The sequence below is a fragment of the Carassius gibelio genome, chromosome A22 (assembly GCF_023724105.1).
Source record: "Carassius gibelio isolate Cgi1373 ecotype wild population from Czech Republic chromosome A22, carGib1.2-hapl.c, whole genome shotgun sequence".
NCBI lineage: Eukaryota > Metazoa > Chordata > Actinopteri > Cypriniformes > Cyprinidae > Carassius > Carassius gibelio.
In genome coordinates, this window is record NC_068392.1 from 20,003,207 (window position 1) to 20,075,295 (window position 72,089).

At 42.0% G+C, this 72,089-nt stretch overlaps 1 protein-coding gene across 1 annotated transcript; it reads left to right on the top strand.

The window, feature by feature from the left end:
* Nucleotides 1–24,963: 24,963 nt before the first annotated feature.
* LOC127943319 (sialoadhesin-like) lies at nt 24,964–58,229 on the top strand. The gene is made up of 9 exons (XM_052539689.1): nt 24,964–24,994; nt 25,551–25,586; nt 25,934–26,206; nt 26,273–26,410; nt 26,577–26,747; nt 47,017–47,298; nt 48,518–48,742; nt 48,901–48,964; nt 58,154–58,229. The coding sequence occupies exons 1-9, from the start codon at nt 24,964–24,966 to the stop codon at nt 58,227–58,229; spliced, it is 1,296 nt and encodes a 431-aa protein (XP_052395649.1).
* Nucleotides 58,230–72,089: the final 13,860 nt, after the last annotated feature.

Below are 72,089 nucleotides of genomic sequence, written 5' to 3' on the forward strand. Positions count from 1 at the left end.
GAACACGAAACTCTCAAACGGAAAAGAAAAGAAATAATGTTTGACGAGACAGGGTGGTGTTTCTTCTCATCGTGGCTAAGTAGCAGCAGGCATGCAGGCTGAAGCATGCTGCAACCGCGCTCAAAGAATAGTGATGAAAAAACATGGCTAATAGCAGAAACACAGCTAGAGACTAAAAGCCACATGACGAATAGCAGCAGCATAGCTAGAGACTAAAAGCCGGCATGACTGATAGCAAAAGCAAGGCTAGAACTAAAAGCAAAGATTTTATGGTGTCCTAAGTATTTAAACTGGCCTGTTGGCCACACCTCAAATGTTGCTTGACCAATCAGATATTGTCTTGGCTCGGGGGTATCATAAATCATATGTTTATCTTACCAAGCATGTGGTCCGAATTTTCCCACTCTTGCAGGGTCTAATTTTGGACATGATTCCTATAACCGAATATGATAGATTTGACCAATAATTGATTGTCAGGACAACATCAAGCAAGCAGATTCGATTATATCAATACTAGACATGACTATGTATCCTATAGTTATCAAAAGACACACACAATAATTGATTATACATGATAGTCGAATGTGTAGGTTACATATAAATGAATATGGAGTTAAGCGATGGAATGATATTAATTTAGAAGTCATTTGGAGTTCATTTTGGTCCATATATATGTACAAAAGACAAACATTCTCTGACATAGGAATGTTCTGTGAAGACAGAGGTTTAAAGCCCTTCCCCCTTAGGAATTTCAGTCTGGTTCTGCTGGGTGGGGGAAGTCAATGGAACTTGTGCAGTACTCTCATGGGTTCTCATGTGATGTCCAGCGTTGCATTTCAATTACAAACAACAAATTTGACAATCTCTTCTGCGAATTAAAATTGTCAATAATTTTTCTAGTGGTGTTAATGTTGAAAGCTGTTGTATGAACAAGTTGGTTGGTTGGTTATCTTCCTTGGGACTTGTGGCACAGAATGTTTTATGACTTTCTGAGGAATTCGGCTTGTGTTCCAACACAGCTTTGATAGCTTTCTGGTTCGACTCATTTCTGTTACAGTGACGTGAGGCAGTTCCTGGCCGTTGAGTCCGGTGACATGGATGGGGAGAGACACAGGAAGGACAGGAATGTTCAAGTGATGTGCAAGTGAAGAATCAATGAAATTACCTTTGGCTCCGGAGTCCAGAAGGGCGTGACATTCGTGATATTGATTCCTCCACCGCAGTTTCACCGGAAGGAGGGTCGATGATGTAGATGAGGACTTCCCAGCGGAGATCCCACCCAATAGTAGCCTCAAGGTTACTACCGGGCTGGCTCTTTTACCGGGCATGAGTAGGTGTTATGAGCTGAGCCTCCGCAGTATAAGCACAGTCCTTGGGACCTCTGCCGTTCCCTCTCCCTCCGGGACAGCTGAGCTCTACCCACCTGCATAGGCTCATGGTTGTCGACGGCACCGACTGCGTTCTCTCGACTCGACTGCCCCCTGGCAGGAGAGATGGTAGGGCGTGTAGGACTGGACTGGCGACCCAGGCGGTTAATTCGCGCGTCCACTCGTAGAGCCAGATCTATGAGTCCGTTGAGTGTGGGGGGCAGCTCGTGGAGGTAGATTTCCTTCTGAACACGGTCGGATAACCCATGCAGGAATTGATCACACTGCGCAGCCTCGTTCCACTGGCACACGGCCGCCAGGGTGCGGAACTCGATGGAATAGTCAGTAACTGATGATGAGCCTTGACGGAGTTCAGAGAGTTGATGAGCGGCTTCCCTGCCAGCCGCGGCACGGTCAAATACACTTCTCATTTCATCTGAGAGGGCGTGGAACGAGGCACAACACGGATGTTGATTCTCCCACACCGCCGTCTCCCATAAGGCGGCCATGCCCAACAGTAACGTGAGGGTGAACGCCACCTTTGATTCCTCGGTGGCGAAGGTGCGGGGCTGTAGACCGAAATGCATTGAACACTTGGTTAAGAAAGTTCTGCAAAATGCTGGCTCACCAGAATAGTTTTCAGGCACCGGAAGTTGTGGCTCTGGCCAGAAGTGATCCTGGGGGGTCTCCCGGGGGATGGACGGCGCAGGCAGGCGATGGGCGCAGGTGGAGATGTAAGCCGATGGATCTGCTGGGTGAGCTCGGGCACCTGTGCCACCAGAACTTGGACAGCGCGTCCGGTGGTCGAGATACTCTCCTCCTGCTGATCCATACGTTTGACACTGTGGTGCATGAAGTCCGTAAGGGTGTTGGTGCTCACTGCTTCCATGATTGGTGAGATCGTTCTGTGATGGTGGGATGAAGGAAAGGCTGGAAACAAATGCGAGTTAACAGTTTTTAATGAAAATAAACAAACAAACAAACACGAGGGAACAATGAGGCTGAGAAGACGATAATCCAAGGTGGTGGTGAGGAGGTGAGGAACCCGGACGATGGCGGTGAGAAGGCAGCAGGAGAGGATGGCACAGGAACTGCGGGGAATAGAGCTGAAGGTAAGTGTTTGTAGCTGAGTGGTAGTGCGTAGAGTGGATGAGGTTCTGGGAAAACACAGACATCCAACGCAGACAACACTGAAACTGACAAACAGGGTAGAAGACATTAAACAACGATCTCACAAACACAAGACGTGAGACAAGCCAATATATAGGGGATGAGTAATGAGTGACAGCTGCTGCTGATGACAATTAACGGAGACCCCACAAACAAATCAGTGCAGACGCAAAACACACAGACTTCACCACAAAGTACAAACACCCTGAGATCACGGTTTACCAACCGTGACATTTGGTTCCTTGCCACTGCCGCCTCTGGCTTGCTTAGTTGGGGTCATTTCATTTACAGCGATATCGTTGACTTGATTGCAAATGAATGCACAGACACTATTTAAACTGAACAGAGATGACATCACTGATTTCAATGATGAACTGCCTTTAACTGTCATTTTGCATTATTGACCACTGTTTTCCTAATGAATGTTGTTCAGTTGCAATGCATTTTGTTTAAAGCGCTATATAAATAAAAGTGACTTGACTTGTGTTATGACCCGTGAGGTCTGTGTGCGTGTTTTGTGTGTGTTGCTATGTCTTCTGTCTCTATTCTGCATGTGTCCCATGTCTTGAGGTTGACAAGGTGAGAATCCCGCTGCTGAAACTGATCAGTGGCAATTAGTAGGGGATTATAAATTGAGCCAGTGAAGTGCTCTCAAAGTTGTTTTGCCCTGGGAAGCTTGCGTCAGACTGTGTGCACTTCTGTGTGAATTACTGTGTTGAATTCTGTGTGAATTACTGTGTGGATTATTGTTTGGTGTACAGGGCGATCTGCTGGGTGCTGATCTTAGTTTCTTCCTGTACCATCTGACAAGTGACTCTGTGGAGGCAGCTGTTGGACCGTGGCTTTCCATCATCTGGAAGTCGGTATGGTGAGTGATGGGCAATCTCCACGTACGTTTCAGTAATGCGGTGGGAGCTGTGAAGAGTGTCTATTGTGTTGTATGTTTTGTTTTTGTAGTTTACTTTACGTGGGGTTGAAGTAAATGAATACATGAACATGTTTTGAGTCATCCTTGGTTTTTTCCACCCTGGGTATATATGTTTGTTAGTCCGACACCCCCAGACAAAGCCGGGGACACTTGACTTGACATATATATGGTTACACTTTATTTTAAGGTGTCATTGTCACAGTGTAATTATATAATATTAATAGTAATATTAATTAACAACATTTACTTACTATAGTACTTAAATACTGCATCATTTACTATTATTTCTATGGTAAGTACATGTAACATAACGATACTGTAAAATAGTTTTACCACATATAAATACACATACACATATACATACACACATACACATACGCACACACACACATACACACACATATATATATACACGTATATATGCGTCATATATAGTTATATAATATAAATCATAAAAACTAAAATTAATCACTTAAAAAAAAACCACACACACACACAAATCGTAAATCGTACCTAGTGCAGAACCTTACATCATCATCGGAACAAGCAAATTGCCCCAAACAAAACTTTTGACTGACCGACAATTCCTCCTCCTTAGTCGGTCCACCTTTTTACAGAGATTTTCAGTTTAATTCAGTGCATTATCAACTGCCGTGGGTTCTGGAACTGAACAATAATCATGTTCCAGATGCTGGGCATCCATTGGCACAGGATCCTCATCCACTGGAGTGTAATCCTCCCTTCTTTGCCATACCCCAGTGCGCCTTGGTTCAGCAACAGAGTAGTCGTTCCACTGGAATAAGGTTGGTACAACTCCCTTCCTCAGCAAGTAGCGCCCTTTAGGGGTTGGTGGCTCGATCAGGTCATCACTTATAAAGTGATGACTGCAGACCCTTGTATAAGATGTGATGTTAAATCGCTCACGTCGAATGCTTTGAATCCACTTTCTGCGTGTTTATTCGTCAACAGGAAAAGTGTGGAAACTCAAGTACAGTGTTGAACTTTGAGGAGGCCACACATAACGGGACACAACAATGGTCAGTTGGACTACTGTCTTCACGCCGTTGATATTTAAACTTTCTGGAAGCCATTAGTAATGATTAACTATATACTATAATACAATACAATACAATTATTATATATATAATTATTATATATATAATATTCTAATATAATATAATATAATATAATATAATACTTAAATTATAGCTGTTTTATGAATGAGAAATTATCAATGAGTTTTGCCGGTAGTAGTTACACTTCGTTGTAGAATGCGCTAAGCGGAAGTAAAGACGCGGTCTGAGATTCTAACGGAAATACATAAGCAGAGTTTGTGCATAGAGTGAATTGTTTGGTCTTGGGACGAGTAGCCGCATTCCAGTTTCACGGTCACTCTCTGTCCATTCTGGTCTCCAAATCCCTCCATTTCCTCCAATTTTCTTTCCAAAGCCGTGAGCTTCTTCGTGATGTTATTTATATTCCGGTTTAATAGTTTGAGTTTCAGAGAGAGGCAATTTCAATTTCAATTTCAATTTAGGTGTGCTTTATTGGCATGACAAAAAACTGTACATTTGTATTGCCGAAGCAGTTGCAGCTGGGCTGCTTACTAATAGTGCACATATGTATTAACAGAAAGAAAAATAATAATAGTAATAATAAAAATATCTAAAAAGTGTTAACCATGTAGTGCAAAGTGAATTAGTGTATGTTATTGTATAAGTTAGAAATAAAATAAAATAGAATATGGTATTAAATTTACAGAGGCAAAATATACATCTAAGTAATTAAATACAGTAATATGGCATAACATACTCTACAATTGTTGGAAACATCAGATCAGGGCAGTGTTTTCTCTAATATCATGACAGGCAGACACATATTGAGCAGCAAACAAACAGTAGTTGTTGTGTTATTGTGTTTTGAGTATTGTGATTCATGGTTTGAGAGAGTTTTAAATGTCTGGTGGATCTGCTGTATTTTATCTTAGAACACTGTCCGTATGTCCGTGTATTTTGGGCATTCTGTTAGGAAGTGCAGTTCTGTTTCCATCTGATTCAGATCACAGTGTGAACACAGTCTCTGTTCCACTGGCAGACATGTTTTTCTGTGTCTGCCCATCTCTATCATCACCTTGTGTCCACTGAGTCTGTATCTGGTCAGCGTGCTTCTCAGTTTCTGATATGACACTGTGTACAGATACTCTGCCATATACTCTCTCTTTAGAGCCAAATAGCAACGCATTTTACTCTGTTGTTCTGTTTGGGTTTGCCAGTAAGTGATGTAATACTGTTTGATTTGTGCAGTAATCAATTAATTCTGATGAGATTGAGACCATCAGTAGATGTTAGTGAAGCATCAGGACTGAAGCTTTGGATCAGCTGAGGGAGGGAACTGCTTTCTTTGCTCATCTCTTGGTGTTGCAGGGCTTTATGATGATATGATTGGGGGTCACTGAGTTTGAGATGTTTCCAGAATTTAATTGCCCCTTTTTGTATCTTTATGATTAGAGGATATTTGCCTAATTTTGCCCTTCATGTGTTATTTGTTGTATGCCGGTGAACATGTAATATATTTTTACACAGTTCTGCATGCAGGGTCTCAATTGGTTGTTTTTCCCATTTGGTGAAATCTTGATTTTCGATTGGTCAGTTGACCCCACACCTCACTGCCATAGAGTGCAATGGGCTCAATTACTGATTCAAATATTTTCAGCCATATTCTAATAGGGATTTCTATAGGACATTGCTGTTTTATGGCATAGAAGGCCTTGCATGCTCTATCTCTGTTCATTCACAGCATGATTAAAGTTTCCTGTGGATGTGATTTTCAAACCCAGGTAGATGTAGTGTGATGTATGTGATATGGGCTCCTCGAGGTGGTACATTAGTGGGATCAGGAACCGGCCCGTGACACAACCATCAATCACTTAATTAGCCCTCGCATTGAGTTCCTCAATGAGGTTAAAATTATATTAGATACACCAGTACAAATCTCCTGTGTAAAGGGAGTCCCATTTGTTGTTGTTGAAAGGGGATTTTCCCAATGTCGTTGGCTGAAGATGGAGTTGTGTGGCTGGTTGAAGTTGAACGCACAGACGAGGTCAGAAGGCATTACAAAACTTAACTCAGAACATGAAACTCTCTAACGGAAAAGAAAAGAAATAAAGTTTGACGAGACTAAGTTGTGTTTCTTCTCATTGTGGCTAAGTAGCAGCAGGCGTGCAGACTGAAGCACGCTGGAACCGCGCTCAAAGAACAGTGATGACAAACAGCATGGCTAAAAGCTAAAGCTAAGAAGCAAAGCTAAAAGCTGGCATGACTGATAGCAAAAGCAAGGCTAGAACTAAAAGCAGGCATGACTAGTAGCAGAAGCAAAGCTAACAACTAAAAGCTGACATGACTAATAGCAGAAGCATAGCTAGAGACTAAAGCAAGATTTTATGGTGTCCTGAGTATTTAAACTGTCCTGTTGGCCACACCTCAAATGTTGTCTTGACCAATCAGATATTGTCTTGGCTCGGGGGCATCCTAATTCATATGTTTATCTTACCAAGCATGTGGTCCGAATTTTCCCGCTCTTGCAAGGTCTAATTTTCGACATGATTCCTATAACCAGAATATGACATATTTGACAAATATATGATTGTCTGGACTATTTCAAGCAAGCAGATTCAATTACATAGATACTAGACATGACTATGTATCCTTAAGCTATCCCATAGGTATTAAAAGACATACACAATAAGTGATTATAACATGATAGTCAAATGTGTGGGTTACACATAAATGAATATGGAGTGAAGCGATGAACTGATTCATTTATAAGTCTTTTTGAGTTCATTCTGGTCCATATATATGTACAAAAGACAGTTTCTTTGCCATTCTCTTGACAAAGACTTCTGTGGAGACCAGAGGTTCAACCCCCCCCCCCCCCCCCCCCCCCCCCCTTAGGAATTTCATTTCAGGCTCTGCTAGGTGGGGGGGAAGTCAATGGAAGTGTTTAACTCTCATGGGTTTACATGTGATGTCCAGCGTTGCATTTCCATTACGAACAACAAATTTGACACCAAATTTCTCTTCTTCGAATTGAAATTGTACATAATTGTTCTAGTGGTGTTAATGTTGAAAGCTGTTCTTTGAACAAGTTGGTTGGTCATCTTGCTTGGGACTTGTGGCACTAGAACTGATTTATGACTTCCTGAGGAATTCGGCTCGTGTTTCAAACACAGCCCTTATCGACTCTTTAATTTGTCTGGTTCGAGTCATTTTCTGTTACACGGGTGAGCCAGAGCTGTGTTGAGCTTTTCTGACTAGATGTTTAACCACGTCGGCCCGCAGACTCTCTGATCTCCTCCAAGGCAAGCTTTCAGTTTCTGACTACATGATATAATTCCGCACCCTGCCTGCTAAGTGCCACTGGAACGAAGAGGCGAAGACCAAGCCCGGCAGTAGGGAGGAGCCTACTAACAGGTGGAGCAGAATTGGTGAAGTCTTCATCCGCGACTCTCCTTCCAGGAAGATTGCAATGGGCAACCATTTCTCACGATTGCCAAGCCCTGGTGGATTCCAGAGAGGAAGGTAATTTCATGGACTTGTCATTGGCCAATCACCTCCGCATTCCCATCACTTCACTCCACAAACCCATTGCACTTCACGCTCTCAATGGTCAGACATTACCCACCATCACGCACACCATCACATTGACGGTAGCGGGTAACCACACTAAAACATTGGAATTCCACCTCACTGACACTCTCCTCAGCCCCATAGCCCTCGGGCGCTCCTGGCTTATCAAATACAACCCCAGGGTGGACTGTGGCCAAGGCTCCATTTCCACCTGGAGTAATCAGTGCCATGCCTCTTGTCTTGTGTCTGCTCATTTGTCTGTGTCTAGTTCTGTATTTCAGGAGGAAACGGTGGATTTGTCCAACATGATAAAGCTTGGCTTATTGAATATCAGATCCCTTTCTACAAAAACACTTTTTGTAAATAATATGATCACTGATCATAATGTAGAAGTACTCTGTTTGACAGAAACTTGGCTAAAACCTGATGATTACATTATTTTAAATGAGTCCACCCCCCAAGATCACTGTTATAAACATGAGCCGCATCTAAAAGGCAAAGGTGGAGGTGTTGCTTCAATTTATAACAACGTTTTCAGGATTTCTCAGAGGGCAGGCTTCAAGTATAACTCGTTTGAAGTAATGGTGCTTCATTTAACATTATCCAGAGAAACAAATGTTAATGATAAATCCCCTGTTATGTTTGTACTGGCAACTGTATACAGGCCACCAGGGCACGATACAGAGTTTGGTGATTTTACATCCGAGTTAGTTCTGGCTGCAGATAAAGTTTTAATAGTTGGTGATTTTAATATCCATGTTGATAATGAAAAAGATGCATTGGGATCAGCATTTATAGACATTCTGAACTCTATTGGTGTTAGACAACACGTTTCAGGACCTACTCATTGTCGAAATCATACTCTAGATTTAATACTGTCACATGGAATTGATGTTGATAGTGTTGAAATTATTCAGCCAAGTGATGATATCTCAGATCATCATTTAGTTCTGTGCAAACTTCATATAGCCAAAATTGTAAATTATACTTCTTGTTACAAGTATGGAAGAACCATCACTTCTACCACAAAAGACTGCTTTTTAAGTTATCTTCCTGATGTATCCAAATCCCTTAGCATATCCAAAACCTCAGAACAACTTGATGATGTAACAAAAACTATGGACTCTCTATTTTCTAGCACTTTAAATAAAGTTGCTCCTTTATGCTTAAGGAAGGTTAAGGAAAACAGTTTGACACCATGGTATAATGAACATACTTGCACCCTAAAGAGAGCAGCCCGAAAAATGGAGTGCAGCTGGAGGAAAACAAAACTAGAGGTATTTCGTATTGCTTGGCGGGACAGTAACATATCCTAAAGAAAAGCATTAAAAACTGCTAGATCCGATTACTTTTCTTCTCTTTTAGAAGAAAACAAACATAATCCCAGGTATTTATTCAATACAGTGGCTAAATTAACGAAAAATAAAGCCTCAACAAGTGTTGACATTTCCCAACACCACAGCAGCAATGACTTTATAAACTACTTTACTTCTAAAATCGATACTATTAGAGGTAAAATTGCAACCATTCAGCCGTCATCTACAGTATCACATCAGACAGTGCACTATAGACCCCCTGAGGAACATTTCCACTCATTCTCTACCATAGGAGAGGAAGAATTGCATAAACTTGTTAAATCATCTAAACCAACAACATGTATGTTAGACCCTATACCATCTAAGCTCCTAAAAGAGATGCTTCCAGAAGTCATAGATCCTCTTCTGACTATTATTAATTCCTCATTGTCATTAGGATATGTCCCCAAAACCTTAAAACTGGCTGTTATTAAGCCTCTCATCTAAAAACCACAACTTGACCCCAAAGAACTAGTTAATTATAGACCAATCTCGAATCTCCCTTTTCTGTCCAAGATACTAGAAAATCACCAATCACCTCCACATTCCCATCACTTCACTCCACAAACCCATTGCAGTCCACGCTCTCAATGGTCAGACATTACCCACCATCACGCACACCATCACATTGACGGTAGCGGGTAACCACACTGAAACATTGGAATTCCTCCTCACTGACACTCCCCTCAGCCCCATAGCCCTCGGGCGCTCCTGGCTTATCAAACACAACCCCAGGGTGGACTGTGGCCAAGGTTCCATTTCCACCTGGAGTAATCAGTGCCATGCCTCTTGTCTTGTGTCTGCTCATTTGTCTGTGTCTAGTTCTGTATTTCAGGAGGAAACGGTGGATTTGTCTAACATGATAAAGCTTGGCTTATTGAATATCAGATCCCTTTCTACAAAAACACTTTTTGTAAATAATATGATCACTGATCATAATGTAGAAGTACTCTGTTTGACAGAAACCTGGATAAAACCTGATGATTACATTATTTTAAATGAGTCCACCCCCCAAGATCACTGTTATAAACATGAGCCGCATCTAAAAGGCAAAGGTGGAGGTGTTGCTTCAATTTATAACAACGTTTTCAGGATTTCTCAGAGGGCAGGCTTCAAGTATAACTCGTTTGAAGTAATGGTGCTTCATTTAACATTATCCAGAGAAACAAATGTTAATGATAAATCCCCTGTTATGTTTGTACTGGCAACTGTATACAGGCCACCAGGGCACGATACAGAGTTTGGTGATTTTAAATCCGAGTTAGTTCTGGCTGCAGATAAAGTTTTAATAGTTGGTGATTTTAATATTCATGTTGATAATGAAAAAGATGCATTGGGATCAGCATTTATAGACATTCTGGACTCTATTGGAGTTAGACAACACGTTTCAGGACCTACTCATTGTCAAAATCATACTCTAGATTTAATACTGTCACATGGAATTGATGTTGATAGTGTTGAAATTATTCAGCCAAGTGATGATATCTCAGATCATTATTTAGTTCTGTGCAAACTTCATATAGCCCAAATTGTAAATTATACTTCTTGTTACAAGTATGGAAGAACCATCACTTCTACCACAAAAGACTGCTTTTTAAGTTATCTTCCTGATGTATCCAAATCCCTTAGCATATCCAAAACCTCAGAACAACTTGATGATGTAACAAAAACTATGGACTCTCTATTTTCTAGCACTTTAAATAAAGTTGCTCCTTTACGCTTAAGGAAGGTTAAGGAAAACAGTTTGACACCATGGTATAATGAGCATACTCGCACCCTAAAGAGAGCAGCCCGAAAAATGGAGTGCAGCTGGAGGAAAACAAAACTAGATGTATTTCGTATTGCTTGGTGGGAAAGTAACATATCCTAAAGAAAAGCATTAAAAACTGCTAGATCCGATTACTTTTCTTCTCTTTTAGAAGAAAACAAACATAATCCCAGGTATTTATTCAATACAGTGGCTAAATTAACGAAAAATAAAGCCTCAACAAGTGTTGACATTTCCCAACACCACAGCAGCAATGACTTTATAAACTACTTTACTTCTAAAATCGATACTATTAGAGATAAAATTGCAACCATTCAGCCGTCAGCTACAGTATCACATCAGACAGTGCACTATAGACCCCCTGAGGAACATTTCCACTCATTCTCTACCATAGGAGAGGAAGAATTGTATAAACTTGTTAAATCATCTAAACCAACAACATGTATGTTAGACCCTATACCATCTAAGCTCCTAAAAGAGATGCTTCCAGAAGTCATAGATCCTCTTCTGACTATTATTAATTCCTCATTGTCATTAGGATATGTCCCCAAAACCTTAAAACTGGCTGTTATTAAGCCTCTCATCTAAAAACCACAACTTGACCCCAAAGAACTAGTTAATTATAGACCAATCTCGAATCTCCCTTTTCTGTCCAAGATACTAGAAAAGGTGGTATCCTCACAATTATATTCCTTCTTAGAGAAAAATGGTAAATGAGGATTTCCAGTCAGGATTTAGACCGTATCATAGTACTGAGACTGCTCTCCTTAAGCCCCTTTCACACTGCCATTCCGGCAAATACAGGGGTAAAGTGTTCTTGCAATTGTTCCCTGGTCGCTAGATTTGGCACTTTCACACTGCCAGTGATGACCCGGTATATGTGCGTGCTTTCACACACAACCCTTGAAGATCCCGTAACGACACGTGACATCAGCGTGTGACGTGTAATGTACGAGTCGACAACACTAGGCACGTTATACTTTCATTGAAGCAAGCAAACGATCTCGGCATCAGCGCGGAAAGTGAGGAACTAACTGATCTCTGCTTCATTACAGTTTGCACATATGTTTTCGTCGCGAATGTTGATCTTCCTTCAAAACAGCCGGTAAAAGAGTTGCACGTCATCTCTTCGACATAGAAGTAGATCTGGCTTTTGTTCACACAGCGCTCGTCCCGGGTCGAACCCCGCAATGTTACTAGGTCCCCGACCCAGGTTCAATTCGGTAATCAATTCCGGGACGTGGTTGCTTTCACACAGAAGGCGACCCGGCAATGTTCCGGAAAAATTGCGGGTCCGACGTACAGTGCGAAAGGGGCTTTAGAGTTACAAATGATCTGCTCTTATCATCTGATCGTGGGTGTATCTCTCTATTAGTTTTATTGGATCTTAGTGCTGCGTTTGACACAATTGACCCCAACATTCTTTTGCTTAGACTTGAACACTTTGTTGGCATCGGTGGAAGTGCATTAGCATGGTTTAAATCATACTTATATGACCGCCATCAGTTCGTAGCAGTGAATGAAGATGTATCCTATCGATCACAAGTGCAGTATGGAGTACCTCAAGGCTCAGTAATAGGGCCGCTACACTTCACGCTTTATATGTTACTGTGGCAGGGGGGGCGTGGTTTAGCGAAGTCTGCAGCGGGAGAGAGAATCAGGAGACGAGCGGTAAGTGAGTGGTTTGGGCAAAAATTATCATCACCTGTTTCTCGTTCTAGTAATTGGCGTGGAGAGAGTATAAAACGCCGGGAGAAACGGATGCAAGCGAGAGAGAGACGGACTGCTGACCCGAACCGGAAGGAGTGAACCGGAAGTTTGACGGAGCGTGTCAGAATAAGAGTCACCGTTTGGGTGTTTGTGATTTTCTTTGTTCTTTGTTTAGTTTTGGTTAAATAAATACGTCAGCAGTCCAGCCGACCCCTTTGTCCTCTTCCTTGCCACACGAACTTACTACACTGGTGCCGAAACCCGGGAAGGAAGAAGGACCGCCGCCGCCATGCAAAGCCCGTCCTCCACGCCGCTTGCGGATATCATCGCTTCCCTCGCGGTCTTGCACCAAGAACAACATCAGGCCCTGCTGGACCTGAGGACCGATCAGGAGAGACGATTCCAGGCCATCGTTCAGGCCCAGCAGGAGGACCGCGAGAGGTTCCGGAGCTGGATGGATCGGGAGGTTCGCGCCGAGGCCGCCGGGCCGCCCGCCGCCCCCATGCACCTGCCGCTTCACAAGATGGGGGCCCAGGACGATCCGGAGGCCTTCCTGGAGCTCTTCGAAAAGTCGGCGGAGGCCTGCGGGTGGCCCCGCGAGCAGTGGCCGGTACGCCTAATACCCCTGCTCTCCGGTGAGGCCCAGGTGGCCGCGCAACAACTTCCGGTGGCGAACCTCCTGGTCTTCGACGACCTCAAGAGGGCCATTATCCAGCGGGTCGGCCGGTCGCCAGAGCAACATCGCCAGCGCTTCCGGTCCCTGGATTTGGGCGAGGCCGGCCGGCCCTTCGCGATGGCCCAACAGCTCCGGGACTCCTGCCGCAAGTGGCTACTGGCTGAGGGAAGTGACGTGGAGCATGTCGTCGACCTGGTGGTGCTGGAGCAGTTCATCGCTCGGCTTCCCAAGAAGACGGCCGAGTGGGTCCAGTGCCACCGCCCCACGTCGCTGGACTCGGCCATCCATCTGGCGGAGGACCACATGGTGGCGTGCCCAGGGGTCGGCACACCCCCACCTGCTAACTCTCTCTCTCCTTCTCTCTCTCCCCCCTCTCTCTCTCGCCCTGTCCCTCTCCCTAGGTCCCGTCCACCCGACCCTCCTCGTGTCCCGCCCCGGGGGCGGGGCGGGATCGACCATGGACACTTCGGGAGCCCAAGGGCCCCGCCCAGGGGGGCAGGGATTGTGCCTGCTGGGGGGGACAGTGCCTCCGTTTCTCCACTCTCTCCGCGGCAATTCTCCAATCCACTCCCTGCCACTGGGGCGGCGGGTAGTTCTGGGCTGGCCTGTTGGCGTTGCGGGGACCCTGAGCATTTCGTGGACAGGTGTCCAGCGATGGAGGTGGGGACAATGATCCGGGTCCCGGATGTCCCACAGGTCACCCCCGGTCAGGCTGGCGAGTACCAAATACCCGTGAGTATCAAGGGGGGTACATATCCGGCCTTGGTGGATTCGGGATGTAACCAAACCTCAATCCATCAAAGCCTGATTCAACCGGGGGCATTGGATACAAGCCACGTGGTTAAGGTGCGGTGTGTACACGGGGATGTGGTGGAGTATCCGGTTGTCCCAATTAGCATTCATTTCCGGGGACAAAAGCATAGTGTAGAGGTGGCGGTTAGTCCCCACCTCCGGCATCCGGTAATTTTGGGAACGAATTGGCCCGCGTTTACGGTTTTATTGGGGTCGTTATGTGCGGATGCCTCTTGGGGAAATAAGGCACGGAAGGAGGCCGTGCGGGTACAGGTGGGAGAAACTGAGCCAGGGTCGCTGTGGTCTGCTTCAGGGGAACTGAACGAAATCGGGAGACTAATTCTCTCGGAGCGTGATGACTTTCCTCTGGAGCAGTCTCAGGATGAGACACTAAAACATGCGTTTCAACAGGTCCGCGCCATCGATGGCCAGTCTCTCCAACCTGCCCTCCCGCTCTCCTATCCGTATTTTGCCATTTTAAAAGACCGGTTGTATAGAGTGACCCAAGACGCTCGGACAAAATTGAATACAACCCAATTGTTAATTCCAAAGAGCCGCCGGGAAATGCTTTTCCAGGCGGCTCATTCTAATCCTATGGCGGGCCATTTGGGACAGGCCGCAACACTAAATCGCCTCATGGCCCGCTTCTTTTGGCCGGGCATTCATGACAACGTGCGCAGGTGGTGCGCGTCTTGTCCGGAATGTCAATTGGTAAACCCACCGGCCGCCCCAAAAGCGCCTTTGCGCCCTCTTCCCTTAATGCAGGTCCCCTTCGAGAGAATTGGCATGGACCTCATCGGGCCATTAGAGCGATCGGCACGAGGACATCGCTTTGCATTAGTCATAGTTGATTATGCAACACGATATCCTGAAGCGGTGGCCCTCCGCAACATTTCCGCTAAAAGTGTTGCGGATGCCCTGTTTCGTCTTATCTCCCGGGTGGGGGTTCCAAAAGAAATCCTCACCGATCAGGGCACGGCGTTTATGTCACGTACGCTACGCGAACTGTACGGATTGTTGGGCATTAAATCGATTCGAACTAGCGTCTATCACCCACAAACCGACGGCCTGGTCGAACGATTTAATCGCACACTTAAATCCATGATTCGTAAGTTCGTTCACGAAGACGCCAAAAATTGGGATAGGTGGCTAGAGCCCTTGTTATTTGCTGTGCGAGAGGTCCCACAAGCCTCCACGGGGTTTTCCCCCTTCGAGCTTCTCTATGGACGCCAGCCCCGGGGGGTGCTCGACGTACTGAGAGAAACTTGGGAGGAGGGACCGTCTCAGGGCAAAAACGAAATTCAGTATGTGCTGGACTTGAGAACAAAACTCCACACATTGGGGCGGCTATCCATGGAGAATTTGTTACAAGCCCAGGACCGCCAGAGCCAGCTGTATAACAGGGGAACTAGGTTACGCAAATTTGCACCGGGAGAGAAAGTACTTGTATTACTCCCAACGTCGAGCTCCAAATTAATGGCTAAGTGGCAGGGACCGTTTGAGGTCGCACGACAGGTCGGAGATCTCGATTATGAGGTAATACGGTCCGATAGGAACAAGTCCAGTCAGATATACCACCTCAACCTCCTTAAAAAATGGAATGAGGCGGAATCAGTGATGTTGGCAACGGTGATTGGCGGAGAGGATGATCTCGGGCCAGAGGCGAATATCAAACCCCAATCCCTCGCCCTGGCTCCAGGTGGAGACCACCTCTCGCCGTCCCAACTCACTGATGTAACGAAATTGCAGGCAGAGTTTGCCGACGTCTTCTCGCCCCTACCGGGCCGTACTAACCTAATTCAGCACCATATCGAGACCGAGCCGGGCGTGGCAGTTCGCAGCCGGCCGTATCATTTACCTGAGCACAAGAAACAAGTAGTTCAGGCTGAATTGGGCGCTATGCTTGACATGGGGGTAATAGAAGAATCTAATAGTAACTGGGCGAGCCCGATAGTTTTAGTTCCGAAAACGGACGGCTCAGTCCGATTCTGTGTAGATTACCGCAAGGTGAATGCTGTGTCGAAATTCGACGCGTATCCAATGCCGCGGGTTGACGAGTTGCTTGATCGGCTAGGCACGGCTCGCTTTTATTCGACATTGGACTTAACAAAGGGCTATTGGCAGATCCCCTTGTCTCCATTGTCCAGAGAAAAGACAGCTTTCACAACGCCGTTCGGATTACACCAATTTGTTACCCTTCCGTTTGGCTTGTTCGGGGCCCCAGCTACCTTCCAGCGCCTCATGGATCGGATTCTACGGCCCCATGCTGCATATGCTGCTGCCTACCTAGATGATATTATTATATTTAGTAATGACTGGCAGCGGCATATGCAGCATCTGAGGGCTGTCCTGAGGTCGCTGAGGGGAGCGGGGCTCACGGCCAACCCAAAGAAGTGTGCGATTGGGCGTGTGGAAGTAAGGTATCTGGGCTTCCACTTGGGGCATGGGCAGGTGCATCCCCAAATTGATAAGACTGCCGCTATTGCGACCTGCCCACGACCCAAGACCAAAAAGGAGGTAAGACAGTTCTTGGGGCTGGCGGGATATTATAGACGGTTTATTCCTAATTATTCGGACCTCACCAGCCCTTTGACTGACCTTACTAAAAAGGAGGTACCAGATACGGTCCAGTGGACGGAGCCGTGTCAGCAGGCCTTTACTCAGGTCAAGGCTGCTCTGTGTGGCGGGCCGCTGTTACACTCTCCTGATTTTTCTCTCCCTTTTCTGTTGCAGACAGACGCATCGGACAGGGGGCTGGGGGCAGTCCTGTCCCAGGAGATAGAGGGGGAGGAACGGCCGGTGCTGTACATTAGCCGGAAGCTCTCGAAGAGAGAGGCTAAGTACAGCACCATCGAGAAAGAGTGCCTTGCCATCAGATGGGCCGTCCTCACCCTCCGCTATTATCTCCTGGGACGGGAGTTCACCCTCTGTTCGGACCACGCTCCGCTGCAGTGGCTCCACCGCATGAAGGATACCAACGCGCGGATCACTCGTTGGTATCTAGCTCTTCAGCCTTTTAAGTTCAAGGTGATCCACAGGCCGGGTGTTCAGATGGCGGTGGCCGACTTCCTCTCCAGAAATGGGGGGGGGGGGGGGGGGGGGGCTCCCCGGCCTGAGTCGGGCGGTGGGGGTATGTGGCAGGGGGGGCGTGGTTTAGCGAAGTCTGCAGCGGGAGAGAGAATCAGGAGACGAGCGGTAAGTGAGTGGTTTGGGCAAAAATTATCATCACCTGTTTCTCGTTCTAGTAATTGGCGTGGAGAGAGTATAAAACGCCGGGAGAAACGGATGCAAGCGAGAGAGAGACGGACTGCTGACCCGAACCGGAAGGAGTGAACCGGAAGTTTGACGGAGCGTGTCAGAATAAGAGTCACCATTTGGGTGTTTGTGATTTTCTTTGTTCTTTGTTTAGTTTTGGTTAAATAAATACGTCAGCAGTCCAGCCGACCCCTTTGTCCTCTTCCTTGCCACACGAACTTACTACAGTTACCCTTAGGAGATATCATCAGGAAACATGGTGTTATCTTTCACTGTTATGCTGATGATACTCAGCTCTATATTTCTCGTGGCCCGGTGAAACACACCAATTTGAATAACTAATGGAATGCATAGTCGATATAAAAAACTGGATGACGAGTAATTTCTTACTGCTAAATTCTGAAAAAACAGAGGTGTTAATTATAGGACCTAAAAACTCCACTTGTAATAACCTAGAACACTGTCTAAGACTTGATGGTTGCTCTGTCAATTCTTCGTCATCAGTTAGGAACCTAGGTATGCTATTTGATCGCAATCTTATCTTCTTTCCATCTCAAAAATATATCTAAATTATGGCCTATGCTCTCAATGTCACATGCAGAAATGTTAATCCATTAATTTATGACCTCAAGGTTAGATTATTGTAATGCTTTATTGGGTGGTTGTTCTGCACGCTTAGTAAACAAACTACAGCTAGTCCAAAATGCAGCAGCAAGAGTTCTTACTAGAACCAGGAAGTATGACCATATTAGCCCGGTCCTGTCAACACTGCACTGGCTCCCTATCAAACATTGTGTAGATAGGGATATTGCTTATTACTTATAAAGCCCTGAATGGTTTAGCACCTCAGTATTTGAATCAGCTCCTTTTACATTATAATCCTCTGCGTCCGTTACGTTCTCAAAACTCAGGCAATTTGATAATACCTAGAATATCAAAATCAACTGCGGGCGGCAGATCCTTTTCCTATTTGGCGCCTAAACTCTGGAATAACATATCTAACATTGTTCGGGAGGCAGACACACTCTTGCACTTTAAATCTAGATTAAAGACCAATCTCTTTAACCTGGCATACACATAACATACTAATATGCTTTTAATATCCAAATCCATTAAAGGATTTTTAGGCTGCATTAATTAGGTAAACCGGAACCGGAAATACTTCCCATAACATCCTATGTACTTGCTACATCATTAGAAGAATGGCATCCACGCTAATATTTGTCTGTTTCTCTCTTATTCCGAGGTCAATGTGGCCACCAGATCCAGTCTGTGTCCAGATCAGAGGGTCACTGCAGTCACCCGGATCTAGTACGTATCCAGACCAGATGGTGGATCAGCACCTAGAAAGGACCTCTACATCCCTGAAAGACAGTGGAAACCAGGACAACTAGAGCCCCAAATACAGATCCCCTGTAAAGACCTTGTCTCAGAGGAGCACCAGGACAAGACCACAGGAAACAGATGATTCTTCTGCACAATCTGACTTTGCTGCAGCCTGGAATTGAACTACTGGTTTCGTCTGGTCAGAGGAGAACTGGCCCCCCAACTGAGCCTGGTTTGTCCCAAGGTTATTTTCTCAATTCTGCCACCGATGGAGTTTCGGTTCCTTGCCGCTGTCGCCTCTGTCGTGCTTAGTCGTGGACACTTTCATCTACAGCGATACCGTTGACTTGATTGCAAATAAAGGCACAGACACTATTTAACTGAACAGAGATGACATAACTGAATTCAATGATGAACTGCCTTTAACTATCATTTTGCATTATTGACACTGTTTTACTAATGAATGTTGTTCAGTTGCTTTGACGCAATGTATTTTGTTTAAAGCGCTATATAAATAAAGGGGACATTGACTTTGACTTTGACATGCCCAAGGAGTACCTCGACCTGAAGGAAGTGTTCAATAAGTCCCTGGCTGCTTCTTTTCCTCCCCATCGTCCCTATGACTGTGCTATATACCTAATGCCAGGTACGTCTCCACCTAAGGGCAAGTTATATTCACTTTCTACTCCTGAAAGGGAGGCCATGGAGAAATATATTTCTGATTCGCTGGCTTCCGAGTTCATCCCACCTTCCTCTTCTCCAGCGGGGACGGGATTCTTTTTTGTGTGTAAGAAGGATGGATCTCTGCGACCTTGCATTGATTACCGAGGGCTGAACAACATCCCGGTGAAGAATACCTATCCTTTGCCGTTGATGTCTTCAGCCTTTGAGAGGCTGCAGGGAGCATCAATATTCACAAAACTGGATTCACGTGATGCTTATCATTTGGTCTGCATAAGGAAGGGGGATGAATGGAAGACAGCATTTAATACCCCCGGGGCCATTTTGAATATTTGGTCATCCCTTTCGGGCTGTCCAACTCCTCTGCTGTCTTCCAAGAACTAGTCAATGATGTTCTGAGAGACATGGTAGATCAGTTCATGTATGTCTTCCTGGATGACATACTGATATTTTCTTCTTCTCTCCAGGAACATGTTCAGTTTCTGGGGTTTGCCAATTTTTACAGACATTCCATTCGTAATTTCAGCCAATTAGCCGCACCTCTGACAGCGGTGACCTCCCCCAGAATGACGTTCAGATGGTCTGGTGTAGCCGAAGCTAAATTTTCCAAACTGAAGAGCCGCTTTGTTTCGTCTTCCATTCTTGTGGCCCTGGATCCATCAGGTCAGTTTGTGGTCAAGTTCGACGCATCAGAGGTGGGGTTATGTGCGGTTCTCTCCCAGCGCTCTTCCTTGGACGACAAGATGCACACATGTGCATTTTATTTCCATCGCTTTTTACCAGCCGAACACAATTACGACATTGGCAACAGGGAATTGTTGGTGGTCAAGCTTGCATTGGAAGAATGGTGTCACTGGTTAGAAGGGTTGGGGTTCCTTTTATAGTAAGGACCGATCATAAGAATCTGGAATACATCAGATCTGCTAAAAAACTCTAGGCAGGCTCGGTGGGCCCTTTTTTCAGACGTTTTGATTTTTCTCTTTCATACCGCCCGGGTTCTAAGAACATCAAACCCGATGCTTTATCACGTGTTTTTGACCATTCCAAACGCCCGTCTACTCCAGAGTGTATTTTTCCTGAGAGACTAGTCATCTCCACACTCAGATGGGTGTAGTGTTTGCATGTAGTCCTGTTCCATGTTTTATGTTCAACAATAGAACTGTGACGTAAACACGTACTCACGGAAGAAAGAGAAAAAAAGAAGCTAAGCCTGTGTGATTGCTAGGTGGGCAAGGAAACAGCCTAAGAAAGTAAACTACACTTTTGATAACAACACTTCCTGTCTCAATGGTCTTTTCTTATATAAAAAAGATGCTACAATGGGAGATCGAATTGAAGGTCAGTTTGTCAGTCAGTTTGTTGTTGATGTATTTGCTCCCTTGTGTATCGGTGAAGTCCGGCTGTAGTCCTGTTCTTGCGTTCAGCTCTCCACAGATGAGCACATTTCCCTGGGCCTGGAAGTGGCTTGTCTCTTCCTCTAATATGGAGAACGTGTCTTCTCTGTAGTAGGGGGTCTCTGATGGCAGGATGTATATGGCACACAGGTATATATATTTTTCTTGATGGGAGCTTTTCCTTGTGTATTTTTAGCCAGGTGTAGTGGTGCATTGCTTTACTTTTATTGATGTGGTTGTGGAGTTTTGATTTGTACCAGATTATTTAACCTGTGTTGAGTTTTTGTGATGGTAGGATGATTTTTTTGTAGTTGGGTGGGCAGTGGGTGATAGTATCTGCCCTGCTCCATGTCTCCTCTGTAGAATTATAATATATATTTGATGCTCTTCTGGAATTCAATGTTTGAGCTCTTTAGCCCAAAGGCTGCTGAATTCAATCCTTGAATATCCCACATTGATACTGACAGAGTGATTTTAAGAGTTCACGGTATAGAGTTCTTGTTTTCAAAGATAGAGGTAATCCTTTTCCAATGTAATATAGTGTTTTGAAAAAGTAAAGTTTTTTTGTTGTTTTTTTGTTTGTTTTTGTTTTTTGTCATTGTTAGGCAGGTGTTTGCATGCTGTGTGGCCTCTCATGCTGTCAGCTGGGCACTGATGTAGTTCAGCAGCTGTCTGATCTCACTCATCTCAAGTGTATTTGCTTGTCCTTTCAGAGCCTGAGCGTAGCTTCTGAAGTGTGGAAGTGGTGCTGGGTTTGGTGTGTTATCAGCTGAGGCTGCATGAGCGGGTGGAAGGCTGGTTGTCAATATTTTAATAAAATTATTGTCAATTATTTTAACAATATTTTATCTCTCAGAGACAATAGACAAGACGAGAGAGCAAGCAGGGAATGTAAGGGGAGGAGAGGGAGAGAAATGTGTCTTCTTCCATTGAGAGCCAAGAAGAATATGGCATGAATCAGCAGACTGGCAGTTCCAGAGACCAACTGGAATAGATAGTGTAGTAGTAGAGGTCAGAGGGACAGGCCGTAGATATATGGGATAAGCCTGCCTTCAACGTACAGTGCAGGCTCTCTGAGTGTTCGTAGTGATAGTAGAGATCTGAAAGCACATAGTGAGTACAAGTGACCTAAATAAGTATTTGAGAACAAGCTATGCAAAAAGTAAAAATAGGAGAGAAAAGCAATACTCAAGTACCTTGTCAGTGTCCTTGCTTGGTGGAGTCGTGCAGGTAGAGTCAATGGTCTTTAAACTCATCTGTAAATTGCCGTTGCCGTTGTCACGGTGAAATTACCACTTATGTATTTGCCTAAGTACCAGATATTGATGTCAGCTGGCCACGCCTCACTATTTAGCTGACCAAAAATAGGGAGTCCAGCGATAGCCAAACGCAAAAAACAAGCACCAATTCAGCACATATTTACCATGGTAAAACACACAGTAAATTAAACAAAGTTTCCTAGAAACCACGATCATGCAGTAGTCTAATCAAAAAGTAGCAGTCTCAGTACTATGATACGGTTTAAATCCTCACAGATACCATTTCTCTCTCAGAAGGAACATAGCTGACAGAAGACTACCTTTTCTAGTATTTTTGACAGAAAATGACGATTTAATATTTAAGGTCTGTAATAAAATTCTCTAGGATCTTTTTTTTTTTTTTTTTTACGAGAGGCTGGTTTAGGGTCTAACATACATGTTGTTGGTTTAGATGATTTAAAATATTTACACAATTCTTCCTCTGCTAAAGAATGAATGGGACTGTTCATCAGGGGATCTATGGTGGACTGTCTGTGAAGGTGGATTCATTAAGAATGAAATAATAATAATAATTAAATTAGTTTCAATGCTCATCCCTGTCCTTGGTGTATGAATATTAAACTGTGTTCACAGGTACAAATATATCTAAGTGACAGACAGCTGAATAAGTGACCTGACAGTATAAAAATAGGTTGATGTTAAGATCATATTTGTGGTTTGGTTTGTTCTATTTCAGCTCCACCACACTAGCCAGTGATGGAGGAGCCGCTGTTGTTGACTTTATTGTCATGTAAATACATAAGTAAGGAATAATTGATAACAAATAATTGGCAGATGATATATTTAAAGGTATCACTCCAGTTTTTCTACTTGATTATTTATTCCGCATCTCATCCAATGCCTCTTGTGCTCTTGTGTGTTTCAAAAGGTTATTTTAAAGTTGGTAATGGAGGCTTGAGTTGTTAATAGCATTCTAATGCAGTTATGAAGTCATTAGAAAGAGACACACAGAGAAAGAGAGAGAGAGAGCTTGTGTGAATTAGACTACCTCTTTGCATCTCTAAACAGCGCTGTCTCTTCGCTAGTGAGAAATTTCATGTGTAACATTAGCATTTAAGTTTCTAGACTATAAAGGCTTACTGATAAAATCATCAGGGCAGCGCTGACACCTTTTTGAGCAAACTGCGTGACCATTATTACTGTTAACTATGTGAAGTGATATGGAACTGTAATGAGGTCAAGAGAGCTGCCTGGAACTAGAAACTCCCACGGGTCACAGGAAAAAGATGTCAGCGGGAGAGGGCGGGACAGAGAATAGTAATAACATCCCCAACTTTATGCACAAATATAGCTTACCTTTTAAATAAATAAACTCTAAACTGTAGGCCCTTATTTTAATTTTGAGCTCAATTCTAATTGTCCTGTCTCTTTATGCTCTCCTCCTGTTTGCTTTGGTGTGAAAGATGTACGCGTGACGGACAGGGTCGCCATGATTTTGCAAAGTAAGACATGATCCTGGATCAACATTTTTGTTCAAAAATACAGACTAAACCCAATCCCTACTTCTAAACCTAACCTTACCCATAATTTATTCCCTAAATCAGAGGGAAATGATAGCTGTTATAGAACGGTGTAGAAGCACCTAACCCTGATTTTAAGCCTAAAACAGATATTTCCTGAAAAGTTATATCTCAATTCTGATTGATTGGAATGTTGTTCCAGGACCAATAAGGATGTTGATCCAGGAACATGTTGTACTTGGTGAAATCACAGTCGCCTGACAGACAGATTATTATTGGCTGGTTTATGTGGTGATACAGTGCCTACATCGAGCAGGACATCCAAAAGACCACTTATCATTCATAGACCTCAAATATAGCTTTTTATCTAAAAGATGTACTGTATGTAGTAACAACTTTACATGGCTGCTCAATCTAATCTTAACCTACAGAAATGTGTGCTACTGAAGTGTGTGTTGAAACTGAACAGCAGCACACTTACTGCAGGACAGATGGAGGCCCCGGTGCTCTCAATTGCTCTCAAAATATGATATAATTTTTGGTCATACAGATAAAAGTAATACATCTTTTGAATCCGTCAAGACTCTACATTTATTTGTGTGAACTCAGAATAACAACGAAATGTTGCGCTTCTGTAAAATAACTAAAGCAAACAAGATGCGCTTTCCACTCCAGTGTCATCCTCCACCTGGAACTACGTTCACTGTGCGTTTCACTTAAGATAATTGCACACTTCAGAACTTTCATCAGTCGATCAGATTCAAGGATTCAATGGCCCCGTAATATAAATAGAGCTAATACCACCATTTGAAAAGAGCAATAAATATATTGCTCCATTTCCCTTATTCATCAAACACACTAGAATACAACTTTTCATATTAGCAAATAAATACTGTTCAGTTTAATACTGAAAGGATCATGACAACATTTATGTAGAAAACTTGGATGTTAGTAAGTATGACATTTTGTGAAAACATGTTACAAGATTATCAACATTTTAAAAAGATCTTCTGTAACACATGAGGTACACTTGTGTCATTAATCATGATGTTTCTGAAGATCTGACCACGGGTTTCAGGAAGTCTTGAGTCTTTAAAAAACTCTGTGTCTTTAACCGTCTGACATCATTCAGTCAGTATGGAGCTCAGTCCACTTCCTCTTCTGCTCTGTGAGTATTATTCTCTCTTAATGTGTTTCAGTGGAATTGTTATTACATGATGTAAATGATCAAGTGTTTTAGTGTTCCTAGATTTATGTCTTTTCTGGCTGATCTCAGAGTTTCAAACCCAGCTGTAGTTCATGTTATATGATGAATTCAATAAATTCAAATATGAGTGAAAGATGAGTTTGAGAGAGGAAGTGTACAGTTAGTGCTGTTTGTGAAAGATAAATGCTCTCTGTTGTGTTGTAGATCAGTGTGTTTGTTCAGTGATTCAGTTTTGTGATGTGTAGTGCTGTTGAATCAGTTCTGTTGGTTTGTTTTGCAGTTATTGTTGATGTTGTTGTAATATTCACTAGTACACAGTTAGTAAGAGTTTGTCTTTATTCTTCTGCTCATGATCAGACTGTTGGAGTTGAGCTCCCTAAACAGTTTTTAGCTATGACCAAATCTATAAATACCAGTCATGTGATTTCATGTTTATCTAGACACATATACAGACCCAGTTAATCTAATTATCAGCTCAATGTTCAAGCTGCAGTAATATTTATCTTTGTGTTTTTAGTGCTGATCTCAAACATCTGCTCTCAACATACTGATGGTGAGTCGATTTGATTCATATACTTCATGACATGACTGATTCTACAGTAACTGTTATAAACTAGTTGAGAAATTACTTGTAACTAATTGATTATAAATGCATCCTTGTAACAAGTTGAAATATTCATGTACAATCTGAGGCGACAAGATCAGTCTATCAAAACCAGCCGATATGTTTCTTATATTCTCTGTGAAATCAACTCATGGTTCCAAATCCTCAATGATTGTATATAGACAGATCTTTCATAAATGACTATAACAGCTATAGAGAACAACACTTCAGTCTCATCTGATTTAGCATGTGTGTTTTAGACTGTGTTTTTATTGTGAATTGTTGTCATTGTACAGAAAACCCAAGAGCCACAGTGAGCATCAAACCTGCTCAACATGTGTTCAGAGGAGAGACAGTCACTCTCAGATGTGATGTATATAGTGAAGGAGTCAATAGCTGGGAGTACAGATGGTATAAAGAGAGTTCAGCTAGTGTTTTCAGTGAACTACAGGAACTCACATTCAGTTCTGTTACTGAGTCTGACGCAGGTAAATACGTCTGTATCGGAGCAGAGAGAGGAGGATCACAAACATCATGCCGCAGTGATGATGTTACACTGACAGTATCAGGTGAGATTGATCATCTCTTCACATACACACACTAGTTTAACATGTTATTAATGAGTGATTTCTCAGCTTCAGTTCCCAGAGCAGTGTTAAGTGTTTCTCCACAGAGGTGGTTAACTGAAGGAGATTCAGTGACTCTGATCTGTCAGGTTAATGGTTCCTCTACAGGCTGGACATTCAGCTGGTTTACTCAAACTCTCTTATCTGGTAAGATATCATGTGCTTCATGTAGTAACATCTGAATAAACTGGCTTCATAAAGAAACGGAGAGATTACAAATATTTAATCATTCTGAATACTCTGATTATATCAACAGTGGTCATTTATAAGACACTCATTTCTTGAGCTAACTGCACATTTTCACTTCATACAGACAACAGCAATAATTTTAAGTGGCTCTCAGATGGCAGCAGAGGAGCTGGAGGAAACTACACTGTCAGTTCTGCTGATCTAAAACACACAGGAGTTTATCTGTGCAGAGCAGAGAGAGGAAAACCAGCCTATAACTCAACCATCAGCAACACACAGCCACTGTGGGTCACTGGTGAGTTCAGACTGAACACAGAATGAATGAGACACTCTGGAGATTTGCATTGATCTTTTCAGAGCTTGATGTGTCTTGAAATATTGTCCTGTCATAATATACAGCTACTTTTTATTGGTGTCAATGGAGAAAGATGCTTCTGCTGTCAGGTGTAGATACTGTATCTACTAGCAGGGTCTAAACAGACCAAACTAACCAACACAACCTTGATTCATGGGTCAGCTGCAAAAATGTAAAACATTTAAATCTAATACTGGAAAATCAGGTAACACTTTAGATTACTACACGCTAAGAATTTCATAAGTGTACTGAATTTATGGTCTACGTTTCTGTAATTACAGTGTACGTGTAGGTATAAGGGAACAATGTTTGGGTAATAAAGGGTTAACAATCAGATATGCAACCTACTAAGAACTGCGTTAGTAAACTGAAGTTACAGCATAGGTTTGACGGCTGGGTGAATGAAGGACTTGAAACAATAGTGAGTAAGAATATTTAATAAAAGTAAATAAACAAACAGGAGTACAAAGACGATGCTGGGAAGATGACAATCCAAGATGGTGGTGAGGTGGTGAGGAATCCTGATGATGACGGTGAGAAAGCAGCAGGAGAGGATGGCACAGGAACTGCGGGGAATAGAGTCTTTGTGGCTGAGTGAAAGTGCGGAGAGTGCGGAGTGAAAGTGCAGAAAGTGCGGAGAGTGGATGAGGTTCCGGGGAAAACAGGGACATTCAAACACAAAACAACACTAAAGCCAAAAGACAGGGGAAACGACATTAAACAATGATCTCACAAACACAAGACGTAAGACAAGCCATTATATAGAGTGAGTAATGAGTGTCAGCTCTTGCTGATGACAATTAACGGAGACGCCCACAAACTAATCAGTGCAGACGCGAAACACACAGACTTCACCACAAAGTGCAAAACCCAGACATCACGGTTTACCAACCGTGACAGTACCCCCCTCTAAGAACTCCTCTTGGAGTTCCAAGAAGGGCCTACCTGCTGATTGTAGTCATCAATAAAGGAGTGATCCAATATGTCCCTAGCAGGTACCCAACTCCTCTCCTCCGGACCGTAACCTTCCCATTGAATTGTGGGCGTACTCCACCATAGAGAGTTGTTGACTCCAGGAAGAAGGATTCTTGGAGACCAAACATCTCTCTATGGTGGAGTATGCCCACAATTCATTGCAAGTGTCAGCTACGGGCCTTTCTCCATCTCAGTTTGTCCAGGGTTGCCACTGCACCTGGACCAGAGCCCGCGAGACTCTGCTCCGGGTGAGGGAGCGAACTAAGGCCAAGGCCGATCGCCACCGGTCAAAGCCTCCCGTTTACGTCGTGGATCAAAAGGTGTGGCTGTAACAGATATGCAGGTCATCGATTCATGGGTTAAATTCAGGCATACAAATGAAACCCTGTTTGCACTAAATGCCTGGCCTGGCGCCAGCCTGGCTGGACTTAAATTATTTTACGATACCCATGCGAGCCTCAAAGGAGACCTGAAAACCCCCCCAAATTCCTCAACACTGGAGACAAAGGAAAACTTTCGTAGAAATTCCTTACTTTCATCATTTTATTAATAATATGTATTTTGAATATGTTTTGTGTGTACCATGGTTAATCCTTGTTATGCGAGGATTATAATTTTTCTAGCGTATAAATTGGAATGGTTTCTCCCCACTTTAACTTTCTCAAAGAGAGACATGTTCTGCAACCCCCACACTCCTTGGCAGCTCGTAAAATTTTACGACCACACAGGACCACAGGACAGGAAATCTAATCCTTACAAAAGAATGGTAAAATGTACTCAAATGTAGTCTTAATGGATATAGTATTGTTTTTGCGGTACATTAGAGGTTTCCCATATAAATCGGGACTATCTGCAGTGTTATCATGTGTTAATCAAATCTTTAAATGTGTGTAATTCTGCATTTGAATGTAACTTCATGTTTTGATCATTTATATATATTATTTTTGGTATCTGTGTAATCGTCATGCTTTGACAGACCCATTTATCTAGAGCAAAGTAATGAAAAATATATTTAATCTGGAATTGCGAACTTGCTAGAATATCCCTGATAAAATCGGACAACCCCTAAATCACTAGGGGGTTGTTTTCTACAGAGACAAAGGAACTTTTTTCCCGCTGCAGATCGCGGACGTTCATTGGTGGTTCATGCGAACAGAGGCGGGAACCATCTCAATCTATAAGAGTCGACCGAACAAGGCCCGCCTCCTCTCTTGTCTTCTTCTCATTCTTCGTTCTCGGACACGCTGCTCTCCTGTGCGACCCTCGTCGCTCCCGCGAGTCCCTCGGCGCGGCCCAACGCCTGGTCTCTTCTTACGCTGACCTGCTTCAAACTCACACATGCTGCGACCAACGTCGCTCCAGCGAGGCCTTGGGCCGCGCTCATTTCGCCGTCCCCCTCAGCACAGGGACTGAGGAAAGTAAAGCCATTTTCATGGCTCCTTTGGAAGCTTTCGTTTTTGTTGTTTGTTTTCTTTTCTTTACTAAGTTTATTCGACTATTCGCCTCTCCACACAAGGAAGACAAATTCTGGAACATTGTTTGTTGAACCTTTCAAATACTGAGCGAAGATGAACGAACACCCCTTTTGCCACAAAGGACCACGTGACCCCACGCTCACGCCAAGATCCAGAGCAGCTCACCCGCGCATCACACGCGCGTCGCCGGTACCACGCTCACGCACTGGGCCATGCAAGTATCGTTTTCTATGGAGATTTAAATGCTGCTTTAAAGTGTTGCTATGATTTGAGTTGTGTTGGCTGCTAAGATTTACTGACTGTGATTTCCATACCTGAGCTCCTTATGCGATCTCATTCTATTTTCTCTCTCTCTCTCTCTTTTATTTGGATTCCGTTATGTCTTGTAAAGTTTACTGTCTGTATTGTCGTACGCATATTTACTCTGTGTGATTTGTAGTTTCCATGTATTATTAGTCAATTATTAAAAAACCATATATCCATGATTGGCTTGGACTCCACCCCACTCACATTAAGAGTCACTGAAAGGTCTGATCTTTAGCTACAAGCTTTAAATTTAGAAACTAAATTTATCATAAGGATAGGATAATGTTTTCATGGCCAGAGAATATTTTTCCTTGAATTATAAGAAGTGATAACTTTATTGAAAATTGATAGGTCAATCTGGTTTGCTGGACAAACCACTGTTTGATTTGCAGTAATTTACAGTAAGAGATATCACAACAATTGATATGAAGAATGGAATATTGACATATTAATGAGTAAATTAGAGTACCCTGTGATTATTTTATTGGTATAGGCAATTGAGCTATTTTTCATAATCAATAAAATTTAATGTAACTGTCATCTGAGATATATATTAATCATATTCCTGATTAATTATTCAAATTCCCTATATATCATTTGAGTTAATTATTCTGTAAAACTCATTGTTGTTACATTTTGGTGGAGATAACGCGGGCATTTCAAACGTCGTTTTGTCAGCAATCAATCTGTGTATATGGTTTTTAATAATTTCTGCACGTGCGCTATGAAATTATGTAATGTTACTTGTGAGATAAGTCGCAAGACGCCAACTCACTTATAACTGACTGAGGCAAAAAGCTGGTCAGTCAGCACGTTAGGTATTTATAGAAACTTAACAGTATAGTCACTGTTAATTTTAATGAAAGTAAACTGCAGTATAATGTTAAAAAGTATCCTGTTAAGAAAGACCAAAATCTTTTTACAGTGAGAACATTTTAATATGAATAATTAAAAGATGAGGAAATCTTTTATTAGTTGCAACATGTAAATCTGAACATGAGCGATGTTCCTCTGATTCAGTTAAAAAGGCCTTGCTTATTAAATATCGTTATTGAATTTGTGGTGAACCACAGTGATATTCAAAAATAAAACGGTAAAAACTCCTGGTCTAAAATTGGCTTAGCTACCCGATTTTTAAACCTAAAACATTTAAATCATAAGTGCTATTTTGATAAATGTCTATTGGAGTCAACAGATGGAAAATTCCTGTTTTGTTACATTTGTGTTTTGGAAGTGAACGGATCCTTCCTTCACCCTATGTTTAATATAGCACCACAGAATCAAAACTTTCTGTTTGTTACTTGTGATTTTTGATGCAGAAAATCAGCCTGACGAACGATCGGATAATTTCTAAGTCATATTGAAATTGTAATTCCGCTATCTAAACACCAGAGGGAATGCGTGGTTTAGAAATTTCAGGTTACTCCCTGCTTTCTGATTCCAGCTTGCATGAGTGCAAATTCGCCATCCCGTGGCCGTTTCAGATAATGCGCTCTAATTGCTAATCTAGTTCCCCTTGAGGTATTGAATTAGCTGTTTAAATTCTTTATAATTATTTGCATTTACAGCTTTGCTCGTGCGAATATTATTACAGGGAAACAAAAGAATTTCCCTGCCTTTGACTGTTTACATTTACTTTGAGTTTGGTTCAAACATGATTTGAATTAAAATGTAACTGTTTAATAGTGGAAATCCAGATGTTTCAGGTCAACTACTGATTGACCCACTTAGAAGGTAAGCCATCTAGTGGCAGTCTCCTGTTAAATCGACTAACAGACCTCTGTCTTTTCCATTCTGTTTTGAATTGCATGTCCACTTTTACCCTTTTTGATTAATCTCACCCTGTTTGATTAATTTCATAATTATTAATGATAACTTACAAGCTATCATGGGTTATTATAGGATATTATTCAGATTTTCATTTTAATTCTTACATGCTTATTTTAAATTTTGATTTAAACCAGTTTTGAATTTTTAATTTGAATTAAGTTTTCTGCTCAGCAGGTTAAAGACAGAGAAGCAGTAACCCCCCCCCCCCCCCCCCCCCCCCTTGTGGTGAAAACCAGCTACTCCTTCTCCCTTGTTTCATTCCTGTCTTTTATTTTGATTTTTATTATTTGTCTTCGCTCTTTTGACTTAGGTTATTTTGATAATTACCATTATTATCATAATTCCTTTGTTTTGTTTTATCATTATTAGGGAAAGCTGTTACCTTTCCTTTCTACATATATAGTTACTCAATTGATGTTAAACAAATCAAACCTTAATTAACTTTAAGTTTCCTTTGTTCATCCTTTGTGTATTTGATTGTAGAACTCCCTTGGTGATTGGACAGTCATCTCAGGTTTCCAGTGAGCAAGGCTGCCCGACCACTGGCTGCGAGTGAAACTCGGGTCCTCTTGTCTCTGTTCGTTAGCGGCACGCAGTGGAGACATCAGCAATTTTGGGCACTCCAAAGGTTGTGCTAAAAGTCACAAGCCGTTCGAGACGGCGCCACGCCAGAGTAACAGAGGACCGGGGACACTGCGGTTGAGTGTTTGGGGAGCACCGGAGAGGTTGACCAAGCCACTGGTTCCCACCTGAATGACTTCAATTCACCCAGGTGATAAAACCCATCCACTTATTATAAGCCACAGAATATTAGATATTCCCCCGGATATATTTTAAGTGTTTAACCCTTTTACTTCTTTAAGCCACACCATATTTCTAGGTTTCCTACCCAGATAGCCCACTCACCTGTTGGCCCTATCTTAAAACCTAGCAGTAGGCTTAGGCCTCCTTATTCTCACTAACACATTGTGTTTCTATTGTTTTTATCTCATTTCAAGTGTTGTTTCACTTTGATCTTTTTCTATCCTCTGTTCTGTTGTGATTTGTTTCTTTCATTTCACATAGAGACATTAACCTTGGGAGCCAACACGAAGTTAAATAGTAGAGACCACCAGCAGCCGGTGTCATCACACGACCCGCTAGGCTACTGCCTGTCAAATCTCCATTTCAGGTCCTTCGTTGACCCAAGTTAATTGGATTTTGACCCAAGTTAATTGGCTTTACTGTCTGACTGTTTGCATCAGTTAGCCCCAAAATTCTCATAAACGGCACAGCCCGTATGAATATAGCTCGTTAAACGTAGAACGAACTTGCATTGGTCTTTTTGTGTGTGTGTGCTGTGCTTCTCTCACCGACAGAGAGTCAGGATGTTCCAGGCATCCAGTCCAGCAGTCCACGGGGGCCACCTCTCGACATGGTTGAAAGCAGTGACGACCCCCTTCCTGCCCAAGGACGCAGGTAACCTGCAGCACCCAGAGCAACTAGACACCGAGCTAGAGGAACTGATGGCACGCGATCCAAACCAAAGTGACTACTACAAAGAACTCGCCAGGATCTTCGGAAGCCTAGTTCACATTCTCGTCGCCCAGACACGGCTCAGTGAATGGAGCAACATCGCGGAGGAGGCCTGGAAGGACCAGGCCCCAACCCAGAGTCATCTTGATCAGCTCCTCCTCGAGACCCAGAACCAGCTCGAGAAAGAGGACGACACAGATCCAGAGCTACAGAAAGGAGTTGAAAGACTTCACAATGCCCTGCAAGATCTTCGCCTCGACACAGACCAAAAAGAACAGCTGGAGAGAGAAGCCAGAAAAGAACTCAACAAAAAATCTCCAGTAAGGTGACGCTCTCCTAAAAAGAGCAGAGACTGAACTGAAAGAAAGAGACTGTAAAACCTGGGCCTGCAAAACACACTTGCAAGCGGCCCGAGCTAAATTCAACAAGCTTATTCTGCAGAGAGACAAGCTCCAAGATGAACTTGACACTGTTCACACAGAACTGAGACAATCTCACAGATTACAGAGTGGCTGCATCGGAGAAACGCACACCACAAAGTTTCTCCCGGCCCGTCCCTCCAACCCTTTCAGCCAAGAACCCAGAGCTGAAAAGGGGGGTGTAAGCTCACTTCGAAGGAAATCACCAGCCAGCTTACAAGAACATCTGTCAACAACGGAGGGGAGAGAACCCTTCCAGAGAACGCATGTCACCAAACCCCGCACTGCTCACAGAGAACTTCACAAGCTAGCCAGAAGCATCTCTACATTCAATCCAGATCCTGCAGGAGGACATGACGTTCATGCTTCTTTACAAGCCATTGACTTTCATTTGCAAACTGTCGCTAACGTGACAGATGTGAACACATTGTACCTGTTAAAAATCACGTCCAGCCGTGATGTGCAGTATTTTCTGGATCGTCAACCAGAGACTGTCAAAGTGTACTACCAGCAACTGCTACAGGCTTTGATTCTTGAATTCTCTGATCCAAACTCCGACCATGGGCTCCTTATTGTTATGGACCTCAAACAGGGCCGATTTGAAAACCCACAGACTTTCTGTAGTCAGCTACGAAAAGCCTACTTTGGAGCATGCAACGAACCAGGTATGGAACAGGATGTCAACTTAAAAACTCTGTTCCTCATAAACCTACATGCCAGTTGGAGTTTTCATCTCCCAGCGTGTCCATGTAACAGGACTACACAAGAGTTACGGAACTTAGCCCACAAAGCTTGCACCAAGCAAAAGACTATTTGTGAAAAAACTGTGAAAAACCCTAAAGTCTCTGTCTCTGAGCACTGCTTGGAGCTAACCCTAGATGGTGCCCTACAACACCACAGTCACAGACATTTTTATAGAGAGTCAATACCGTTCCAAGCCAGCAGAGGGCAACACAATCGTGGTGGTGCTCATCCAATGCACCAGAGCGAGCGATTCCTACCATCCAGGACACAAAGCCCAAACATCCGGCAGTGGAACCACTCTCGACATGACACTGGTAAGCTCAATCCTGAGCCCACGTCAGAAAAACACAATGCAGCCACGTCTGAGACAGCAGAGATCCTGAGGGTGCTGAAAGATCTTCTACAGACCACAGAGCTAACTGTCACAGCACAAAGTGACAACAACACCCAAGCTCCACAGCTGACAGCTGCACACCCTGAACGAGACAGCACAGGTCCTCACACCAGGTACCACAAACACAAGGTACCAGAAAATGCTGTTTTGACTACCTACCTTCGCAGCGAGCTACACAAGACCGGTCCTCACCACCCACCGATCGTCACACCTGCCCTGATGCCAACATTCCTGGGCAGCCTTGTCAAAAAGGGGGTGGGCCGAAAATGAGTCAACAGGGAAGACCTGATCCACACAGGATAAAACCTGACGGTGATCTCATCTCACCTTTTCAAAAGACTCCAATTTGAAGCTAAGAGACAAGATCGAACTCTTACACCTCAAACTTATGAACTGAATGTACAGGCGTACAGAATGACATCCGGTTTGAACAGGTTGTTTCCATTCACCTGACATTTGTTCTGATGAGTCTAATACATCCCATGTATGTCCCACCAATGAACACTCATACATCTCTCATCGACAAAGACCTGCTAGAATACTTTGCTCAAGTGCGAGAACCTCTTTCTCTCCAGCCACACAGGTTGCTAGAGCCAGACTGTCAGGTCACAGAGGTCACGGGAACTCCCACAGAACCAGACGGTCAGGTCACAGAGGTCACGGGAACCCCAGCAGCCAGCCATTAGTACAACGCCCTAATGACAGGCTCACGTTCATGCCTCTGTACCTTAGTCAACAAACAGGGTACGGTGGTCCCAGCTTACACCAAAGGGGTCGCTGTTCGGCTCAACCTGCAATGTGGTCAAACCTTACACCACACGCTGGGTTTCTTCCAATCCTCACCTGAATGTGTGGAACTAGGACTCACATTTGCAAACAACAAGCATGTCAAACACCAACACCTGTTTCAGCAATGTGATAACATCACAAAAACACACAATGTGATCGTGTACTGGAAGAAGGTAAAAGGACACTCAAAGTTACCAAGTCTAGACAAGGACTTTAAAGATCACACTGACACCCTTGCCAAAACTGGCACACTAAACAACATTCTGTGGTCACTCCCAACCCACCCACCCACATTCAAGGTTGAAGTGATTACACACAGCATAAGAACTTTACTAGCTAAACTGCCTACCTCAGAATCGCTTACGCTGGCTCCGTTGTCTACACAGACCAACATAGCAGACATGCGTGCTTCTGAAACCTCGATAATGACTTTGCTTTACCACCTCTCAAACCCTGGCAACCAGTCTGCAGTCACTGACAACCAAAGCCCCAGACCACTGCATGATACACAAACCATGCTGCGTGCACAGAACAATATTGTGGGTTGTGCACCGTCTGACATCACAATGCCAGGGCTTGTAATGCCACGGAGCAAAAGGGGGATAATGCCAATATATTTCCATGACGCAGCATGTGCTGCACCACGCAGCACCAGAGCCACTGACAAAACACTGAGGCAAGCGTCATGCCAGCAGCAAGATGTGGCAAAACATGGGCGAGGGCGAGCTAAACCCAGTCGCCGCCCACGAAGCAAAGAGACTGCCCTGTCCAACCAAAGACAGGCCTTGTTTGTTTCTTTCTCTCTCTCTCTCCCTATTATCTGTACCAGGATGCTGCTGTGGTTTGCCGTGCCGTGCTGTCAGCCAAAGAGAGGACAGCTGCCACAGACAAAACCGCTAAGACTCCTGACCACCGATGACAGGGCACACTACCCCAGCACTGTAACCGAATACAGCTGTACAAGGTTCCGATGGAGAGAGGACTCCCTCACTCACACTGAGGCCGATGTCAAACACATGTTCAGCCAACATGAGAAAGTGACTGTTACACAAATGGAGTTAAGTGGACACCACCACCGCTCCAAACAGTTCCCGGGAGCTTTGCTTAGAGCCGCTGCTGCCGCCAGAATGTTTAACATTGTTATGTCCAGTGTCAATGCAGCGAACCAGACCGTAAACTCCTTGAAACCACTGTTTACTGTCTTCCAGAAGGACTTTACCCAGACTCAGCTGTTTACAGCGTTAACAACAGACATGCTGTGGGAGGTTAGCTCTCCAATGACAGCCTAACCACGAGTAAAACCCCACCATACATGACACCCTTAAGCCTTGTGTTAACTGTGCTGTCTTACGCCATCACCATGCCAGCTGACCTGCTACAAATACACCTGGCCAACTCTCTGTATAGCGCCTTCCTACGGCACGTCAACCCCAAACAGAGAGAAGTGAACATGCTCCTGTACCAACCCATCAGCGAGTCAAGCCAAGTCTACAGACCTAAAGACATTGTCAGTGTCAGGATGTGGAAAAGCAACACCCACACCAAAACACACATTCCAAATGTGGTGGCCTACCACGACAGCGACACACAGCTGTACCTGGCCCCAAACATGCACATGTGTACTTTGTCCAAAGACATTCATTATCTCTGCCTTAGCAAACCCTTCCTCAGACACAACTCTGAAGGAATCTGCGAGCTGCAACCCTGGGTCAGCGATACGCGCTGCCCTGCCGAAGCCAAGCCTCGTACACAAGTCACAGAAACGCAAGCAGAGATTGTGGGTAACAGATGGCTCGTCAACACTCCTGTGCTCTCAGCTACGCTGACCTACAACCAGCATGACACCGCCACCCGTGCCAACCTGCTTGACCAAGTACTGAAAGGTACCACCCAACACATTGACATTACTCCTGTCGACACAGCCCTCCAAGCACAGCCTCGACAGCCCGTTCTGAACCTGTCATCTGCGGTCCGAGTCTGGACTGCTCCCGACACTGCACGGTGCATCTCCACCGTCATTGGTCCCGCCCTGACTCTTGGCGTGACCTTCATCCTATACAGGATACTCAACAAGATGCAAACCTCTACAGCCAAACTCACGACAACTGTGGCTGGAGGTCTCCGATGGAATCCCCGGAAAGGGGGTGCCAAGTCAAAGACCACACCGAACCTCATCAAGCTGAGTCCTCAGCTTCAGGAACCACCTGCCATCATGACCCACCTGCTACATGACCATCACGATTCACCTGTCATCTGCCCATCCTGATGATTGCCGTCCAATGATGTCCACACAGGGACTTCATCTGACGAAAGGGGGAGGTGTAAGAGATATGCAGGTCATCAATTCATGGGTTAAATTCAGGCATACAAATTAAAGCCTGTTTGCACTAAATGCCTGGCCTGGCGCCAGCCTGGCTGGACTTAAATTATTTTACGATACCCATGCGAGCCTCAAAGGAGACCTGAAACCCCCCCCCCCCAAATTCCTCAACACTGGAGACAAAGGAAACCTTTCGTATAAGTTCCTTACTTTCATCATTTTATTAATAATATTGATTTTTGAATATGGTTTGTGTGTACCATGGTTAATCCTTGTTATGCGAGGATTATAATTTTTCTAGCTTATAAATTGGAATGGTTTCTCCCCACTTTAACTCTCTCAAAGAGAGACATGTTCTGCAACCCCCACACTCCTTGGCAGCTCGTAAAATTTTACGACCACACAGGACCACAGGTCAGGAAATCTAATCCTTACAAAAGAATGGTAAAATGTACTCAAATGTAGTCTTAATGGATATAGTATTGTTTTTGCGGTACATTAGTGGTTTCCCATATAAATCGGGACTATCTGCAGTGTTATCATGTGTTAATCAAATCTTTAAATGTGTGTAATTCTGCATTTGAATGTAACTTCATGTTTTGATCATTTATATATATTATTTTTGGTATCTGTGTAATCGTCATGCTTTGACAGACCCATTTATCTAGAGCAAAGTAATGAAAAATTTATTTAATCTGGAATTACGAACTTGCTAGAATATCCCTGATGAAATCGGACAACCACTAAATCACTAGGGGGTTGTTTTCTACAGAGACAAAGGAACTTTTTCCCGCTGCAGATCGCGGACGTTCATTGGTGGTTCACGCGAACAGAGGTGGGAACCATCTCAATCTATAAGAGTCGGCCGAACAAGGCCCGCCTCCTCTCTTCTCTTCTTCTCGTTCTTGGTTCTCGGACACGCTGCTCTCCTGTGCGACCCTCGTCGCTCCCGCGAGTCCCTCGGTGCGGCCCATCGCCTGGTCTCTTCTTACGCTGACTCACTTCAAACTCACACATACGCCAAGATCCAGAGCAGCTCACCCGCGCATCACACGCGCGTCGACGGTACCACGCTCACCCACTGGGCCACGCAAATTTACTCTGTGTGATTTGTAGTTTCCATGTATTATTAGTCAATTATTAAAAAACCATATATCCATGATTGGCTTGGACTCCACCCCACTCACATTACGAGTCACTGAAAGGTCTGATCTTTAGCTACAAGCTTTAAATTTAGAAACTAAATTTATCATAAGGATAGGATAATGTTTTCATGGCCAGAGAATATTTTTCCTTGAATTATAAGAAGTGATAACTTTATTGAAAATTGATAGGTCAATCTGGTTTGCTGGACAAACCACTGTTTGATTTGCAGTAATTTACAGTAAGAGATATCACAACAATTGATATGAAGAATGGAATATTGACATATTAATGAGTAAATTACAGTGCCCTGTGATTATTTTATTGGTATAGGCAATTTAGCTATTTTTCATAATCAATAAAATTTAATGTAACTGTCATCTGAGATATATATTAATCATATTCCTGATTAATTATTCAAATTCCCTACATATCATTTGAGTTAATTATTCTGTAAAACTCATTGTTGTTACAGGCTTTCTACCAGTAACATTCCTCTGCGTTCCGTTTCTAATAAATTAGCTCCCAAATTTATTGGCCCATTTACTATCACCAAGATCATTAGTCCGGTGACAGTCCGCCTCAAACTACCTCCTGCGTACAAGAGGATACACCCCGCCTTTCATGTGTCCAAAATTAAACCAGTGTTTTATGCACGTATTAATCCGCCTACTCCGGTTCCCCCGCCACCGCGTCTTGTAGATGGGGAACCAACTTATTCGGTAAATCGTATTCTGGACTCGAGACGGGGGTGACGAGGATTCCAGTACCTGGTGGATCTGTGACGGCTGGGTGAATGAAGGACTGGAAACAATAGCGAGTTAGAATATTTAATAAAAGTAAATAAACAAACAGGATTACAAAGACGATGCTGGGAAGACGACAATCCAAGATGGTGGTGAGGAATCCGGATGATGATGGTGAGAAGGCAGCAGGAGAAGATAGCTCAGGGATGTGGGGAATAGAGCCGAAGGTAAGTCTTTGTGGCTGAGTGAAAGTGCGGAGAGTGGATGAGGTTCCGGGGACATCCAAACGCAAAACAACACTAAAGCCAACAGACAGGGGAAACGACATTAAACAACGATCTCACAAACACAAGACGTAAGACAACCATTATATAGAGAGTGATGAGTGACAGCTGTTGCTGATGACAATTAACGGAGACGCCTTCAAACTAATCAGTGCAGACGCAAAACACACAGACTTCACCACAAAGTGCAAAACCCAGAGATCACGGTTTACCAACCATGACAGTAGGTTTTTGTTATTATAGTGTACCTATTCAGTACCTCAGTGTAGGTATAGGAGAATAATATGGAACGTTTTGGGAATAAAGATATAACAACCTGTAAAATTACTCATCATTTATACAGTATTTTGAAACCTATTCTAATATTACAAGGAATGTATGGACTATTTATGGATATTGGTTTGGAAAGACAATATACTTTTTATAATTTTATATTGATATTTTATTATAGGCCTAGGTATTTTTAACCATTCTGTTATTAAAGGATACATGATAGAGACTGAACAATAAAACTGGACATCTAGTGAAATGAGTAAATGAGTTTCTGCTATGATTTATAATTCACGAGTCTACTGACCTTATGAAAGCTTATTCGCCAATCTCAGCAACTTCACACGAGCAGCTACATAACAAAACTATCACCAAATAACTGTGTATGATATATCATCAAGCTTCAATCTAGTTTAAAACAAGCTTACCTCTTTCCAGCTGTTCACAGAAAAATACATGATACAACATTTATATTTCAGTGGATGTATACTGTGATGTTTTATAGCAAACAAATAATAAATAAAATAATAATAATAACAATAAAAAAGTAGAGGGTTTAATTTGATTAAATTAAAACTAGTGCAATATTTTTCTCTGTAATTACTGTGCAAATATACACTTGTTCTTGTCTAAATCCACCTTGTTCCCCTTTTATTCCCCAAACTTAGCATATTGATCCCTTATACATGAACAGAGGTTTGAATAGTTATAAAAAAATTATACTGTACAGTAAATTCTGTAATTGGTGATTCTATTGTACGGAACATGAATATAGAGACACCAGCCACCACAGTCAAATGTTTACTGGGAGCCAGAGCGCCTGACATCTTGGCAAATTTAAAACTGCTGGCTAATGCTAAATGTAAATACAGTAAGATTTTAATTCATGCCGGTGCTAATGATGTTCAACTTCGCCAGTCGGAGTTCACTAAAAATAACATTAAAGAGGTGTGTGAACTTGCAAGCACGATGTCAGACACTGTAATATGCTCTGGTCCCCTCCCTGCTTAATGTGGGGACGAGATGCATAGCAGATTGTCATCACTCAATGGCTGGATGTCTAAGTGGTGCCCACAGAATAACATAGGTTTCATAGACAATTGGACAAGCTTTTGGGGCAGACCTGACCTGTTGAAAAGAGATGGTCTTCATCCCTCCTGGGGTGGCGCCACTCTTCTCTCTAGAAATATGGCAAATAGTCTTATTGTTTATACTTGACTAACTGGGGCCCAGGTCAGGAAGCAGACAGACTGGCTAAACCGACCGTCTGCTAGCTGCCACACGTCATAGAGGTCAGCTAATTCTCAGCACATAGAGACTCTTTCACCTAGATATCACACTATAGAGACTGTGTCTGTTCCCCGAACTAGAAAATACAAAAAACGTCCAAACCAAGTTAAGATTAACAATTTAATTGAGGTTCAACAAATAAAAAAACAGATGCAATATGGATAAACAAATGATAAAGCTTGGCTTATTGAATATCAGATCCCTTTCTACGAAAACACTTTTTGTAAATAATATGAACACTGATCATGATATAGATGTGCTCTGTTTGACAGAAACCTAGCTAAAACCTGATGATTACATTATTTTAAATGAGTCCACCCCCCAAGATTACTGTTATAGACATGAGCCGCGTCTAAAAGGCAAAGGGGGAGGTGTTGCTTCAATTTATAACAACGTTTTCAGGATTTCTTAGAGGGCAGGCTTCAGGTATAACTCGTTTGAAGTAATGGTGCTTCATATAACATTATCCAGAGAAACAAATGTTAATGATAAATCCCCTGTTATGTTTGTACTGGCTACTGTATACTGGCCACCAGGGCACCATACAGACTTTATTAAAGAGTTTGGTGATTTGCATTCAAGTTTTTCTGGCTGCAGATAAAGGTTTAATAGTTGGTAATTTTAATATACATGTTGATAATGAAAAAGATGTATTGGGATCAGCATTTATAGACATTCTGAACTCTATTGGGGTTAGACAACACGTTTCAGGACCTACTCATTGTTGGAATCATACTCTAGATTTAATACTGTTCACATGGAATTGATGTTGATAGTGTTGAAATTATGCAGCCAAGTGATGATATCTCAGATCATTATTTAGTTCTGTGCAAACTTCATATAGCCAAAATTGTAAATTCTACTTCTTGTTACAAGTATGGTAGAACCATCACTTCTACCACAAAAGACTGCTTTTTAAGTTATCTGTGACGGTGGGTCGCAGATAACTTAAAAATAAGTCGGCTGAATAATACGTGCATAAAACATTGGTTTAATTTTGGACACATGAAAGGCGGGGTGTATCCTCTTGTACGCAGGAGGTAGTTTGAGGCGGACTGTCACTGGACTGATGATCTTGGTGATAGTAAACGAGCCAATAAATTTGGGAGCTAATTTATTAGAAACGGAACACAAGAGGAATGTTACTAGTAGAAAGCCACACCTTTTGACCCACGACATAAACGGGAGGCTTTGACTGGTGGCGATCGGTCTTGGCCTTAGTACGCTCCCTCATCCGGAGCAGAGTCTCGCGGGCTCTGGTCCAGGTGCGGTGGCACCTCTGGACAAACGCGAGAGCTTCTCCCAGTCAGATTCCAGACTGGGAGAAGCAGCACGGGACTGAAAACTTCTTTCAGGTCCAGATACTGTACGGGCACGTTTGGCAAAACCACGTTCTCCTTCTGAAAGACAGAAACAGGGACAACAGGACAAGCAGAAACCAGACAAGACTCATGACAACTTTCACTCCACAATGTGACAGTGTTAGAACCCCATTCCACTCGAGGATTATGTTTGGTTAACCAGGGGTGACCTAACACAATGGGAGCAACAGGGGAGTCCATGAGAAAAAAGGATATGGTTTTGCGATGGTTTCCAGATGTGAGCAGTGTGATGGGTTCTGGCCGTTGAGTGTGGTGACTTGGATGGGGAGAGACACAGGAAGGACAGGAATGTTCAAGTGATGTGCAAGTGAAGAATCAATTAAATTTCCTTCGGCTCCGGAGTCCAGAAGGGCGTGACATTCGTGAGATTGATTACTCCACCGCAGTTTCACCGGAAGGAGGGTCGATGATATAATTGAGGACTTCCCAGCGGAGATCCCACCCGATAGCAGCCTCAAGTTTACTACCGGGCTGGCTCTTTTGACCGGGCATGAGCAGATGTTATGAGTTGAGTCTCCGCAGTGTAAGCATAGTCCTTGGGACCTCTGCTGTTCCCTCTCCCTCCGGGACAGCCGAGCTCTACCCACCTGCATGGGCTCGTTCTCTCGACTCGAGCGCCCCCTGGCAGGAGAGATGGTAGAGCGTGTAGGACTGCGAGTTAAGTTTTTAATGAAAGTAAACAAACAAACAAACATGAGGGAACAATGAGGCTGAGAAGACGACAATCCAAGATGGCGGTGAGAAGGCAGCAGGAGAGGATGGCAAAGGAACTGCGGTGAATAGAGCCGAAGGTAAGTGTTTGTAGCTGAGTGGAAGTGCGTAGAGTGGGTGATGTTCTGGGAAAACACAGACATCCAACGCAGACAACACTGAAGCCGACAAACAGGGTAAACGACATTAAACAACGTTCTCACAAACACAAGATGTGAGACAAGCCAATATATAGGAGATGAGTAATGAGTGACAGCTGTTGCTGATGACAATTAACGGAGACGCCCAAAAACGAATCAGTGCAAATGCGAAACACACAGACTTTACCACAAAGTGCAAACACCCAGAGATCACGGTTTACCTACCGTGACATTATCTACCTGATGTATTTAAATTCCTTAGCATATCCAAAACCTCAGCACAACTTGATGATGTAACAAAAGCTATGGACTCTCTCTTTTCTAGCACTTTAAATACAGTTGCTCCTTCACGCTTAAGGAAGGTTAAGGAAAACAGTTCGACACCATGGTATAATGAGCATACTCGCACCCTAAAGAGAGCAGCCCGAAAAATGGAGCGCAGCTGGAAGAAAACAAAACTACAGGTATTTCGTATTGCTTGGCGGGAAAGTAACCTATCCTACAGAAAAGCATTAAAGACTGCTAGATCCGATTACTTTTCTTCTCTTTTAGAAGAAAACAAACATAATCCCAGGTATTTATTCAATACAGTGGCTAAATTAACGAAAAAAATAAAGCCTCAAGTTTTGACAATTCCCAACACCACAGCAGTAATGAATTTATGAACTACTTTACTTCTAAAATGGATACTATTAGAGATAAACTTGCAACCATTCAGCCATCAGCTACATTATCGCATCAGACAGTGCACTATAGACCCCCTGAGGAACAGTTCCACTCATTCTCTACTATAGGAGAGGAAGAATTGTATAAACTTGTTAAATCATCCAAACCAACAACATGTATGTTAGACCCTATACCATCTAAGCTCCTAAAAGAGGTGCTTCCAGAAGTCATAGATCCTCTTCTGACTATTATAAATTCCTCATTGTCATTATGATATGTCCCCAAAACCTTCAAACTGGCTGTTATTAAGCCTCTCATCAAAAAAACACAACTTGACCCCAAATAACTAATTAATTATAGACCAATCTAGAATCTCCCTTTTCTGTCCAAGATACTAGAAAAGGTGGTATCCTCACAATTATATTCCTTCTTAGAGAAAAATGGTATATGTGAGGATTTCCAGTCAGGATTTAGACCATATCATAGTACTGAGACTGCTCTCCTTAGAGTTATAAATTATCTGCTCTTATCATCTGATCATGGGTGTATCTCTCTATTAGTTTTATTGGATCTTAGTGCTGCATTTGAATCAATTGACCACAACATTCTTATGCATAGATGTGAACACTTTGTTGGCATTAATGGAAGTGCATTAGCATGGTTTAAATCATACTTATATGACCCCAATCAGTTCGTAGTAGTGAATGAAGATGTATCATATCGATCACAAGTGCAGTGTGGAGTACTTCAAGGCTCAGTACTAGGGCTGCAACTCTTCACGCTTTATATGTTACCCTTGGGAGATCTCATCAGGAAACATTGTGTTAGCTTTCACTGTTATGCTGATGATACTCAGCTCTTTATTTCTCCGTGGCCCGGTCAAACACACCAATTTGAGAAACTAATTGAATGCATAGTCGATAAAAAAAACTGGATGACGAGTAATTTCTTACTGCTTAAAACTCTGCTCGTAATAACCTAGAACACTGTCTAAGACTTGATGGTTACTCTGTCAGTTCTTCGTGATCAGTTAGGAGCCTAGGTGTGCTATTTGATCGCAATCTTTCCTTAGAAAGCCACGTTTCTAGCATTTGTAAAACTGCATTTTTCCATCTCAAAAATATATCTAAATTACGGCCTATGCTCTCAATGTCAAATGCAGGAATGTTAATCCATGCATTTATGACTTCAAGGTTAGATTATTGTAATGCCTTATTGGGTGGTTGTTCTGCACCATTAGTAAACAAACTACAGCTAGTCAAAAATGCAGCAGCAAGAGTTCTTACTAGAACCAGGAAATGACCATAAAAGCCTGGTCCTGTAAACACTGCACTGGCTGCCTTTCAAACATCGTATAGATTTAAAAATATTGCTTATTACTTATAAAGCCCTGAATGGTTTAGCACCTCAGTATTTGAATGATCTCCTTTTACATTATACTCCTCTATGTCCGCTACGTTCTCAAAACTCAGGAAATTTGATAATACATAGAATATCAAAATCAACTGCGGGCGGCTGATCCTTTTCCTATTTGGCGCCTTAACTCTGGAATAACCTACCTAACATTGTTCGGGAGGCAGACACACTCTTGCAGTTTAAATCTAGATTAAAGACCCATCTCTTTAACCTGGCTTACACATAACATACTAACATGCTTTTAATATCCAAATCCGTTAAAGGATTTTTAGGCTGCATTAATTAGGTAAATCGGAACCAGGAACACTTCCCATAACACCCTATGTACTTGCTACATCATTAGAGGAATGGCATCTATGCTAATATTTGTCTGTTTCTCTCTTATTCCGAGGTCACTGTAGCCACCAGATCCAGTCTTTATCCAGATCAGAGGGTCACTGCAGTCACCCGGATCCAGTACGTATCCAGACCAGATGGTGGATCAGCACCTAGAAAAGACCTCTACTGCCCTGAAAGACAGCGGAGACCAGGACAACTAGAGCCCCAGATACAGATCCCCTGTAAAGACCTGGTCTCAGAGGACCGCCAGGACAAGACCACAGGAAACAGATGATTCTTCTGCACAATCTGACTTTGCTGCAGCCTGGAATTGAACTACTGGTTTCGTCTGGTCAGAGGAGAACTGGCCCCCCAACTGAGCCTGGTTTCTCCCAAAGATTTTTTCTCCATTCTGTCACCAATGGAGTTTCGGTTCCTTGCCGCTGTCGCCTCTGGCTTGCTTAGTTGGGGTCACTTCATCTATAGCGATATCGTTGACTTGATTGCAAATAAATGCACAGACACTTTTTAACTGAACAGAGATGACATCACTGAATTTAATGATGAACTGCCTTTAACTATCATTTTGCATTATTGACACACTGTTTTCCTAATGAATGTTGTACAGTTGCTTTGAGTTAATGTATTTTGTTTAAAGCGCTTTATAAATAAAGGTGACTTGACTTGACTTGAGAGAAAATAATTGCATTTATAATTTGACCTATTTAATAAACAGTGTTTTTATTGTGAAATGTTATGTCATTGACAAGACCTTGAATCTAGGTAAATTATAGGTTATTACTAAAATGACTAGTAACAGTTCATGGAGGTCTTTGTTGACTGTCACAGATGTCTTTGACTTGCTTGCTGATGGCATAATGATAAATATATAACAGTGGCATTTTGATTATGAATTTTAAATTGAAAAACTCAGTAATGACGTATAGGTTTCAGAAGTTAGAACTTTAATATTTTTCTGAAAAGCTGCTTTGAAACTATTTAGATTGTGTGAAGTGTTAGATCAATAGAAGTGTCTTGAGTTGATTTCTGAAGTGTAGTTGTAATTGTCTTCTCAGGTGTTTCTCCTCCAGTATCTCTGATCGTCAGTCCCAGCAGAACTCAACACTTCACATCTGTCTCTCTCTCTCTGAGCTGTGAGGAGCAGAGTAACTCTACTGGATGGAGAGTGAGAAGATACACAGATGTTTGGAGGTGGCTGGAAGGTTGTTCATCTCTGTGGGGATCACAAACAGGATCCACTTGTACAATTGGTAACACCATCCCAGATGACACTGGAGTGTACTGGTGTGAGTCTGAATCTGGAGAAAACAGTCATCCTGTTAATATCACTGTACACCGTGAGTCTGTGTTTTGTATTTATTCAGTTCACAAAGCCCTCAGTTTATGAATCAGATATAAATTAATAGTGATGTCAATTCATTCACCCATTCAATCTCATTCCTAAATGATAACGAGTCTGCAAAACTATTAAACCATTGCTCAACAGCTGAGTCATTAAAAAAATAAAAATCACTGGGATTCTAAGTTTATCCAGAACCGTGCAGCTCTTGTTGGTCATTTACCCTCTTGTCATGTAAACTAATAAATGTTTATTTGTTATTCATTTACATATATTTCATAAACCCCCTCCCCTCTCCACTAAGATAGTTTGCATCTATTCACATCTTTGCTTTGACTTTGTTTGTAATCTACTCTTGCAAATAATTAAATTAGCTTTTGGTGTGCACATACTATTAGATCTTCCTCATCTGTTTCTCTTGTTATTCCTGCTGTTCATTTCCTCCTGTGCTGCTCCTCGACTCTGGAACTCTCTTTCACAATGTGTTTGTGAAAGTGATTATTTAAAACTCATCTTTTTAACCCTTGTGTGCAGTTCATATATATATATATATATATTTTTTGTTACTCAGCCAGTGTTTGTGGGTCTGATGGACAATAAAAAAACCTCAACAGATGTTTACTTCATCCAGATTACAAGCAATATAAACAGCATATATGGTGAAAATTGGCCCTTTACCTTTGTTAGATCACATTTATGAATTAAAGTGCTACAACATTGTGAAGAAACGGCAGGTCCAGAAACATAAAAACACAGACAGACTCTCTCTCTCTCTCTCTCTCTCTCTCACACACACACACACACACGCACACACACACACACACACACACACACACACACACACACACACACACACACACACACATATATACAGTATTTTTATCCATCAATCAGCAGGCCCAGACAATAGGAGGACAGAGTGATTTTTCCACAGACCCGAGCAACATACAAGGGTTAAATTATCTTTTCCTGATTAATTTTATTTTGTGGATTATTTTAATGTTGAATGGATGTTGCTTTGATTGTATTACTGCCTTTTTTTTATGATTGTCATTCATTTGTAAGTTGTTCTTGAATGTTTTGAATGACACCTCTAAATAAAATGCATTATTATTATTATTATTATTATTATTATTATTATTATTATTACTGTTATTATTGTTGTCACCACATTGATTCTTACTATTCATCAGCTGATGTTTGCTCTGTTTCTGTAGGTGGTGTGATTCTGGAGAGTCCTATTCATCCTTTGACCGAAGGAGAGAATCTGACTCTACACTGTTTATTTCAATATTCAACCCCAACAATCCTCAGAGCTGATTTCTATAAAGATGGGACACTCATCCAGAGTCAAACTACAGAGATGATCATCTCTACTGTCTCAAAGTCACATGAGGGTTTCTACTCCTGCAAACACAGGGAGAGAGTAGAGTCACCCGAGAGCTGGATCTCAGTCACAGGTGAGAGTAGGAACTGTGAACACTGTTGAAATATTTCTGTGTAAAATACAGCACTAATATGACTGTACAATGTATTGATCTCAGCTTCCTCCAGAACATCAGGATCTGATGATCTCAATCCTGTGATAGTTGGAGTGACTGCTGGACTCACATTTTTGATCATTGTCGTCTTGGTCATGCTGTGGTGCTACAGAAACAACAAAGGTTAATCTTCTGCCATATTAAAATTCAGTTACACATTTCCTAAACCTATGACCTGTCATCCTTCAACAGCTGGTCCTAAATGTAGCCGGTCTCTGCAACTGATAAAACCTGTGTGTTGACTGATTTTAAAGGGTTTTAGGATAGTTTTTTGCTGAACAGGTACTACTCCAAATTATAGACTACTACAAATTAGCAAATTTAGGCTTAAAGTTGATCTTTTATGCCCCTTTTCACAAGATCTAAAATAGGTCTCTGATGTCCCCAGATGTTGTTTTAGCTAAAAATATGGCACAGATCATTTTTATAGCTTGCTGAAATTGACACTTTTAGGGTATGATCCAAAACTCGCTATTTTTATGTTTGTCCCTTTAAATGCAAATGAGCTAGTGCTAGTTTGTTTGTTGATACTTTATTGATCCTTTACAGGAAATTATATTGTCACGGCAGTTTAACACTCAGACACCACATTTGACAGAACAAATTACTTCCAACCAATCTACAGTTAAACAACAACAACCAAAAATAAATAAATAATACCTACAGTCAGGTCCATAAATATTGGGACATCAACACAATTCTAATCTTTTTGGCTCTATACACCACCACAATGGATTTGAAATGAAACGAACAAGATGTGCTTTAACTGCAGACTTTCAGCTTTAATTTTAGGGTATTTACATCCAAATCAGGTGAACGGTGTAGGAATTACAACAGTTTGTATATGTACATCCCACTTTTTAAGGGACCAAAAGTAATGGGACAGATTAACAATCATAAATCAAACTTTCATTTTTTAATACTTGGTTGCAAATCCTTTGGATCTGGAGATCAATTAGACATCAGCGTACGCTGGGTTTCATCCCTGGTGATGCTCTGCCAGGCCTCTACTGCAACTGTCTTCAGTTCCTGCTTGTTCTTGGGGCATTTTCCCTTCAGTTTTGTCTTGAGCAAGTGAAATGCATGCTCAATCGGATTTAGGTCAGGTGATTGACTTGGCCATTGCATAACATTCCACTTCTTTCCCTTAAAAATCTCGTTGGTTGCTTTCCAAACACCAAACTACCCGGAAGACCATGGAAAACAACTGTGGTGGATGATCGAAGAATTCTTTCCCTGGTGAAGAAACCCTTCACAACAGTTGGCCAGATCAAGAACACTCTCCAAGAGGTAGGTGTATGTGTGTGTCAAAGTCAACAATCAAGAGAAGACTTCACCATGTGAATACAGAGGGTTCACCACAAGATGTAAACCATTGGTGCGTCTCTAAAACAGGAAGGCCAGATTTGAGTTTGCCAAACAACATCTAAATAAGCCTTCACAGTTCTGGAACAACATCCTATGGACAGATGAGACAAAGATCAACTTGTACCAGAGTGATGGGAAGAGAAGAGCATGGAGAAGGAAAGGAACTGCTCATGATCACCTCATCAGTGGAGCATGGTGGTGGTAGTGTCATGGCGTGGGCATGTATGGCGGTCAATGGAACTGGTTATCTTGTGTTTATTGATGATGTGGCTGCTGACAAAAGCATTAGGATGAATTCTGAAGTGTTTCGGGCAATATTATCTGCTCATATTCAGCCAAATGCTTCAGAAATCATTGGTCAGCGCTTCACAGTGCAGATGGACAATGACCCGAAGCATACTGCGAAAGCAACCAAAGATATTTTTAAGGGAAAGAAGTGGAATGTTATGCAATGGCCAAGTCAATCACCTGACCTAAATCCGATTGAGCATGCATTTCACTTGCTGAAGACAAAACTGAAGGGAAAATGCCCCAAGAACAAGCAGGAACTGAAAACAGTTGCATTAGAGGCCTGGCAGAGCATCACCAGGGATGAAACCCAGCGTACGCTGATGTCTAATTGATCTCCAGACTTAAGGCTGTAATTGACTGCAAAGGATTTGCAACCAAGTATTAAAAAATGAAAGTTTGATTTATGATTGTTAATCTGTCCCATTTCTTTTGGTCCCTTAAAAAGTGGGATGTACATATACAAACTGTTGTAATTCCTACACCGTTCACCTGATTTGGATGTAAATACCCTAAAATTAAAGCTGAAAGTCTGCAGTTAAAGCACATCTTGTTCCTTTCATTTCAAATCCATTGTGGTGGTGTATAGAGCCAAAAAGATTAGAATTGTGTCGATGTCCCAATATTTATGGACCTGACTGTATATAGAATATTCAGTAACAGATGCATATTCAGTACAGAATATTCAATAACAGAAGTAAAAATAGAATATTCAGTTACGTGAATATTCATAACACATTAAACCTTCTTATGGCTGCTGGTACAAAGGACTTCCTGGTACGTTCAGACTTGCACTTTTGTGCAATCAACCTATGGCTGAAGGTACTCTTTTTGATCAACCCCAGCACATGGATTTGATGTGAGGAATTGTCCATGATTGATTTTAGCTTAAATAGCATTCTTTTCTCAGCCACGTGCTCGATCACATCAAATTCAGTCCCCACAACCAAGCCTGCTTTCTTAATCAATTTGTTAACTCGATTTAGATCTCCCATACGAGCACCCTCTCCCCAGCACACCACAGCAAAGAACAGAGCACTTGCCACTACTGTCTGATAGACGTTGCACAATAGAGGACGGCAGATGTTAAATGACCTCAGCCTTCTTAGAAAATAAAGTCGGCTTTGACCCTTTTTATACACTGTCTCCATGTGGCTCTTCCAGTCCAGCTTATCATCTAGCTGTACACCGAGATATCTGTGACTGGAGACCAACTCCACTTCACTGCCCTGGATTGTGATTGGGATTATCGGTGTCTTCTTCCTCTTCTTCCTCTAAAATCCATAACCATTTCCTTTGTTTTTGAGATGTTAAGTTGGAGATAGTTGTGGTTGCTCCAACCCACAAACTCTGTAATAGTTCTCCTCTACTCCTCCTCTTCACCTCCTTTAATTAAGCCAACAACAACCATATCGTCCGAGAATTTCTGGAGGAAGAAACTGCTACTATTGTGCTGAAAGTCTGCTGTATAGATAGTAAACAGTAATGGGGCCAGCACGGTTCCTTGCAGCACCCCCGTATTACTCAGAATAATATTAGAGACACTATTCTGCAGACGCACGTACTGTGGTCTACTGGATAAATAGTTCATACACCACTGGACTAGTGATGAATCCAGCTGCATCCTCCTCATCTTCTCACACAGCAGCTGGATCGTGTTGAAGGCGCTTGAGAAGTCAAAAAAAGTGAACCTCACAGATGCATCAGGAATGTCCAGATGTGCATAGGCTCTTTGTAGCATGTAAATAAGGGCATCATCCACACCCATGTTGGACTGATATGCAAACTGCATATTGTTATGGTTAGATGGATATCTCTTCTTTGGAATTGGGATCAAACAATATGTTTTCCACAATTTCGGGACCTTTTGTAGATGCAGGCTTAGGTTAAACAGGTATGTAAAAATACCACTCAACTGGGTAGAGCATGTCCTCAACCGTCTCGGCCCAATATCATCAGGCCTCACTGCTTTCCCTGGCTTCAGACGGTCCAATTCACCCTTGACCTGAGACTGATGTAGCACCATCGGTGGGGTTACAGTTAGAGAAGAGATGGGGGAGAGAAAGGTCATTTGGGAGGTGATGTCACCAATAGGAGAATGGGGAGATGATGTCATAGATGGAATGAGTGAGGGAAGTGAAACAACACCAGGCAGCAGCAGACCAGGTGTGGCAGGCTGATGTGGCATTGGGTTATCAAATCTATTAAAGAATCTGTTCAGATCGTCAGCCAGGTTCTGGTCACCATCAAGTAGCGAACCCCCCTTCTGCTTCATACCTGTGATCTTCCTCATGCCAGCCCAGACCTGCTTCACTCCATCCTGCTGCAATTGTTGTTCTAATTTGCACCTGTATGCTTCTTTCCCCTCCTTAATCTTCACCCTCAGTACTCTTTGGATTTCTTTGACCTTTTCCCTATCACCCTCTCTTGAAAGCATTTTTCTTTTCATTTAACAGTACCTTCAGAGTGCTAGTTACCCATGGTTTATTATTAGGAAAACAGAGAATTTCTCTGGCGGGCATGATGTCATCATTACATAATTTAATATAATGGGTGATGCATTCTGTTAATCCATCAATGTCATCCCCATAATCCTCACAGAAAACATCTCAGCATGTTGTTTCAAAACAGCACATTAGGGCTTCTCTCTCCGGAGACCAGTATTTTAATGTTCTGTTAATGACAGGCTGCCTCTTAACAACTGGCGTGTAAGAGGGAGAAAGATGTACCATATCCTGGTCAGATCAACCAAGAGGGGCCAGTGCAAAACATTTATATGCATTTTTCACATTAGCATACAAGAGGTCCAAGATCTTATCTCCCGTGTTGTACAATCAACAAACTGCTTAAATTTAGGCAGGTACTTCGCCTGGAATCGCGCGACAACAGAATGCACTGTGCCACAAGCCACTTCCTCATTGGCAGATGGAGGGATATAAACAACAACGGTGATCACCACAGTGAATAAGGTCTTATACTAACTGCCAATAGTTCAATGTCCTTATTACATATCTGATCTTTTATAGTAGCATGATTGGGATTACACCACTTGTTATTGATGAGCAAAATAAGCCCCCCTCCTTTATGCTTACCGCTCGATTCGGCGTTCCTATCCGCTCGTATTGTCCTGAAGCCGGTAAAGCTGGTCAAGAGATCAGGGATATTGTCTGTCAGCCACGACTCAGTCAGACATATAAGACTGCTTTCCCAGTACATTTTCTGGCTCCTGACAAGTGTCTCTAGTTTTTTGAGTTTATTTGTCAAACAGCAAACATTTCCCATGGTGATAGATGGTAGGGCTGGTTTAAAGGTTTCTTTCCAAGCTCTTTCTCTACTCTTCTTATTTCTCTTTCATCCCAGCTCTAATTCCATGGTGTCTCCCCCTAATATATCCTTCGTAATATCATGTTTAATCCCGAATTTTGAACCTTGTACCAGGTCTAGTAGTTCTTGCCGGGTGTATAGAAAAGCAGGTGCCTCTCAGCTAATGTTATAGTCCTTTGCCCGCATAAACTTTTCCGATATGAAGTCCATAAAACAAACTATTTATTAATCTATCCACTAAAATTTAAAACACTTAAAAGCACCTTTAAAAACACTTAAAAACACAATACTACACACAGCTGCACGCTACAGGCTGCCAACTCATCGGCGCCATGTATGGCTTCTGAAGCTCCCGCCTCCCTTTTCAGAAAAGGGTGGAGTTTTAATATCATATTCTGATGATTTATGCTACCATGTCAGATTTTACTACCTCCCATTGAAACAGTAGGCAACAATGTGACAACAATTAACTCCTACACCTACAGTACCCTTACAGTACTGCAAATATAGTAAATATGTATTGTTTAGCATGAAAAATGCAATATTGATGTGCACACACGTGCAGTAAGCCCTGGTTGGACATTGCAAATAACCACTATGAATACAAGCCTGTTCTTCTTTACAGAAAAAAAAAAAATAATAATACTGTACTGTACTGTGCATAATAAATGTGTTTTTATGAATCACATGGACAGGGAGCATGGAGAAATAAAAAAAATATTGACAAAGCTGGACTCATGGTGCCTTCCCGTGCTATAGCACACTTTATAAGTCACACTTGTGATTATGAGCTCAACAGATTCAAATTCACATTGCTTTCATATGCATTTTTTAACAACTAAATTCCTATTTATGATCATTCTGGTAGCACTTGAAGGCAGCATCAGTGAAATCGGCCAGAGACAATGGTAGCGTTACCTTTAGCACCCCAACAAAAGACACTTGAAATGCCGCTTTGGTGCTAATATTGTATCTCCATCAGATACAGCAAGAAAACAGTAATGTGGACTGCTTCTTCTCCTTGAGGCTTTCTGGCAGTGTAGATGCTACTAGACATATTACTGCCCTCCTAAGGTCAAAGTTTGAACTATATTCTTATATACAGTCCTGTATAATACAAGGAACTGAAATGCCTCAGAGATCAGTCTATGCTTGTCACTATGACCAAACACAGAAGTAACAGAAACCACTTCAACTCCAATTCCTGCCAATTTATCAAATGTATTTTTCTTTCTACATTAAATTTTCTGCACAGCTAAAACCCTTCTGTTTCTACTGTTTGGTTTTATAGAAAAATAGTTTCTACCCTTAATTTCCTTTTGCCACCCTGTTTGCCATTCTTTTATTAACCCTTATGGCGTTATTGGGGACGTTTTCGTCCACTAGGGGTTAAAGTTGAGTCTTATTTTGGCCACAACTTTCTCTGTGTTTCAGCAAATGGAATTATTTTTGGTGACAAATCTTATTTAGAAATTTTTCAAAAAAAAAAAACAAAAAACAATTGTGGGCAAACAACACTGTGGGCAAATTCACTACCCTTTCATTATGTTCGTGTATGGAAACATCCACTAAATTAAACTGCTGTAAAAATCAGATATTTTTTTTTTAAATATTCATTTGCATAGATCTATTAATCAACCTCCTGATCAAAACTTTAATGACCAATTCATAAATTATGTCACTGATTTGGGGGAAAAAACACACACAAAATAACATATTTTCAATATAAAAAGTGATTGTGGACTGGATATTCTTTTTTACCCTTTATGACAGTCTCGGGCATGTCAAAGATTAGTAACAACATTGGCGTGATGCATTGTTAGTTTTTGTGCAGCATTAGATTTTATTTTTTTCTTCCTCATTTATTGTTCGTGGCTGTTTTTGCCCCATTGACTTCCATTACAACGGTATTTTTTGATTGCAAAGCCATGACAACATATAATCATGCATTCTTGATTGTTTGTGGTTTTCCCTTTAGGAAGAGGTAAAATTAGTTATTTTTTACAGTTTATCACTAGGGATGGGTACCGAAACCCGGTATTAAAATGGCCCCGGGGCTAAATTATGAAAGACCATAGTATCAGTAAGATCTGACGGTATTGGTTCTGCTTTCGGTACTGGAGGGGAAAAAATTGTATATACTATGTATTTTTGTAATATGTACTATGCTTAATAATGTTATCGTGCACATTGTATCTCACCAAACATTTCTAATGTGCGATCATATTAAGACGTTTGTCTGTGAGATCTGCAAGATCTCTCATGCGCGCGGGGAGGCAGTCTGTCAGTCACAAATACACACACACAACAAGAACGAGCGCGGCGCACACACACACATAAAGGGCCGTTCACATATCGCGTCTTTTGCACATTCAAGTTCGTTATTTCAAATCTAGGCACGCGGTATGCGCGCTCATAATGGAAGCGGTGCGGTTGCGACGAGCACGCGGTGCGACAAGCTCGTTTTTTCCAGGCGCGTTGGCACCGCATCGAGTTAAAAACATCTCAACTTTTCAGAATGCCGGCAAGCACACCGCAGGTCATGTAACTTCATCACCTTTTCCTTAACAACATTGAAAGCTCAGCCAAGAAGAAGGAACAGTTGATAGCTGTTTGTAGATTTTTAATTAATTTAGTAGCAGCGCTACTGCCAGCAGTTTTTAGTGCTGCAAATCCATTTATCCATTGCTGAAATTTCCGTGTCTTCATGAAGAGAGCAGGTCATGGTTGCTTAGCAATGGCAGACTCTTCAGGAGCACAAGTACCCAAAGGCTTTGGGGAAAAAAAAATCAGAAAGCGGCGTGCGATATGTGAACGCCCCCTTACAGTACGAAAACTCCTGCTTAATACAAAGAGTGATGTAGTAATACCGGTAAAATCTTAACGATACCCATCCCTATTTATCACTAGGTGGGACCATTAACTGTTTAGATAGGCCTGTGCAAAAAATGGCTTAGTTTTTGGCTTGTATAAGGAGTCATATGGAGATAACAGCAAATTATAGTGTGTGTGTGTGTATGTGTGTGTGTGTGTGTGTGTGTGTGTGTGTGTGAGAGAGAGAGAGAGAGAGAGAGAGAGAGAGAGAGAGTGAGAGAGACCTTTGTGCACTTACCTTGATGTATCGGAAAAAATCCAAATATGCACCTCATGCTCTCAGAACTACATGGAGTAAACATTAAAAAAAGAAGTGTGTTTATGCACCTGCTGCCTTTTGATTGTGAAAAGTACGGATGGTCTATGTGTGAAATGCTTGTCTTTTCTTGATGGTAAAGCCAGTTTAAACCCTTAAAATCCTGTAAAAAAAAAATCTACTTTGCATCAGATTTATTAAAATAATATATTATGAACCAAAATGCAATACCAACTTCAAATAAGCTGCAGCTCGCTGGAGGGGTCAAGCTGCATAATCATTTCTAAAACTTAGTGACAAGCCCTTTCTCGTGTCGCTTGCTGCTCTTCTCACCATCAAATGACCAGCAGGATGGAATGCAAGCGTTTAAATCCACGTACCTTGGTTTTGTTTAGTCTATACTTGTCACCACCATCAAAAGGCAGCAGGTGCATAAATACACTTTTGTTTACTCCATGTAGTTCTGAGAGCTGAGGTGTACATTTTGATTTTCTCAAATACATCAAGGTAAGTGTGCAAAGGTCTCTCTCACATACTCTCTCTCTCACACACACACACACCATATAATATGCTGTTATACTCCATATAGCTCCATATACGAGTCAGAAACTAAGCTTTTTTTTGCGCAGGTATATCTAAAGGGTTAATGGTCCCACCTAGTGATCAACTGTAAAAATAACAAATTTTATCTCTTCCCAACAGGGAAAACCACCAACCATTAAGAATGCATGATTTTATGGTGTCATGGCTTTGCAATAAAAAATGTTTTTGTTATAATTGAAGTCAATGGGGCAAAAACAGTCACGAACAAAAAATGAGGGAGAAAAAATGTAAATATAATGCTGCACAAAAACTAAAAATGCATCAAAGCCAATGTTGTCACTAATCTTTGACATGCCCAAGACTGTGATAAAAAGTAAAAAAAATAATAATAATAATAATAATAAACCCAACCACAATTACTTTAATATTGAGAATAACCACCCCAAATCAGTGACATCATTTATGAACTTGGCAATTAAAATCTTTTACAGCAGTTTAATTGAGTAGATGTTTTAATCCAGAACATAAGGCTAGTGAATTTGAACAATACACAAGGGTTAAGATATATATGTATGACTTTTGTATAATACATCACAAAAGGAGATTATAGTAATTTTTTGAGCCCCTTATTTCCTCAAAATCTTTTTATGTTTGTCTAGGTGGAAGATCTCAGTCTCCCTCTCATGTCAGTCAACAGAAGAACAGCAGGCAGACATCAGAGCAGAACCAGAGTGAAGCAGTATATACAGCACTTACGTCTGGTCAGTCTTTACTCATTAAACATAAATATTTTACCATAATTTTTTACAAGCTGAGATTCTTAAATAATTTTCCCCTCTTCCAAAGTGTAATATATTTGTGTAACTGACATTTTTTTTTTTTTTTTTTTTTTTGATGTAATTCAGTTTCATTTAATTATCAATAATGCATAACAAAATATTAAATGTAATTTAAAATGTTAATAGCACCTCACATATTTAGCTGAGTTTAACAGTGTCAACATAAAAGCAATATTTTTTTATGTGGGCTTAAATTCATAAGATGCATTGATTTATTACAGGAACTGCTCATATTTATGACACTCTTGATGCCACGATTAATAAAGATAAAAGCACAGGTAACTAATGATGTTACAGAAGGTAATGTTGTCATGTTGATCATTTAATAAGGCAGTAGTTATTTTCTAAATAAATCCATCTTACATTTCACTGGGATATTTGCAGATAAAATTCAGTTAAAACAAATTTCTTCTCTGTTATTCATTGTAGACGGTGTAAGTGGACCTACTGTAAGAAAAAAATATCAGGACATTGAAGATCTCGATGAAGATAGTTATTGCAACACAGCAAAGACAAAGTACATGTAGAAGCTTGGGTTCAACAGCATGGACCACGAACATCCTAAGCTCAAACCTTTTATACAGTTATAGTTTACTGCCCTTAATGTAAATTAAGTTGCTCCTGTTGTAACAGCTGTGCTCTGTATTTTAATGAAGTTACAACTCCTAATTGTCTGAGATTCTCTGTGTCCCACACCCGCTCCCATTATACAACTGGTCACTATTTGCTGCAGGATGTGATCATACCAAATGATCAAAAAAAACTTACATTTTTTATATAATAAACCATTTTGGGAAATGAGCAGGATAAAACATCTATTGAGGAGTGGAATCTTGGTCGGCGCAGACCAGTTTCTTCCAGTCCCTTTACAGCATCTCACTCACTCCCGTTGCACAGATTACATATCCCTTCAGGTGCCCAGTGGCAGTGAAGCCCTGCCTTAGGTTGTCCTCCTATGACCGCTTGGAGAATCTTACCAGTCACTGGGTCATCACCTCATGCACAATGGTTATCACTCCATCCAATTAGGCAAAATAATCATAGTTTCTTATTTAAATTTGGCAAAAATAAATGCACACATTTTCTTGGGTTTTGGAAAGGAGCAATTGAGAACCATAGAAGCAAATGGGATTATCTAAATGTACTAAACATTATGAGAGCTCAAACATAGCCAAAAGTCAAAGGTGCAAAAACATCAACATTGTGTGTGTGTGTGTGTGTGTGTGTGTGTGTGTGCACTTGTTTACACGTGTTGTTTTCTTTATCTGCATTCTGAGAATATGCATGTCTATCTTTGAATTAACAGCCTATCTACTATGATCTTTTACTACTGAAAAGTGTTTTTATGGTTGAAACCAGCAGAGGCAGCAGCACATCATTTGACCGTTGATTGAGACCAGTTTTCCTTTTTTGAAAGTGAAAGTGAAGTGACATTCAGCCAAGTATGGTCACCCATACTCAAAATTTGTGTTCGATGCCTTGCTCAAGGGCACCTAAGTCATGGTATTGAAGGTGGAGAGAGAACTGTACATGCACTCCCCCCACCCACAATTCCTGCCGGCCCGGGACTCAAACTCACAACCTTTCGATTGGGAGTCTGAATCTCTAACCATTAGGCCACGACTTCCCCTTTGTGTGTCTTCTTGATTTTAATGTATTTGTAACATAGTCATGAACAACCTGGTAGTACCTGGCAATTTTAAAATTATGACTTCCAGGTCTGGAAGAGTTGTCTTATTATAAAAACAAAAGAAAAAAAAAACTGTATTCAGCGATCACTAATGTTTGGAGATAATCATGGTAAACCATGGAAATGTAATGGTCAAAAAGAATTTTGTTGTAACTTGCTTGTTTGTCTTAGACTATTTATGTTTTCAGAAGACAATTATAAACTTTATTATTGTAAATTAGCTGAAATTTTAAATATTCTTATCTTCAATTAGATAATTAATAATGAATATTCTGAATATTCTTAATTAAATATAATTATTTGGAAATGTATTGTTGAGGAAAATATGCATTCGTCCTATTACATGTTTGCCTTTTTCTTTATATATGATACCTTTATATTGTAACTGCATATATTGTTATCTTTTTATTAGTAAAGTTGTTTGTTAAAAATTACATTGTTATTATAATCGTTTATATTTGTTAAGTGGTTTATTAAGAAATTCAATTCAAGTTTATTTGTATAGCACTTTTTACAATACGAATCGTTACAAAGCAACTTGACAGAAAATTATGTTTCTACAATATTTAGTAGTAGCTTATGGTGGTGACTGTCCGTTTGTGCATGTTTGACAGGATTTTTAGAAAAAATGAATACAAGACGTAGTTAGCTAGACGATGAACATTATTAATATTATTAATTAATAATTATTATATGATTCAGTCACACTTGTAGCAATATTTGTTAGTTCTGTTTGTTGATTCAGGGTTAGCATCATCTGAGGTCCTCTCAGGGTCAGCATCATCTCTTCTCAGGTGTTCTGGGCCCAGACTGGAGCTCGTGTAAATCCTAGTTACATCCCGTGGCAAAACATAGAAACAAAATAGAGACATCATTAGCATAGCTGCTGATCCAACAAACTAAAATTAGTTTAACCCAAGCTAATGAATAAAAATGCACATTTGATCAGATGCAACTACACTCACAATTTAAGAGATACATTATTTGAATGCTTGGCGAAAGAGATGCGTTTTTAATCTAGATTTAAACAGAGAGTGTGTCTGAACCCCGAACATTATCAGGAAGGCTATTCCAGGGTTTGGGAGCCAAATGTGAAAAAGCTCTACCTCCTTTAGTGGACTTTGCTATCCTAGGAACTACCAAAAGTCCAGCGTTTTGTGACCTTAGGGTGCGTGATGGGTTGTAGCGTGGTAGAAGGCTAGTTAGGTACGCAGGAGCTAAACCATTTAGGGCCTTATAGGTAAGTAATGATAATTTGTAACTGATACGGAACTTAATAGGTAGCCAGTGCAGAGACAGAAAAATTGGGGTAATATGATCATATTTTCTTGACCTGGTAAGGACAAGAAAAAGCTGCTGCATTTTGGACTACCTGTAGCTTGTTTATTGACAAAGCAGGACAACCACCTAGAAGTGCATTACAATAGTCCAGTCTAGAGGTCATGAATGCATGAACTAGCTTTTCTGCATCAGAAACAGATAATATGTTTCGTAGCTTGGCAATGTTTCTAAGATGGATGCAGTTTTTTTTTTAACATTGGAAATATGATTTTCAAAAGACAAATTGCTGTCTAATATGACACCCAGATTTCTGACTGTAGAGAAAGTAACAGTACATCCGTCTAGTTGCAAATTGTAATCTACAAGATTCTGTGTAGTGTTTTTTGGTACAATAATTAATATCTCTGTCAAATCCGAATTTAATTGGAGAATTTTTTTTTGTCATCCAATGTTTTACATTTTTAACACACTCTGTTAGCCTAGATAATTGAGAAGTTTCATCTGGTCTCGTTGAGATATATAGCTGAGTATCATCAGCATAACAGTGGAAGCTAATTCCGTATTTTCTAATAATATTACCAAGGGGCAATATGTATATTGAAAATAGAAGGGGACCTAGGACGGATCCTTGTGGCACTCCATATTTTACTGATGATAAATGAGATGACACCCCATTTAAGTAAACAAAATGGTAGCGATCGGACAGGTAGGATCTAAACCATCTTAGAGCCTGCCCTTGAATACCTGTATAGTTTTGTAATCTATCTATGAGTATGTCATGATCTATGGTGTCGAACGCAGCACTAAGATCAAGTAAGACTAGAAATGAGATGCAGCCTTGATCTGACGCAAGGAGCAGGTCATTTGTAATTTTAACTAGTGCAGTTTCTGTGCTATGGTGGGGCCTGAAACCTGACTGAAATTCTTCATACAGATCATTTTATGCAGGAAGGTGCTCAGTTGAGCAGACACAACTTTTTCTAAAATTTTTGACATAAATGGAAAATTTGAAATAGGCCTATAATTTGCCAGTACCCTAGGATCTAGTTTTGGTTTCTTAATAAGAGGCTTGATAACCGCCAGCTTGAATGGTTTTGGGACGTGACCTAAAGATAACGACGAGTTAATGATATTGAGAAGCGGTTCTTCGGCTTCAGGTAACAACTCTTTCAGTAATTTAGTGGGTACAGGATCTAATAAACATGTTGTTGGTTTAGGTACAGTGCTAAGTTTATTTAGCTCTTCTTGTCCTATGGTTGTAAAGCACTGCAGTTTATCTTTGGGTGCGATGGATGAAACTAAAGTGTTAGACGCTGTAGAATCTACATTCGCTATTGTATTTCTAATGTTATCTATTTTATCAGTGAATAAATTCATAAAGTCATTACTATTTAACGTTGGTGGAATATTTGAATCAGGTGGCGTCTGGTAATTTGTTAATTTAGCCACTGTGCTAAATAAAAACCTTGGATTGTTTTGGTTATTTTCTATGAATTTGTGTATATGCTCTGCCCTAGCAGTTTTTAGAGCCTGTCTATAGCTGGACATACTGTTTTTCCATGCAATTCTAAAAACTTCCAAGTTAGTTTTTCTCCATTTGCGTTCAAGATTATGAGTTTCTTTCTTGAGAGAGTGAGTATTACTGTTATACCATGGCACAGTACGTTTTTCTCTAACCTTTTTCAATTTGATGGGGGCAACAGTTTCTAATGTATTTGGGAAAATAGTGCCCATGTTGTCAGTCATTTCGTCTAATTCATGTGTATTTTTGGGTACATACAGCAGTTGAGATAGATCAGGCAGGTTATTTACCAATCTTTCTTTGGTGGCTGGAACAAAAGTTCTGCCCAGACGGTAACGCTGAGACATATAGTTAATATCAGTTATACGCAGCATGCACGATACAAGAAAATGGTCTGTAATATCTTCACTTTGAGATACAATATCTATAGCAGTAAGATCGATTCCATGAGATATAATTAAATCTAGTGTATGATTAAACGATGAGTGGGCCTGGTGACATTTTGCTTGACTCCAAAAGAGTTTATTAGGTCAGTAAACGCAAGTCCTAATGTATCATTTGCATTATCAACGTGAATATTAAAATCTCCCATGATTAGCGCTTTATCAACTGAAACTAGAAGGTCTGAGAGGAAATCTGCAAATTCTTTTAGGAATTCTGTATATGGCCTTGGGGGTCTATACACAGTAGCCAGAGCAAGAGATACATTAGATTTCTTTTGCATGTCTGACAGTGTAACATTTAGCAGAAGTATTTCAAAAGAGTTAAACCTATATCCTGTTTTCTAGGTAACATTGAGAATATCACTATATATTGTTGCAACACCTCCGCCACGACCAGTCTGACGGGGCTCATGCTTATAACAGTAGTTTGGTGGAGGGACTCATTTAGACCAAAATAATCATTTGGTTTGAGTACATCAAAACTATTATCTGTGATCATTTCATTTACAATAACTGCTTTGGGTGTGAGTGATCTAATATTTATGAGCCCAAAATTTAAAAATAGTTTTTGTTCATTTACTTTACATTTTTCTGGTTTTTGCGATAAGATTTTTTCTAGATCCTACATTATATTTATATTTTGACCTCACTATTCGGGGAACACACACAGTCTTAATAGTTTTTACAGTGCAAGTACTTTTATCATTTAAGCGGGTAGAATAAAACTAATCATAATGGTTTTTTGAGAATTGACTTACTAGTCACATGGAGCGAAGTGTCCTAGAGATGTTGTCAGAAAGCAGCTCCGCTCCGATTTTGCTGGGGTGTAATCCATCAGCGCGAAACAGCCTAGGACGCTCCCAGAAAAGATTCCAGTTATTAACAAATAGCAGTTTCTGTTCTTTACATCATGACAACAACCATTCATTTAAAGCAAAAAGTCTACAGAACCTTTCATGTACTCGTCGATACGTGTGCAGTGGTCCTGACACGATGATCGTCGCCGTGGGCGTCGTGCTACGAACCGTCTCGATCAGGCTGCTGAAGTCCCTCTTCAGCGTCTCCGTCTGCCGCAGCGTGGAGTCGTTAACCCCGGCGTGAAGCATGACCGCTCTGGGGCTCTTGTCGGCCTTCAGGATCGCGGGTATCTGCGCAGAAACATCGAGAACATGAGCACCAGGCAAACAATGAGTGTGCACTTTACCCTTGGCTAAAGTAGCACGGACATGTCGGACGATGGAATCTCCGATGATCACAGCGTCGCGTCCTGTCTCGCGGAGGGGAGCGAAGCGGTTCCGGATGGCGATCTCGAAGGCAGGAGGGGGAGAAGTCGTCGCCCGGGGCCCGGGGCCCGGCTCGCGTCCTCCGCTGTGGATGCACCCAGGGTCCGTGGTGTCCCGGCGTCGAAGTGAAGGACATCTGGGAAGATCGCGTCCTGGGTGCACCGGGCCTGTGCAGAGAAACAAACGGAGTAGACATGGTTGGACTATTAACAGCACGATGTATACTTACCCCGGACTTGTGAGCGTCAGCCTGGGATGATTCCAGCGCGGCTCTCCGCTCTCTCAGCTGGGCCTGCCTCTCCTCCAGGTCGCGAATCTGCTTCCCCACGGCCTCGAGCTCGAACTGCACAGAGTGGAGACATTCATCCGCCATTAAAGTAAGTAACAGTGAGTACAGCAGTGGTAATGTGTGTGAATAGAGTATTAGCAATATAAGCGCAGTTAGCAGCAACCATGCCGATCGTTAATGCGCATCTCGTCAGTAAAGATGGTTTTCTAATCAGCGGTTAATTCCCTCAGGTGCGTGATTTCACATAGAGCAGCTGTTACTACACAGAGCCGTTGTTAACTGAGAAGATGCGCCAATAAACGCTGAAAATTAACGTGATTTGCGCATCTTCTCTATTAACAACGGCTCTGTGTATTAACAGCTACTCTATGTGAAATCACGCACCTGATGGAATTAACCGCTGATTAGAAAACCGGCTTTACTGACGAGATGCGCATAACGATCGGGCCGATCGTGATCGGAGCACCCCTAGTTATATTATAATTGTTTAAAAGCATTAATTTAGCTACTATTTGTAGCATATAGCAAAATTATAGCTAGAAATGAAACGTACAGTATTAGTAAGAGCTTTGCGAAAGAAAACTGAAGAAAAAGGATGTTACCGTAGAATGCTGTTTTGCAGACTCAGAGCAGGAGGCATCAAGGAAGAAAGTCCTGGAGAAGAAATATGGGAAAATTGAAGGCTTCTTATAGGGAGCTTCTTAGGGTATTTCCAGACCTCATGACATCACAAGACACTGAAATCCACCTGCTGTTTACAAGGGACTGAAGTGCAATGAGGAAACCAGATGTTGGTTCTGTGGAACAGCTTCTCCGGTGCCAGGGGCCTTGACATTGATGCCTCTGAACAACAAGCTTGCAAATTATATATAATTGTTTTTATTTCTGCTTTTATATTAGTATTTTGTTTGTAATGTAATTAACCTGTTAATTGTCACCCCGTCCCGTATACGGGACGCCTACATTGACTATACTATATTTCAAACAAATCTAATCTAATCTTGACAAACTATATATCGTTGGAAAGGTCTAAGACTCCCAAATATATATTTTACCAATATTTTTTGTTAAAAGTTATGTAGGAAAAGTAATATATTAATTTATGACAAGAGTGCACCCTCAAAAATCTACATTACAAAAGGAGCTTTGACCTTTGTTTAAAAAAAAGACTTCCTCGTTGCCTTTTTCTCTATCACATTTTAGAAATCATCAGAGGTTATATATCACTTGAAAACATACAATCTCAAAATTCATCCTTTAAAACCCATTTTAAAATCAGACATTGCATTACCATGTAAATGGCACATCAGAATCATGTTACAAAATGTTTTCAGTCATGAATTATAAAAATTTAGGTTTGTATCATGCACATTCAAGTCTATATTCAAAAACGTGAGTGACAGTTAACAGGTTTAACCTAAATACAATAAACTTATGCTTAACTATAACTAAGAAGCTCATCTGCCAAAAGACTCTGATTTCTAAACTTGAACAGAACAGACTACCAATAAATCTGTTTTGTAAGTATGAAAATGTGAATGCTTATGAGTAGGGGTGTAACGATTCACTCGTTTTCTCGATGCATCGATTACAAACCCTGTCGATTCATATGCATCGATCTTGAAACATGATTTTTGAATCGTGAATCGCCGATCTTATACAGTAATCGATTCAAAATGCTAAGAATCGAATGAATCGCGATTTCTATAACGATTCAATGCTTTCAAAATGTATACACATTAAATTACTACACAAACAAATTAATGGAGACCTTGAAGAGTGTTCGTGAATCGTGCCTCTAATCTGTCCTTCATGCGCTCCACTGTTTACCGCCTGAGACTGTCACAGGAGTGCGCTCGCGCTCCATTAGTCTCTGACGCAGCTGACGTGTGATCTATAGGACTCGTGGCCAGTAATGCTAACGTGAAGTAGTTTTACTTTTCTGTAGTTTGTCAATGGCTCTCTGCATCTTACCGGAGCCGTCGACAGCGTTATTTATTGCATGGATGGAGCAGAAATGTTTTTAAACAATGCGGATGAACCGAATATACGAAGGAAACTTTTAAAATTAACCACAGCATTAACAACGACCTTGAAATAAGAGTGTGAGATTTATCTGATAATCAGATGCATGAAATTAGCGTTTGTTTCATTAGCAAACAGACATCTGGCGCGTTTTCTCTCAGAATCATTCGCTGAATCGGAGAGGAAAAGTTAAATAGAGATGAAGACGTTTTCACACTGAAAGAGAAGCGATCTTGCTCTCATAGACGTGCCAGGCTATATCTGCAGCTAAACTGAATAAAAGCAGAAAGCAAACAATTTATGAATGATGCAGTGCTTATTGACATTTATTACAGTATAGAAACTATAAAGTATATTTTCTACCTTATTCTGTGCAGAAAAATTTAATAATTGCTAATTAAATGTAGCCTAGTATATAAAACAATCATAAAATTGCCATTAGGAAAAAATAACGGTTACAAATGATTGATTATTGTCCAGCAGTGTATGTGATTTAATACAGCTAATTAAAAGTAATTAAAAAAGAAGATAATTCCTTGTAAAAAAAAATAAAAATAAAAATAATTATTATTATTATTATTTCTGTCACTTCTGAAATTATGGCTATGCCTCTGGTGTGACAAAATGTTAGCTTATACATAATACTCCTTAAGCTCTTTTTTTTAAAAACTTGGCTTACAAAAATTTTTACGTATGCCATGTCGCATCATTAAACTAGCAATTAACAATGGACAAAAGTTTTTTTTTTGTTTTTTTTTTTTTACCTATGGTTCTCTAACCATAAATGCTACTGTAATTTGACCCCTGACTAAGCATTTAAAGAAATTAGTAGAAGCATTTAAATAATCCTGTGAATGCACTTAAAGAATGCAGAAGCGAATCGTTATGATCGAATCGAATCTAATTTAATTGTGAATTGAATCGAATTGAATCGTTCTAAATTTAAAAAATCGTTCTTGAATCGAATCGAAAACCTATGAATCGCAATCGAATCGAATCACTGCCTTGCCAAAGATTCACAGTCCTACTCATGATATATATAGGAAAGATTTGACTTGCTTCACCTAACCTGAGAATAAATTAAATAAGGTAGAAGGTGTAGAGCACTGTAAAAAATGGTGCCCTACGTGTTGCTGGCATATCAATGGCCAAGATCAATGACCAACTGCTCAACCTTGGTAATATGTTCTAGACACAAGAGTATAGTGTTTGATAGGTGACAAAGATCCTATAAAAAATTGAATAGACCCAGAAAGAGTTGAATGTGCACAAAAGTAGTAAGAATCTCTTAATTTGGAGGCAAATGCATACTGAGGTTTGAGAAGTCTTGGGGGGTCTTGATCAGTGGAAGTCCACAAATGTACAGAAGTATACAGGAGAGGGATCCTTTAATACCTGTATGTAAAAGTAGTTCTATATGAACAAGAACGTTGAAATAATGAGTTGATTTGGTTTCCATTTTGAGAACAGTAAGCCTGAAGTTTAAAAAAAACAAATATATTAGAATTTTATTATAAAATATCTTGTGTGGCGGGGATGAAAAAGGACACGATGCGAGGATGCAGGTAAGTTCCCTGAACGGTAGATTTTATCAAGGGTATGGCGGTGAAAGGGCGTTGGTGTGAGGCGGTTTGGTGCTTGGCTTTCGCTTCTATTGGTGCACTTGTGCGGTGTTGGTCCATGCTCTCCCGTGTGCACTGAGGCTGGTGGTCACACACTGCTTTTTGCAGAAACAATAGAACAAGGGCTTAGCCGAGTCTTGTGGAGACATCGCTCACCTCTGCATTCGTTTGCTGGTTTTTTGTAACTAGAGCTTGATGGGGCGCAGGTGTGGCCGCTCAGCCCTTGATGAGCAAGTGCAGGTGTGACGAGAGGTCTGGACATGTGTCCCACTACCCCCCAAGCATCATCCTGTGTTCCTGTGGAGAAGCGGGGAGATTGGGTGAGGGCGGGGATTGGACCCTGACAGACCTGCGAAAGCTGCCCATATCTGGGAGAGTCCGTCTGCGTTTGCGTTGGCCGTCCCCACTCGGTGTTGCACGGTGAAGCTGAAGTCCTGGATCATGGTACCCCAGGTACTTATCATTGGCGAGGGCCAGGTGACACTTCCTGCAGTTGGCAGACAGGCCAGCATGGCGTAGTTCCAACAGCACCCTCTGCAGCCGCTCCAGATGGTCCTCCCAAGTCTACAAGTGAATGACGACATCATCGAGGTAGGCCACCGCGTATGCTTGGTGCGGCCGTAGGAGGACGTCCATCAGTCGTTGGAAGGTGGCCGAGGCCCTGTGTAGGCCAAAGGGAAGGACCCGGTACTGCCAGTGACCGCTTTGGGTCGAGAAGGCTGTCTCCGGATTGGCCTGTTCTGTTAAGAGGACCTGCCAGTAGCCCTTGGTGAGGTTGAAGGTCAAGATGAACCAGGCCCTTCCCAAACGGTCCAACAATTCATTAACACAGGGCATTGGGTAGCAGTCAAACTCTGAGACTTCATTAAGGTGACAGAAGTTGTTACAGAAGTGGAATGTGGCTTTGGAACCATGACAATGGGGCTGAACCATGGGCTGCAGGATGGTACAATTACCCCTAACCACAGCATCTCGTGTTCCTCTTCCTTGATGGTGAGTCGCTGAGCTTCCGGGACACGGTAGGGTCACTGCCGGATGATTTGTCCCAGGTGGTGTGTGGATGTCATGCTCCAAGATGTGGGTCCGCCCAGGCTGGGGGGAGAACACATCAGTAAACTGACTGACCAGGTGTTTCAGCTCCAAATTCTGGGCGGCCGAGAGTTCCATATCAACAAACACGGGAGTCGAGTTGGTGTAGGCAGAGAGCTGAGGCCCGGTTCCGACCCAGCACTTAAGGAGATTGACATGGTAGAGCTAGTTTTTTTTTTTTTTCCCAGCTGCCAGAAATGGTAAGTAACGGGGCCAACCTTTTCGGTGATGGTGTACAGCCACTGCCAGGTGGCCAAGAATTTGCAGGCAGCTGTGGGGACCAGAACCAGTACATGGTCTCCTCGCTGGAACTCCCGTGATGAGGCCGCCCAGTTGTATTTGTAGGGCCCAACAGTGTTGTAAGCCGTCCCCCTCGTGCTGCTCCTTGGAAAACCCCCCGGCCCCAGTCACCTGCTGGTAGAGATCAAAGTAGATGTTAGGAGATGGAGGGCGTTCCTCACCATCCTTGGTCTGAGGCCAGCAACATGAAACACCGTTGGGACTTCTTGATAGAGTTCCGGGTTGGGCGGTTCCCAGTGTGCTGGAAGGCTGAGTGATGGCGGCGAGTAAGCGGTCAAACCCCGGCCAGTCCCTACCGAGGAGGTCGGGTACTACTGGCAGATCCTTGATGAGCCAGATGTCTATAGGCACACAGGTGATGGGCAGATTTGTTTTGGCTTTGACCCATGGCGGTAGGACCGACATTTTGACCAGGCTGACCTACACTTGTAGTCACTATGTGCTTTCAGATCTCTACTATCACTACTAACACTCAAAGAGCACGCTACGTACATCGCAGGAGGGCCTGTCTGACAAACCTACGGCCTGTCCCTCTGACCTCTACTACGCTCTCTATTCCAGTTGGTCTCTGGAACTACTAGTCTGCAGTTAACAAGAAGACTTAATTTCTTCTATTGCTACTCATTCCGGTCTCAACCTCATGACACTGACTGAGACTTGGATCAAACCTGAAGATACTGCCACCCCTGCAGCCCTCTGTGGACAACTCTTCAGTTGCTCCACTGCACACCTCAGACCACTTCCTCATTTTTGCTAACCTCGCACTTACTCCTGAAGTGCCTCACACTCCAATGCAGGTCACCTTTCGACGGAACCTATGCTCACTCTCTCCATCTCAACTGTCTTCTGTGGTTTCATCCTCGCTTCCTGCACTCTCACAGTTTTCAGCTTTGGACACGAGCAATGCTACGGACACTCTTTGCTCCACTTTAACATCTTGCTTGGACAACTTTTGCCCACTGTTGTCTAGACCAGTACCACCGCCCCATCTGCCCCCTGGCTGTCCGAGGTTCTCCGTGAACATCACTCTAAACTCACGGCTAAAACATCCTAGTACCACAACAAAATTAACAGCTGTTGTGACACTCAGACACTCTTCAAGACTTTCTCTTCTCTTCTTAATACCGCCGCCACCACCTCCTCCATCGACTCTTACAGCGGACGACTTTGCAGTTTTCTTCACAAATAAGACAAGAACCATCAGTGACCAATTTTCCACACTGCAGACTGAGGACAACTTCACAATGACCGACGCACACTCTTTCACTCTCAGAGATGGACGTTTCCAAACTTCTCCTGTCCAATTGTCCTACTACTTGTCCACTTGATCCGATCCCCACTCACCTCCTTTAAGCGATCTCTTCTTCAGTCATACCTTCGCTTACTCACATTATCAACTCCTCTCTTCACTCTGGAATATTTCCCTCAGCATTCAAGCAGGCTCAGGTAAGCCCACTGCTCAAGAAACCATCTCTAAATCCGGCGCTTCTTGAAAACTACAGACCGGTAACCCTCCTTCCATTCATTGCAAAGACACTTCAGCGAGCTGTGTTCAACCAGCTTTCTATGTTCCTTGTACAGAACAACCTCCTAGACAGCAACCAATCTGGCTTCAAAAGTGGCCACTCAACTGAGACTGCTCTGCTCTCAGTTACTGAAGCCCCACGACTAGCAAGAGTAGCTTCAAAATCCTCAGTACTCATCTTACTGGACCTGTCTGGAGCTTTTGACACTGTTAATCACCAGATTCTCCTGTCCACCCTCAGAAAGATGGGTATCTCTGGCACCACACTCCTGTGGGTTAAGTCCTACCTCTCTGACAGATCCTTCAGTGTGTCTTAGAAGGGTGATGTTCTAAGTCACCTTCAATACCATGACTTAGGTGCCCTTGAGCAAGGCATCGAACCCCCAACTGCTCCCCGGGCGCCGCAGCATAAATGGCTGCCCACTGCTCCGGGTGTGTGTTCACAGTGTGTGTGTGTGTGTTCACTGCTCTGTGTGTGTGCATTTCGGATGGGTTAAATGCAGAGCACAAATTCTGAGCATGGGTCACCATACTTGGCTGAATGTCACTTTCACTTTCACTTTACTTACTGGGGTTCCTCAAGGCTCGGTACTTGGACCACTTCTCTTCTCCATCTACATGATGTCATTAGGATCTGTCATTCAGAAGCATGGCTTTTCTTATCACTGCTACGCTGATGACACCCAA

Excerpts from the sequence above, each read along its gene's own strand:
- LOC127943319 (XM_052539689.1), top strand. The coding sequence starts at position 24,964 with ATGGAGCTCAGTCCACTTCCTCTTCTGCTCT. Across the intron at positions 26,207-26,272 it reads TGTTACACTGACAGTATCAG|CTTCAGTTCCCAGAGCAGTG; the intron begins GTGAGATTGATC and ends GTGATTTCTCAG. Across the intron at positions 26,748-47,016 it reads ACAGCCACTGTGGGTCACTG|GTGTTTCTCCTCCAGTATCT; the intron begins GTGAGTTCAGAC and ends TTGTCTTCTCAG.